The 72,089-nt window shown below is 44.1% G+C and overlaps 1 long non-coding RNA gene across 1 annotated transcript; it reads left to right on the plus strand.

The window, feature by feature from the left end:
- The first annotated feature begins 30,281 nt into the window (after window positions 1-30,281).
- On the plus strand, window positions 30,282-33,172 carry LOC143828831 (uncharacterized). Its single transcript, XR_013227914.1, has 3 exons — window positions 30,282-30,776; window positions 32,862-32,993; window positions 33,087-33,172. It is a non-coding gene; the product is annotated as an uncharacterized LOC143828831 (long non-coding RNA).
- The last annotated feature ends 38,917 nt before the right edge of the window (window positions 33,173-72,089 follow it).

Genomic DNA, 72,089 nt, shown 5'->3' on the forward strand with positions numbered 1-72,089 from the left:
AAGCAAAGCAATAATTGAACAGAAACATAAATGCAATTTAAAATCCAGTGTCTCTAGTGACAAACGATCTAGTCAAATTGGTACAGAAATGAAACCTTTCTACTCTCGTTATATATATAAAAGTTATTTCAAAATGGATGAAGGGTTTTGTGTGTGTGCGTGTGTCTTCCTCCCATTCTCATCCTCCCTAAAATCCCGCGACTGGCAGGGAATACATTATTCTCTTTTGAACTCTTTAACTATTTTAATTAATAAAACATCACAGGAATGCTTCTCTTGGGGGTTGCATGTCAGAGTTATTAAGAACTGGTTTAACACAAACGTTCATCCTTCTCTGGTGAATGCATAACTAGACATACATTTTGTGTGTGATTAGTAAAGCAGGAGGCACGCTCCATGTCGTTTATACTGAATGGCTCCGATATATTTCATTTAAATGGCAATTCAATGCTCCAGCTCCATAAGTTGAAAGCCAGTCTGACTGCTTGATAGAAATGAAATGTACAGAGCCCTGTCCAGAATTTTTAGTGGAAACTTTAGCTGCATGTACTTATAGGGATGCCAGCCTCCAGGTGGAGCCTGGGGATCCCCCAGAATTACAGCTCTTCTCCACTCTGCAGAGATCAGTTCCCCTGAAGAAAATGGATGCTTTGGAAGATGGTCTCTGGCATTGCACCCCACTAAGGTTCCTGTCCACCTCAGGCTCCCCATATCTCTAGGAGTTTCCGAACCTAGATCTGGCAGACTTACTCCCCCCCTCCCATTGGTGGCCAGTGGAGACCTGGCAGTCTTATGGGCGTGACATATGTGGGTACAGAGCAACCCAGAGAGAAGGGCTGCAGAACTGGTCATGCTGGCTCTGACTCTGCCAAGATTCAAGTGTACCATACCAATCCCTAATCTGCAAGGATCAACTTCCCCTGGGCTGGTGTGCTAGCCTGTTTTAGTGCAATAAGACAGAAATCAAATGGCACCTTTAAGTTTAGCCAAGTTTATTCCCGCGTAAACTTGCTTGCACAAGAGTCCTCTTCATCAGATGCAAATGGGGTGGAAAATCTTTTTTACTGGGAATATACAGGGAACCCACCACCTCCCATGGAAGCCTGTTCCACTGAGAAACCACTCTAACTGTCAGGAACTTATTCTGGTTGTTTAAACATAATTTCTTTTGAATTAATTCCATCACATTGATTCTGGTCCAACCTTCCAGGGCAAGAGAGAACTGCTCCATCTTCTATATGACAGCCTTTTAAATACCCGATGGTTATCAAATCCTCTCTTAGTCCTCTCCTCTCCAGACTAAACAGACCAAGCTCCCCCAACCTTCCTTCATACGTCTTGGTCTTCACACCCCTCACCATCTTTGTAGCCCTCCTCTGGACACACTCCAGTTTGTCTACATCCCTCTTCAACTGGAGTGCCCAAAACTGAACACAGTACTCCAAGTGAGGCTGCACCAGAGCAGAGTAAAGCAGTGCCATCACCTCCCATGATCTGGACATGATACTCTGCCTAGCAATGGCTCTCCAGGGTTTCAGTCACAGAAAGATCTTTCCCAGCACCAGCTGAAATCCTTTAGCCTAAAGATGTGTCTGAATTTCACCCAGCATAGCAGCGAAGGATTAAAATGGAGAATGTTCTGCCAGAGGATGTAGTGCTTTAAAGGGGGATTAGATAGTTTAATGGAGGATAAGTCTATCAGTGACTTCTAGCCATAGGGACTGAGGGGAAGCTCCACATTCAGAGGCAGTTAATCTCTGAATTCCAGAGCCAGGAGGCAACATCAGGGGAAGATCTCAGCCTCTATGCTCTGTTGTTAGCCATTCGCAGGAACTGGTTGGCCACTCTGTGAGACAGAATGCTGGACTAGATGGACCATTGGTCAGCTTCAACAGGGCTCTTCATATGTTCTTGTGACATTTGCAGTGAATGTTGAAGACCCTTTCCAGGAATATCACCTGCAAAATTCCTAGGAAGGAATCCCTTATGAATGTAAACATTTCAATTATTGGCATTTCTCCATGGGAGAAACCTAATATCGCTTTCACACATAAAATCGTTCCATCACAGCCTGCCAAATGAAAACCTTGTGAACTTCACATATCAGAAAGTGTCTAGAGCCCTGAAGTATTTTCCATCACAGATTTAAGGGCACATATTGAATAATGGTTGATGTTATTATTGTATATTATGATATTAATTCTCACAGTCCAATACTGGCTGGTAGATGGTGTTCTGCAATTTGAGATCTAGCCAAGTTCTTGGGAATTGCGGAACTATCTTGGCAAGATTCTTGCTGTTTCAAGCAACATTGTATACTGCAGCTGCGCTAGTGTTATTTGCTCAGTACCCAGAATATCTGGGTGTTTCTGGAGAGTTCTAAGCACTGCTCCAGGGGTTATAATGCCAACTGGCATGAAGATAACCTTCTTCTCCCAGAGGATCTGTAGGTCTTGGTATTTTGTGATCTCCAGTTTTTCATTTTCTATTCTGTTTTCTCCTGGGATTGCAAATGGCAATGATGCAAACTCTCATTTTATCTACAATTGTGATATCAAGGATGTTATGCTCCATGAGTCTATCTGTTTGTAATTAGCAGTTCCAAAGTATCTTTGTTTCATCATCTCCATGATCTTGCCCGATTTGTGTGTTCATGAATGTTTGGTGGATGCTAAACCATACGTCTTCCAAAGATTCCAGTTGCAAATCTATCATCGCGGTTCTTTTTTTTTTTTTTTCTACGACAGATGCTGATCATGGGGGTTAACTGTTTCATCCTTTGTCTTGCAAAGCCGACATTAGCTATCTTCTGAATCTTGGCTTTCATACTATTCATTTCAAGCACTTGCTCTTGTGCAGCTAGGATGAATCTTTCCTTTTCTTTCTTCAAGTGCCCGTTCTGTAGCCACTTCTGGGTATTTTCACTGTCAATTTTATTCTGTATGTCTTTCAGATATTGCCCATGCAAGGGCTTTTCCTTCTAGTTGTCAAAGTGAGTTTGATTTCAAACTTTTTGTAATCTTTTTTTGTTTGTTTCTGTAACATGATATAAATCTGCCCTATTTACTTACTGATCTTATTAGGCAGTACTATATCTCTCTGGGCATGAAGACAGTTCTCTTGTGTTCCCCTGTGTTCCTGCAGCCTTCTTTGGCTGGGTGGATGGGAGGCGTGTACTGAAAAATCCATTGTGAGCTCTAGAGGCAGGACATAGAAGCACTGGAGCATGCCTTGTTCTGTGTCATTCCTCCTGATGTGGATGCTTGGGTTGACTCTTGGTAAAGGAAAGAAAGACAGGACCAGTAGCAGAGAGCTTTCCCCCTACTGTCAATATTTCTCTTGGAGAAATGGCATGCAAGAAAGAGTTTAAAATCCCTTCCCCAATGCTAGGACACCTGCCAAAATGGGTAACCCCACAGTTGCTTTTTAACATTGGAATTAAATGTCAAGAGATCTGATTCCAGAACACTCATATAGCACACCGCTCAGCCTTTAAAGACATAGTCTCTGATACTAGAGAGTTCTGCTCACACCTTGAGGTATCTCACCAGTCTAGGGCTATCAAAGGCTTTTCACATCAGTACTTGCAGATCTGTGTCAAATGTGTATTGTGCAAGCAAGTGTTCAAAATCCACCAGATCAGCACTATACGCATAGCTATTTCCCAACAAAGCATTAGGCTGCACAACAATAGGAGTACTTTAGCTGTGACTTTTGTTTTTATAGCTTTGGAAGAATTGTGCCATTGAGTTTAGCTTTTAATGTAGCCTTAAATTGCTCTTTTATTACCCTTGTTGACATTCTGGAAGCATGAAATTACCAAATCACATTAGGGGAGGGGAGGCTTGTTAAATAATACAAGTCGAGGCCACAAATGTGAATCATGTTCCTACTCTAAATAACAAAGGACATGTTTATTTAAAATTCTGGATTTCCCCCCCCCTCTCCCATTAAAAAATATGCTGTAAATAACTGTAATGACTATCATATTGCAAGTAAATTTGTTTGTGACCTTGAACAAAAGATATTTTTATTGTCTCTGCCGAGGGTAGGAGAGTGACTTAAAATATATATTCCAAGTGAAAAAGTTCTTGGCTTGGGCAGTATCTTATTTGTTCTCCATTCAATCATATTGATGACTCCTGCTAAACTAGCATAATCTATAAATTATTTTGACTAGTGGGGTTTTGCATTAACTAATCAAATGACTAAATGAAAAAAAGTCATTTTCATTATCCTTATTATTCTGCATCCAATTATAAAAGCATAAAACAATTGATAATATCTGTAATATTTCAGAAATGTCTACTATAATGTCTATTATCTGATAATATCACAATGAAATGATAGCAGAACTGTTGGAATTGCAATCACCAAGTAATTTGGTGAAGTAAGCCTTGAAGGGTTGTTTTTAAGCTGTTAAACTGCTTAACTGTGCCAATGTTCTCATTAGTGGCATCAAGGTATCACTGGCGAGGTCACAGTGGAAAAACCCTGAGCAAATGCTTTGGGAATGCCTTTGTTTCATTTCCTTTTTCTTCCGGAAGAGAAAGAGAAGCTCCATGTTCTTTTGCAGAACCAAGGAGCACCCACCATGGCTGTCAGCTTTCTCCATCTGCTGATGTGTAGGCATGTAGTCTGCTTGCAGCCCAGATATAAAGGTGTGCAATATGTTTGTAACTACTTTTTAAGCTTTTGTGCACTGGTTCAGCAAGGAGACTGAAGCAGATGAATATGATATGTATTCTTTATAATCTTTCTGTGAGTCTGGATCTGTGCCTCATCCACAAAGGTAACTAATAAATACACACTTTCAATACACTGTTACTCGGCAACTCTATTCTTCTGAAGGGACTCATAGGCAAGCCAAGTCCAAAAGCCCCAACAAGAAGGAACAGGAGAGGGAGACAATGACTATGTAGATAAAAAGCAGCAAAGACTTAGCTGCAGCTGCCATTGACGCAGCGGAGGAGCGGGCAATGGAAAGACACACTCGGGGGAGGTTCCGTGGCAGCATTTGGTGCTTGGGCATGGGCTTGGGCCGCCTTAAAGAGTGGCCGCGCCTCAACAAGGCCGCAGTTGACACGGCTGGGGAGTGGGGCAGGAAAGACGCGATGGCGGGAGAGCGTCGGCGTGCCAGCAGCGCACCGACGGCTGCGTGCAGGGCGGAGCCGGGGCCTGCTTAAAAGGCGCCATGCAGCTCCTGGTTGCTCTCTCCCGCCGCCGAAGCCAAGAGGACAGACACCCACCCTCCCTCCCTTTTCTAGTTCTTTGTCACAGTGGCGGAAGTGCGGCACAAGGTAGAATAGTTAGGCCAGGGACCAGTTTGCGTACTGGACCCTGAGGAGGGGGTCTCCTTAAGAGATCGGCCAACACCGAGCGCGGCCTTACCCGGCTGGGAAGGTCAGGGGCTTGGGGCCAGGAGTTACGGGATGGTTGGATGAGGCGGACACCCAACAACCATCATTGAACTCTTCCCAGGTGGAGGGCTGCAAGGGGCAAGGGTTCCTTCCTCCCGGCTGGGAGGAAGGCGGACCCAGGGCGCCCCTTGGAGCCCACGTCAGCAGCTGGACGGCTGTGCAGGAAAGTATTCTACATCTCGTGCCTGGCCAACCCTGGTTGGGTTGTAATAAAGCTGTGGCCTTTGTTGTTGCCAAAAGTTGTGTCATGTCTTTTTCTGGCCTAAATTACCCACATGCCAGTCAAAAGGCGCCACATGGAGGAGCCCAGCCTCTCTCGCCAGGCTCGCGGCATGAGCAGCTTCCCTCCCACCCACCCTGTTTTTGTTGGCTGTTAAATTATGTCTGTATGGCTACTGGATTATATGTTATATTGCATTTTGTCACAGCTGGCGGTTTTGGCATGGGATGGAGCCTGTTTGGGGGGAGTTCGTTCTGCGCATCGGACTCCCCAGGTTGGGGACCTCCCTACGAGGTGGCAGGTCTGCAAGCAGGGCCGACCCGGCTGGGGAGGCTTGGGGCTCACAGGGCCAGGTAGCCTGGGGTGGGACCAAGAAGGAGGTGGACACCTCTCTTTGTCACCCCAGGGCTTACAGTGCCGGGTGGTCTGGGGCAGGGCCAAGGGAAGTGTGCGCTTCCTCTTGGCACCCCAGGTGGACACTTCCCTGTGATGGGAATCCAGCGGCAAGGGGACCCGCGTTCCCAGCGGGGGAAGCGGGTGGGCCCCAGGACGCTGCTGGCTCTTCCTGGGGGTGGGATCCCAGCAAAAAGGAGATCTGTGTTCCCAGTGAGGATTTGGATGGGCTCCAGGGCGCTGCTGGGGTCCAGGTTCTTGTGGTCTTATGACTGCAAGTCAGGCTCCCTCTCCCATGCTGTGCCAACACTCCTATGGAGTAATAATAAAGCTGTGGCCTTGTTTAAGCCAATGGAAATGTGTGTGTGTCTTCTTTGAGCCCAAAATGCCCTCCTGCAAGTCAATGTAAGTGGCAGAAACATCTTCCAACCTAAAGAGTTATCTTATGGCCCCACTGAAGTAGATTGAAATAATAAATTTATCTGTGGACAGCATTGTACCAACTATTATTCTCTTACTTGTTTAACAAAGGGTTTTTGATTCTATATTAGCTGGCATAGTGGTATACTTTCTCTTCCTTTGCAACTGTACTAGTGCACTCCTGACAATCCATCCATCCATCCATCCAACCATTTGTCCACCCATAAAAAATGATGAGAAGCTTAAACATTACAGTCTCATACTTTCTCCTATCAATTTGAAATTTGCAGGGTGGGCCCCAGGAGTCAGAAATAGGAATACTGACAATTTAATCCCTATTCACTGGAAGAAAAAAGGAGCCAGAAATGTGTTCACCAATGGAAATTGAATATTAAAAATTGTGATGAGAAGAGGCGGATGCTCTCCCCTCTCCCCCCCCAAAAAATCACTTCTGAAGAGCATTAGCAATTGCTGTGTTTGGGCAATGCTAACGACTGTGTTGCCTCTGTGAAGAGCCTAGGAATAGACCTGGGAAAGGATCTGAAACCTCTGGTGATTTCCTGCTGGGAGGGGGATGACTTCTTCTCGCAATTAAGAGCACTGTTCACCCCTACTTTCACCCTCATGGCACAGAGGTGTTCACAATCAGCTGAGGCACCGAGTAGTTAAGTCCCCTGCTTGACATGAGCAGAGAGACAGAGTGGCTTAGAGAATATATATAGCATTCTGATCCCATAGAGCAAAATGGCAACTCTGTTATTGGCAGTGTCTGTTAAGTTTTGGAGGGCAGGGGCAGTCTGCCTGGACATTTCATTGAGCAGAGGTGGTCTGTCTGGGAATGCATCCATCCACAAACCTCCATAAACCTCCACCTGCCACAAATTTCATTTAAAAATTCACGATGAATTTTAGTTCATGAGCCGGTTCATACCCATCCTTAGGTATAAGCTATCAAAAAGCTTGTACTTCCAAATTTTGTTGTTCTCTAAGGTGCTACTGAACGTGAATTGGATACTTTTACTGCAGAAGGGATACAATTGCTGTCTTTAAGTATTTGAAAGGCTGTCAGTGAAAGGAGGGCAGAGAAAGGTTCCTGTTGTCAGTGAAGAATACGAACTATACCAACTAGGTATCAGGGGGGGAAATTCAGTCAGGTGGTGAACTCCCACTCACTGAGGGTCTTTAAGCAGCAGCTGTACAGATACTTATCCTGGATGCTTCAGGCTGATCATGCGCTAAGCTAGGGGTTGGACTAGATGGCCTCTATGGCCCCTTCCAACTCGATGATTCTGAGTCTGTGATTCTTCAGTGACCAGCATGGCTACCCTCTGAAACTATCTTCACAATGCTGGTATGATTGTTCTTTACCCTGGAAGACCTTTTGTCTATTGAAAGATCTTTTGTCTACTGAAAAAGAAATGGGATTGTTTTAGGTCTATCGGGATCCTGTTTGGCCTTTGATGATTTTAGGACAACTATTTGTTCACTATTTTTATTTGGCATCAAGTCTGAATGAAAGACAGCATTCAGTCTTTTCCAGCTGCGTTTATGTACTGCTCTGATGTTACAGTTTGCTCTTGAAGGCACTTTCCATTTGTCTCAGGTTTCCACAACATCCTCAGGTTAATCAATAGAAACGACCAGTTTCCTAATAAAACTGCAGCTACAATATAATGAATTTTGAATGAGGAATGATTTCTTTAAGTGTTGCTGAGGGTTACACATTTACACTGTGCTCAGGGAGTGTGGGGGGAACTTTCATCAGAAAGTTTTTGTTCTTGACTTTGATGTATTAGATATGGTCTCAAGTCTCCCTTATTGAGCATGGATTCTTGGCAAAATGCAGCATGAGATGCAGGATAGAGAACAGCCTGGAGGATATAAGCCAACCAAAGGGCATGTTTTGGAGGACAGCATAACCCCACTGGTTCAGACTATCCGTTTTTGGATTCTGTTTCATATATAACACAATTTAAATCAACTTCCCTATTTCTCCATGGAAGTTACAATATATCTGCCAAGCTACGAGTTCTAAACTAAAAACAAAAAAAAAATGAGCCAACTTTTATGAAGTGACTTAAGGAGAAGTAGTTGAATGTATGTGTCTCAACACACACAAACATAATTTTCCTTTGCTGTCCGGAAACAGCTACAATCCTTGGATTCATTTATCCAGTTTTGGGGAAGCGATATTAAAAGGTTCCCAAGCAAAGAGGCTATGTCCCTCCGGATCAGAAGAGATCAAAAATATGGAAAGTGTCCGACTTCAAGAGGCTTATTCTAAGCTTCTCCTTCCCTTAGTTAGTAGGTACCCTGGACAGCCAGGCTCAGTATATACTAAAATGTTACTTATAAATGGGAGCCCATTATTCTCAGTGCATAGTGTGATATTCTGCACAGCTGCTTATAAAATTAATCACATACTGATGACTTAAGTCTCCTCCTCCTCCTCCTCCTCCTCCTCCTCCTCCTCCTCCTCCTCCTCCTCCTCCTCCTTCTTCTTCTTCTTCTTCTTCTTCTTCTTCTTCTTCTTCTTCTAGGCTCCCTCTCATGCCAAACCCTTGGTTGTGATGAACAGCACTCGCAATCTGAAAACACCAATTTTAGTAACACTGTACAACGCTACACACTTCTTCATTTTTAAAAAGAGGTTTGGGTGGGTGGGAAGCTGTTGGGTGGGCGGCAAACAGTCTGCAAAGAGGCTGGGTCCTGGGCGCCTTATATAGGTGCCTCTGGGACCCGCCGCCACCTTGGCCAACATGCACACAGAGTCATGCCATGTGCCTGCTCAGAGGCAGCTGGGACAGGACATGTCCCTCTTCCCACCACCTTCCACCACATCAAAGGTGGCCATGGTAAGTCACAGCCGCATTATAATCATTATTATCTTTGTTTGATTCACAATGTACTTCTCTTGGAATATGTTCCGCCCATTGAGTTATTACCCATGGGGTTAACTCTAATTTTAATTGTAAGCTTTCTTCTTTTCATTGCAGTAGACTGGAGTTGTGTTAAGATTTGTGGTGGTCTATGACCATTGTAATAAAAACTTTAACTTTTTGGATTATTTATTACATTATTTCTTCAGTTCATTTTAAAATTTGTCTTTCTTCCAAGGAGCTTGGAATGGAACAGACCAGTCTCTCCACTTCCACAACAGCCTTATGAGCTAGGTTCCATTGAGAGAGACACTGACTAGACCAGCCCTTTTCACTCTTTTGACCATGGAAGACCCCTGAAATATTTTTGACCATTTGCAGAGCCCCAGAACCAGGCTGAAATTATGGCTGGGTCCATTAAGGCAGGATAGAGGAGAAAGGCCAGGGAGCTCCTAAGGAGCTCTTGTGGAGCCCTGGTTGGGAATCCCTAGGCTAGCCAAAGACACCAATTGCTCTTCATGGCATAGTCAAAATTGTAATCTGGTGTACTGGTTCCCATTAGTTTCACTCCTGCAGTGAGTTTTGTGTGAGTAGGAAGTTGCAAAGCATACATGCTGATAAGCAACCATGGCTTTGGGGACCCTGAATTCGGTGCAAGGAAAGTTTTAAATAAATTTAAGTTTTATTTATTAATAATAATTGTTTATTTATTTTTTCCTTTCAAAAATAAATACGTTCTTGACAGAACAGTTCCTCAGTGTAACAGGCTTTCCCAGGAGATGCTGTGTTCTCCTTTCTTGGAAGTGTTTAAGTAGAGGCTAGATAGTCATCTGACAGAAATGCTGATTCTGTGAAATTAGGCAGATTGTGAGTGGTGGGGAAGAAGGGACTGTGGTGGCCCTTTCTTGCATGCCCAGAGAAATGCCGATTGCCACTTTGGAGTCGGGAGGTGAATTTCATCCAGGCCAGACTGGCTAGGGATTCTGGTTTTCGGGGGGGGGGTCATCTGGTCATAGAATTGGAGACATTGTGGGTGGGCAGGTAGTTGTGAATTTCCTCATTTCTGCAGGGCATTGGACTAGATGACCATGAAGGTCCCTTCCAACTCTATGATTCTATGATAAAATAATCTCTGGAATAAAATCAAGCATACCCCCAAAGGATATTTTAATTAGTTGAAAGTATTTAATCAATCAATAATTATTTATTATGATCATGCAACAGCAGAATAAAACATCGATCAGTAGAGTGGTTTTAAGAATAGGTTTCTAAACCAGCACTGTGCCATGGTAGCCTCTGGCAGCTGCACAGAATCTGGCAGCGCTCTCTGAGGTTCCATTTCAAGAAGTGCTTAATAAGGATTGATATGAAGTGGGCAAAACAATAACCAAAACCAAAACCATGGGGAAGTTCCGACCAGATGAATCACAGACATCTCTATGTTAAACCTGCAGTTTCCACCAGGGAGAAATACATCTGTTCCAGTAGAGAACTGAAAGCAAGCAAGCAAGAAAAGCAAAACAGAGAACTTGTAGTGTGATTAATACCTCTTACAACTGCAGTTGCAGAATGAGCTTTCAAATCTCACCATTATAATTTTTATATATCCTGCATTTCCGTAGGGGCAGCACCTACAAGGCTCCCTCCTGTTACAGGAGAAGGCCTGCTGATCTGTTCAAAGGGCTCTTTAATGTGCAGCCACCATCTTCATTGTTCAGTGGGGGAAAGAACAAAATAGCTATAGATAGGTATTGGTTCCAAAGGAAATGGCAGCGCCTTCTGGCCTTGATCACATGCAGGAATGGGAGGTGGTTGATTTATCTCCCCTCCTTTCCACTTTATTGGATTGTTTCTAAAGTATAATCAGTCCAAGTTAAGTGGGAACCTGTAGCGAGTGACCTCTTTATTACCTGATCCATCATACTGCTGGTACTTTCAGAAGGAAGAGGACTCCATCAGTCAAATTATAATGTTGACTAGTTCCTTAGTTGGCGACAAAGTGCTAAAGGCTTTCACTTTTGTAAAAATAGAAACTAGATATTATCATGATTATCGCTGAGACGTAGTCCTGTGAAAGGAATCACTGCTGTTGTGGATCAGCTTTATTTATTTTATATTGAGTCAGGTTTCTTTCTGCAGATCTTCGTTCAGTGGCTATTTCCATTTCAAAAAGAAATGTTATGAGCTCAAGAAGCAAATAATGTCATCATAAGAATTAATGGGTTCGATCCATGGAGGGGGGCCCTGTTGCTCGGTAGTAGAGATTCTATTGGGCGTGCCGAAGCTCCCAGGTTCAAACTGTGGCCTCTTTGGTGGAAAGGATCAGATAGTAGAACATGTGAATGACTTGTGCTGGGACTCTGAAAAGCCACTTCAAGTCAGAGGCAGACCAATAGTCTGCTGCAGGATGGGGCAGATTCCTCTGTTCATGTGACTCAGCAGTAATTTCTGCTGGAGGGAAGACTTTCTGTTAGCAGAATGAAACTTTATTGCTTCCCTTGTTCTGGTGATGCCGGAAATTCCTCCAAGGATGCTTCCCTTTTTTAAAACCTGAGATCTGTCCAAAGCAGGTTTTATTTATTTATTATTTATTACAGCAATTTATTTCCTGCCACTCCCCGAAGGCTCGTGGTGTGTTACAAGGATTCAGAGGAAATGCCTCTGCAGCACACCTCAAATATAGGATCCTGGTCATGCACCTGGAAAGAAGTTGAAGACCTTCTCTGATGCTGCCCAGCTAGGATCCTACATCCAAGACTGGCTGAAGAGGTCTTTCTTCTGTATCCTATCTTGGAGCCTGCCAAGGAGGCAGGGAGGAAGACACTTAGGGCAGCTCAATAGCTTCTCTAATACAAAGGGGGGGGGAGGTTAACTCACTTCTTTCCTCATGACATAATTCTGATCCAAATTCATCGGGATCCTAGGTTTTCAATTTACCTCTAAATATGGTTAGCTGTTTTTTTAATTAATGAATCTCTCAGTATCTCATATAGAGAAACTGTGTAATGTCTTCTTTGTATCTGCACTGAGGCAATAATCTTTGCATTGCATAAGCATAAGAAAAAGAAGATAATATATGAAGGAATGAAATTAGAATGTGCACAATTAAGCCATAGTTAACTATTTTGAAGTTCCACTGAATTCAAATGGTGAGTTTAGTGTGAGTTTAAATTCTTTCAATTGCAATCAATGGAACTGCCATGATTTTGTCCTATGTGCTTTCCTGTTACAAACTGATTTGAAAGGGCAACAACATTTGAGTCCAATGGCACTTTGAAGACCAACAAAGATTTATTCATGGTGTGAGCCATTCCCATTGGACTCACATTTTGTTGTGCTACTTCAGACCAACACAGCTATCCACTTGAATCTGATTTGAAAGGAATTACTGAAAAAATATAGATGCTTACCATCACTTAATAAACAAAACAAGAGCTTTTATTTATACCTAAATCAGCCACAGCTCTCAAAACTGCTATCAATACTGAAGAATAGTCATCTTGTCTCCCCCACAAGAAGGAACACACTGAATTGTAATCTTTGATGGAAAATACAAGGTCTTATGATTGATCTTTGAGGTTGAAACTAAAACAGTTCCACAGGGCCTGCAGAATGGAACTCTTCCACCAAGCTTTTGGTTGAGGCCAGCGAGGGAACACCAACTAGAAGCTCCCTCCCTACTACCAATTATGCCCAGCAGAGACAACATGGGGCAATGCATGTCTTGGCCATACATCACAGAACACAACACTTATGGCTGAATAGCCAATAATTCGCACAGTTCTGACCATAAATGTTATTCAAATTCAAAATGTTATAAACAAAAATGTTGATGTATTCTGTATTGTTATATTCAACATATTATAACTCTAAGAAATTATTATGTTCTATGTTCCATACTTTCACTATAAACTGCCCTGAGCCATATGAGAGGGCAGTATAGAAATGTAAGTAAATAAATAAATAAAGTTCTTCATAAATCACATTTGTGAGAAAAGAAGGATATGGAGGACCAGTGATAGACAAATCCCTTGGGTTTGCTTCACAGTCAGACTTGGTCATCTGAATAAATTGAAAATGGTGCCAACATACACATATTGTACATTGGTCAAGCTGTCTTGAGCATGGAAGGGGCTTGTATTCCCATGATCCTCCTAGTGATCCATTTAAGGTTCCCTGAAGTACCTAAAGCCCCCAACCTTCTATTTCTTCTATGTTGGTACTAACACAGATGTGGGAGCAAGAGGAAGACCTGCCATGCATCCATCTAAAACCCTGAGTGGTGTGTGCTCATATGTTTTAATTGGATTTTATTATTATTATTATTTTAACTGTAGTTTTAACTGTAGCTTTAATTTTTTCATTGTTTTTATGTTCACCACTTTTTGAACCCTGATTGTGTGGAAAGACAACATAAACATGTTTTAAATAAATAATTTATTATAAAAAGAAAGATCTTCTCCTGTCTGTTAGATTCCACCCCAACAGATGAAATCACTGAAACTGGGAATTTCAAAAATGCGTGGTAAGTCAGAGGACAATTTGGAACTACACCTGAAAAGTTGGTTTTTAATGCAGAAACAGACAGAAAACTTTGCCCTTTAAAAATGCAAATCTGAACAATATAGCTAGTGTGGAAATGGTCATGGTACACAGTTACTGACTAAATAGGAAAGGAAAGGAAGCTCCTCCCCTCTCAGTAGTACAGAGGCCAATAAAGCATCCATGTGCTTTTCAGATCATGACAGCAATCTCTTCGCCCAGAGGGAGGTATCCATCCCCTTCTGCTGCTCTTTTCTGCCAGCAGGTGAAGACTTTTTGTTTTGTCTTATAAGGCATTCCCTCAATGATCCCTTCTTCTTGACCAGTGCTTTGTATTACTTTAATGCTGTTTTTAATTGTTTTAATGATGTGTGTTTGAGGAGCAGTTGGTTTCAATAGTATTAAAATGTGATTTCACTATGTATCTTTTAAGTTCTAGTCTGCCCTAGTTGCCATTAGTGGTTTTTTTTTTTTTTGCACCTTGCTTTTGACTATCCAAAGGAGCCTCAAAGCAGCTTACAATTGCCTCCCCTTCTTGCCACAACAGACATCCTGTGAGGTAGGTGAGACTGAGAGAGCTCTGAGAGAACTGTGAGTAGGCCAAAGCTTCCTGTGGATGAAGAGTGGGGAATGAAGACCATTTCTCCAAATTAGAGGCTATCAGTCTTAACCACAACATCATGAGGGTTCTTACTACACGTTGCAGTGAGTCTGGTTGGACATCTGTGTCCTGACTCATGTCATTTGTAACCTCCAGTTTGACAGTCAGGAAGAAACCTTCCTCAGAGCTTCCTCGGTGCCATCTCAACTTCAGGTGGGATTGTTTTATTTATTTTATTTTCAACCCCCTCTTTTGACCTCTCTGGGTTCTTCTGAATTAGGTCTCTGTCCTAAGTTATATTCAATCTACTTCCCGGTTCTGTGATATCTGCAAATCCTATTAACTATAATGAACACAAGTCCAGCATCATTTCTTTTCACCATTCTTTTGTTTGGTGATTTAATTGCCATTTAATTTTTTATAGTACCCCATGACACTTACAGTTGTATATCTACGGACTGGGAACAAAGGACTGCAGAACCCTTTAGTTATGAATGGGGACGCGTTCCCTAATTCCGATAAAGGAGTGGATGGTTGTCTCCCAGAGACCTTGATTCATGTTTCAGCATGAATAGATTCTTAACTGTGTCAGATGGCTTCAATTACACACTCTTATGTTAGTCAGCATAATTTACACTAATGCAAAGGTCAATTCCAAATAGTGGAATCTATCTGAATTAACATAGGTGCAACTGACATCAGCATCTAGAACTAAATATATCCTAAACTGGGATATATTTCCCAACTGGGAAGATGAGCAGGAAAGAGACAGCAGGTCTCCCATATGCAAGGGCAGTTATTATCCCATCTGGTAGCAGCACATGGCTTCTGTTCTAATTACAGTAAATGTGTTAGAAAAAATTAGAAACCCTTTTGCATTTGAAAATATGAATCAGTGAATAGTAATAAAGTGCTTTATGGCTCAGTAGCAGAGCATTAGCTTTGCAAGTGGAGGGCCTAGGTTCAGTCCGTGGCATCTCCAGTGGAAAAGACTAGGCAGCCTGAGATGGGAAAGCCCTCTCTGGCTGATTCCACATGGGCAGAAAAGGTCAAGAGGAAGCTCATATGGAAGCAAGTCTAATCCCCAGTTCCACATGATGCTGATGCTGGGATGGCCCCTTCTCTGGCCTGCCCCAGATCAGGCCCTCGTTTGCCCCACCTGATGGGAATGTGGAAGAATTCCCATCATACGGTGACCCAGAGGGGGCAAAAAAATGCTTCACTGCACCGTGTGGCAGACTGGAGCTTTAAAAAAAATTGCAAGAATGTGGATTGTGTTCCATGCAATCCTACCTTCCGGCAAAATTAAAAAAAAAAAAAACCGCTGCCTCCCTGCACAGCCGAACCTGTCCGCCACCACTGCATTTCCTGGGGGACACATTTCAGCAGGGGACCAGGGGCTGCACTGAAAAGTTTCCCCCAGGCAACACAGAAAGCTGTGGCGCATAAAACTCCGCAGCACCACACCGGCAGCGGCCCCTACACAGCCGCTCTCATATGGAATTGGCCTCCCTGTTTGTTTCCTTGTAGTGGTAAACTCTCCTTTCTTTGCCCCAAGGAGACTTTTGTATCAATGCAGTAGGTGAGACTGATTCTACCCAGGCTCACGAATGGTCAGGTCAGAACCTTAAATGATGAGAAAGAGAACAGGACCATTCACAAAGCTGTGCAAAATCCAAAATATCCTACTATATAGAATAGGATTTCCACTTAAGCAAGAGAGAATAAGGCTGGAAGCCTGAAGGAGGCTTGGATTTCTTTGGGCAAGGAAATTTATACTGGGAGAGGGAAAGCTTTAGCATCTTTCTGCTTTGAGAATATATTAGGGCCATTCCTCACGACGTAAATGTAGCCGAAGTCTTACCTTTCGCAAACGCTATTAATTTTACTTTCCGCATGACATTGTAAACAAACCGCAAAACTCCCTCCAAATTCCAGCAACAATCGGAATTTTATAGCGCTTATGGGGAAATCCAGAAAAGGAGATTCCCCCTGAAAAAACCGCTACACTTCTGAGCACAAGCTGCAACACATCAGCGAAATGCATGTGTGTTCGCAAAATAGCAGTAGAAAGAATGTCCCTCCCTAACTCTCACCCCCCGAGCTTCCGGAGACGCAATCGCCATTCCCCCCCCTTAAATCGGTGAAAGCAACGAATAAGTGAGGCTTCTTCAGCTGAAGTCCCTCCACAGAAGTGCTTAACAGTAAAACAAAGCTCCATTTGCAATTGTCTTTAAAGTTTCTGAGCACAATACAGCCCCCTGCTCGACGCTGCCCGTAATTTCAGTCACAAATCATGCCCATCAGAGGGGGGGGGGATTTCTTTTTTACTTGAAGAATGTGTAAACAATTAAGTGCCAGCTCCTATGCAAGTGAAAAAGGTGTTTCTGAGACAATGAATGAACAAATATTTATTGCTACTGGTGTTTTTGGGTTTTTTAAAAATAGTTTTTAAAGGGAAAGGGGCTTTTCAGGAGCATGAACACAACAGTTCATTGGCTGTTCTGTTTGATTGACGGCCAGGGGCGGGAAAAAGTGCGGAAAAATATCGCCTCCTTTGTTGCCATTCCGGCAAGACCAGAAACCTGTGGGGAATGAATAGACCACTACTCGGATTTCAATATTCCAATAGAATTGAAGGTATGCGGAATGACAAAATTCCACTTTAAATATAGTGTTTCTGCATACTGCAAACATTTAGCAACATTGGTCGTTGTGCGGAATGCGTTAGATTTAACAACAGAGTTACTGAAGAAGATATCTTCTATAACCCTTCTTCTTAAATATGTTAGAGTCCAGGAAAAAGAGGAAGAACAATATGTGTTTACCTCTCACTAAGAAAGAAGTTTTTCCATTTCACAGCAGCAAGATTTCATTATGGGAAATCCTCCTCTCCAGGCTTTCCCTTCTTGCTAATACAAAATGACTGCCCTTTGGAAGAAGCAGTGTTAAATGGGCTGAGAGAAATGGGTTTGTTTCAACACCCTCCAAAAAACTACCCAACTTATTGAAATATGCAAGTTCTGCAGTGTTTGTAATTCACCAGCACAAGAATATCCTGCAGGGGACATCACAGGAAATATGTCATTAGCATATTTAGACTAGGAACTCCCTGATATTTTCAAATATTTCCCTCCAGTTTCCTGATGGGCTAAATTGGAGACTGACTGTTAATTTGAGCACACTTTCTTCTTGTTTGCCTTCAGAAGGAAAAGTTTGCCTCTGAATAGGGAAGAAAAGTAAGGTTTTAAAGAAAGACTACACTAGTTCATTGGAACTTTGGCAGTCATATTTCTCTAGACAGTCCATGACCGAATTTCTCCCCCCCCCTCCTTTGGCTTCAGGAAAAGATAATCAGGCCTGGTCAAAGGATCCTTATGGATCTATTAACCTTTTAACAAGAGGAACAGACTGGTAAGTGGCCCTGGAGCAAGCCATGCTGAGCTTCTGCAAGCCACATCTGCAGGGGTCAGTCAGCACAGCAGTACCAGCAATGGGCATTACTTCATTGTTCCCCTTTCAAACTGACATCAGTACAGGAGACAATGAGTGAGCTGACCCCAAAGACCATTGCCAATGAACTGAGCAGCCCTTAAACTGCTGGGGCAGTTGCTGGGTCTTGGCTGTACACACCTAACCAACAATGCTGCATAACATCAATGGCCAATTTCTACTCTGGGAATTTCCCAGCCTGGAATTGCAAATCCTAACTGGTGTGGAGGGAACTGGCTTAAAGTGGATGTGTGCGGGGGGAGCCTTTTGTTTCTGTAAGGAGGGTCTTGCTTATTTGTAGCTTAAATAGAAGACAAGACAGAGACTGACAGCTTGTCCCCTGCCCCCTATGATAATGACCATACAGGGACAGACAGGAGCAACCTGAGTTGGTGGTAGGGTGGCCAGGTTGCCTACTAGTAATTTAATATTTCATTATAACCTCTTGCCCTGGAGCTCCATTCCTCCCTGCCACTCAGTAGGGTCACAGGGCAAAGGGTGAGACCCCATTTTATGATGCTGTGACACCAAGTCAAAGAGACAAAATCTCAGACATTCTATCTACCAAGATTGCATGACAGATAGGGTCCAAGCAGTCAAAATTATTTAAAACAATTTTATATAAATCTCAAATGGGGATTCTACCAAATTTTGCCGCTCCACCACTTCAACTCAACAATCACTTGTTTCGATTTTAAAGAGGCCTTTGTGAGTAAGAAATTTTCGGAGCTGGCTCTTCTTATGCTAACTTGTAATTGATGTGTAAGCTTCTGAATACTTAAAATATCCCATATTTTGTAAAATTAAAGATTAAATGCAGGTGCAGATTTGCTCTTCCAGTTCTGTGCGATTAGTAATTTGGCTGCTAACAAATGCCATAGAATTAGTTCGCTCTGTGGAAGGTATATAAAGTCACTTGGAAAAGGATGTTGAAATAATAATAATGGGCTTCTAGATATTGCTTGAATTGTAATTTTTTGTACCAAATTTTGCAGGCTGGTACTTTATTCCTTTCATATAACAGCCCACACACAGGCATGCACACACAGAGAGAGAGACACAAAGCCTTTTGTGCTCTCCTCTAAAGAGAAATCTAGAAGAAAAGAGAGAAAGAAATATAGAAAAGGGAGGGAGGGGATTCAGAGAGAAACAATTGTTCAGAAGTGAAACTAGGACGTTCAGAGTTCTAATCTCATCTCAGCATTTTTTTAAGCCTTAGACAACAAAGTATAATTGATCCTCATTTTTCTTTCCATTATGACGTTTCTACAAAAAAAAAAGAATATAGTTAACTAATAACCCAGACTTTATAAAGATGATGTATGAATTTAGCTTCACATTTGTTGTTCTGCTTTTTAAAATGAAACCATCTATAAGTAAACAGACAAACATAGCACTAGAAAAGACCTCAAGGATTACCTAGGATTTGTCAAAAAAAAAAAAGGATTTGTCACTTGGAGGAGGGCAGGATGCTGTTTTCGTTGGATGCAGAGGAAAGGATGCACAGGAATTGGTTTAAACTACAAGTACAACGATATAGGCTAGATATCAGGAAAAAATGTTTCACAGTCAGAGTAGTTTAGCAATGGAATAGGCTGCCTAAGGAGGTGGTGAGCTCCCCCTCACTGGCAGTCTTGAAGCAAAGGTTGGATACACACTTTTCTTGGATGCTTTAGGATGCTTAGGGCTGATCCTGCGTTGAGCAGGGGTTGGACTAGATGGCCTGTATGGCCCCTTCCAACTCTATGATTCTATGATTCTAGCTTAACCCCCTGTACAATGTGGGAATTTCACAACTCCCCACTCCCCTAGTGATGCCTGCTTTATGCTTAGAGGAAAGCAAAAAACTTCCAGGACCCCTGGACCAATGTAACCTGGAAGAAAATTCCTCCTTGATCCTGAGGGAGTGAGCAGCAGAAAGACCCACAAGAGCTGAGCATTCACTCATCCCTTCCTGACTTCCCTCTTGTGATCTACCTGAATTCCCAGAATCAGAAACATACTAGTAAAGCTGATACAGGAAGTTGTGGGATCCCCATCCCCCCCCAATGTGGCTTGGGAGATCACAAGATTGTGAATGACCCCGGAGGAGGATGGGCTCTTAGTAGAGAGATTAAATATCCTCTGGATTCTATCATTTTATCTTCTTCACCTTTATCATTTTATCTTCTTCACCTTGCCCAAGTCATAGACTAAGCCCACATAATCATAGAATCATAGAATCATAGAATCATAGAGTTGGAAGGGGCCATACAGGCCATCTAGTCCAACCCCCTGCTCAACGCAGGATTAGCCCTAAGCATCCTAAAGCATCCAAGAAAAGTGTGTATCCAACCTTTGCTTGAAGACTTCCAGTGAGGGGGAGCTCACCACCTCCTTAGGCAGCCTATTCCACTGCTGAACTACTCTGACTGTGAAAAACTTTTTCCTGATATCTAGCCTATATCGTTGTACTTGAGGTTTAAACCCATTACTGCGTGTCCTCTCCTCTGCAGCCAGCAGAAACAGCATCCTGCCCTCCTCCAAGGGACAACCTTTCAAATACTTAAAGAGGGCTATCATGTCCCCTCTCAACCTCCTTTTCTCCAGGCTGAACATTCCCAAGTCCCTCAACCTATCTTCATAGGGCTTGGTCCCTTGGCCCCAGATCATCTTCGTTGCTCTCCTCTGTACCCTTTCAATTTTATCTACGTCCTTCTTGAAGTGAGGCCTCCAGAACTGCACACAGTACTCCAGGTGTGGTCTGACCAGTGCCGTATACAATGGGACTATGACATCTTGTGATTTTGATGTGATGCCTCTGTTGATACAGCCCAAAATGGCATTTGCCTTTTTTACCGCTGCATCACACTGCCTGCTCATATTTAGTTTACAATCCACAAGTACCCCAAGGTCTCGTTCACACACAGTGCTACCTAGAAGCGTATCCCCCATCCAGTAGGCATGCTTTTCATTTTTCTGACCCAGATGCAGAACTTTACACTTATCTTTATTAAATTGCATCTTGTTCTCATTTGCCCATTTTTCCATTGTGTTCAGATCTCGTTGAACTCTGTCTCTATCTTCCGGAGTATTTGCCAGTCCTCCCAATTTGGTGTCATCTGCAAACTTGATGAGTAGTCCCTCCACCCCCTCATCTAGATCATTAATAAATATGTTAAAAGTACCGGGCCGAGCATCGAGCCCTGAGGTACCCCGCTACTCACCTCTCTCCAGTCTGATGAAACACCATTGACAACAACTCTTTGAGTGCAGTTCTCTAACCAATTCCCTATCCACCTAACTATCTGAAAATCCAGATTGCAGTCCTTCAACTTATCCATCAGAACATCATGGGGAACCTTGTCAAAAGGTTTACTAAAATCCAAGTAAATGACATCAACCGAATTTCCCCGATCCAGCAAACCTGTTACTTGGTCAAAAAAAGGAAACTAGGTTGGTCTGGCAGGACCTGTTGGAGACAAATCCATGCTGACTTCCTTGGATCACCAAATTGTCCTCCAGATGTTTGCAGATCTCTCCCTTTAATATCTGCTCCATTATCTTCCCCACAACAGAGGTCAGACTCACTGGTCTGTAGTTTCCTGGGTCATCCTTCCTCCCTTTTTTGAAGATCGGAATAACGTTTGCTCTTTTCCAGTCCTCCGGGACATCTCCAGTCCTTAAAGAGGTTCCGAAGATGATGGACCCCATCATGACCATGTGTCAAGAGACTATGGATAGAAGTTGTAAATTCTGAGAACTAAATTCCAAGGTAAAGGAGAATTTTAAATGCTGCAATTTCAAGAGTTACTAGCCGGTCCTCATTTAACATTGATGGGGATAAACACAGATGACTGTGCGTTATTATTGTACCCACACCATGCCAGATCTGGCTCCACTTTCCAAACTGTGGTAAAGAGGAGGGACAGTGGTTGAGGTCACCATTTGTAAAATGTCAAATGTGATATGTCATCCCACCACTAACTAGAGCAAGTAGGGTTGCCAACTCGAGGTTGGGAAATACCTGGAGACTTTGGGGATCAAGCCACGAGTGGGTGGGATCTAGGGCGGGCAGGGACCTTGATGGAGTATAATGCTATGGAGTCCACCCTCCAAAGCACCTGTTTTCTCTGGAGGAACTGATCTCTGTCTCCTGGAGGTGTAAATCTGAGGGATCCCCATATCCCACCAGGGGACTCGCATTCCAAACAAGCAAAGTGAGAAACATGGCAGCCTCTGAACAGCAACACAGGAAAGAGCGGTAGAAGTATTAACACTTTTCCTGATTAGTTGGTGGCTGTATATAATAAAATGTAAGAAAGAAATCAGTACACTGGGAGTAAGGGAAGGAGATACCTCGCCAGGCAGAGACCTGAGACAGCTTTTGGCCTTTCCAAGCTCTTGAACCAATAGGAATGAGGCCTGTGACACTGTTTCCTAAAAAAGGTAAATAACATTATTTTATTGTTAATGCTGTTCTGTCCCAAACCCTCCATTCTGTCCCACTTCTCCCAAGTTTAAATAAAAGTTTATTTTGTTTCAGTTTCAATTCAGATTTGAATGAGAGAGAAAAATGCATCCCTTTTACAGCTGAAAGTGTTATGCCAATAATTTTTGGAAGCATGCGGTACCATTTTTCTGTCAACCACAACATTTCAGCCCAGGGAGGATGAAAATATCTCCCCAAACAGTGGCATCCCCTTCCCTTGAAAACCTTGCAGATTTCACAGCTGTCACATATTTCAGTCTGATGGACTGAAGATACTCAAATGTATCCTCCTCAAGATGCCCCCATGTAGATACTCCCATGCAATAGTCTTGAGGTCTCATTTCCGCACCTGCAGCCATCAGTGCTGAGATTTCAACCACACTACAAAACTGAGGAATAAGCTTATCCTCAGGAAGGTGCTTAGCACTGCAGGTCCCAAATTTATCAGTCTCCCCCCTTGTAGCCATGTAATGAAAGAGGTTTGCTTTCCCCCACAAAGAGTGTATTTTTTCAAATATGAAAGTACTACCAGAACATAAAAGAAACAATGAGTTTTTGAAAGAAATATGGATCTCCCTCTAGAATGCTGAGTGAAATTATTAATCATTCCAGAAAGGAAAGAATGGAATAAATTGAAATGTAATTAAATGTCAAAATTAATGACAAGTCCAAGTTCTTTCTTGCCCATGGGCTTTAGAACACAGATTTGCAAAAGTAGTTCTCCTTTTGATTAAAAGAAAGCTGCATTTGTAGTCCACTCCTATGCTCTGCTGGAGCAGAAATCCAGGTGACAGTTTCCATATCTGGTTGGTAGGTGGCAAACTGATGGGGACTGTGCTTATTTTCTTATATACTGTAAGTGCTTTCAAAAGGTTCATCCATGCTAAGAACCAACACCCCATTCATACCCCACTGACTGTTGTTGTAACAGAATGTTGGACTGGACAGACCTTGGCCTGATCCAGCAAGGCGTTTCTTCTGTAGCACCAACTTGTACTAGAGGTTTATTTATTTAATGCAAGCAAATTTGGATCCTATTGCTCAATTTAAGTAGATATATTAATTAACTATTGGATAGAGAAGTGTGTACTAAATCTGGTAGTTAAAAGCAAGGCATACAAAAAGAGCTCTTAGAGTGAGCAGAATATGTAGTATTGTAAGGGGGAAAAAGAGAACCTATACAAGGAAAAGCAGAAGTCATAATTATATTTGAAAAAAAATACATGACATAGGCATAATGGCATCTGCTGCTTCCTATTCTAAGGTACCAGCTATGTGTAGCCATTATCTCTTCCCCTCAACTACCAATACAGTAAAATAATGGCAGGACTTCAATTGATTATAATACAGAATATGATATGATATGAATTGCAGCTTATTATTCATTCCTCTTTGCTACCTAAGCTTTGTCGGTTGAATTCGGATTCCTACTTGGAGGCCATTTAATGAAGGCTGATCTCCCCAATCTTGAATGGCAACTGAATTTACAATTGTCAAATGTTGGGGAGAGAAGCCACCTTTGATCAAGACTTATCACAAGATGAACATTAAAAACCATGCAAATTCAGTGCTGTTTGTTTCCATCTTCAAAGGTGTTGCCAAAGGGAACACAATAAACAGGAAAGCTTCCATATTTATTACACTATCTAGTACATTTTTATCCCACCAAGGGATAAAAAGCTCTCAAAGCTCTACAGTTACCAACTTTCAGGCGAGGCTTGGTATTTCTTGGTATTACAATCGAGCCTCAGGTGACAGAGATCAGTTTCTCTGGAGTAAAAACCCGGCCAAGTCTTACCTTGGCCGAATATTGACGCAGTGGAGGGCTTGCTGAGAAGAAGAGGTGACCACACAGAGGCCCTCTAGTGTGCGCACTGCCAGAATGCAGCACGCACAGTGTAAAGGACAGGTTGGGACCTGTGGTGGCTATTTAAGTCGCCACGTGTGTGGGTCTCGTTCTCTTCGCCAGGAACACTGAGGGAGCCACTTCCCTCCCAACCACCCTATGTTGTATACAAAATTGTCAGGGTTATGAGGTGGATGTTTTGTTTAATAATTGTCACAGCTGCGGGTTTGCATGGGATGGAGCCTGTTGGCAGGGAGTCCGGTGTGCGATCGGACTCCCTGGGGTTTGGGGCCTCTCCTGAGGCAGCACGTATACGAGCGCAGCTTACCCAGCTGGGAGGCCAGGGGCTCGTTTGCCAGGTGGCCTGGGGGCAGTCAAAGCAGGTTGATGCCTGGTGGCTCCCCCGCATAGGTCGCTTCCCTTAGTGGCGGACTTCAGTAGGCAAGGGGATCTGCTCTCCTGGCTGGAAACGGTGCGGGTCCCCAGGGCGCCTCTGGACTCCGCGGGTTGTTGGTGCAGTCTGCTGACTGCTATGTCAGGCTCCCTCTCCCATGCTGTGCCAACCCTCCCATGGGGAGGTAATAAAGCTGTGGCCTTGTTCATCCCAGCATTTGTGTCGCGTATTATTCCAGCACATAATGCCCTCCTGCAAGTCAAATAGCTTCTTTGGGGGGTATACTTTGGAATGGTACCATGATGAGGTCTTTCACCTCCCCAAAACCCAATTTCCGCAGGCTCCACTTCCCAAATCTCCAGGGATTTCTGAACCCAGAATTGGGAAACCTAAGATATATATGTTCCCACAATAACACTGTGATATATGTTAAGAGCCAGTTTGGTGTAGTGGTTAGGAATGCGGACTTGTAATCTGGCATGCCAGGTTCGATTCTGCGCTCCCCCACATGCAACCAGCTGGGTGACCTTGGGCTCGCCACGGCACTGATAAAACTGTTCTGACCGGGCAGTGATATCAGTGCTCTCTCAGCCTCACCCACCCCACAGGGTGTCTGTTGTGGGGAGAGGAATGGGAAGGCGACTGTAAGCCGCTTTGAGCCTCCTTCGGGTAGGGAAAAGCGGCATATAAGAACCAACTCTTCTTCTTCTTCTTCTAAGAAAGAGAGTATGTGACTGACCCAGAGTTATCCAGCAAGTACTGAAGCTGGATCTCCTATGACACCATCCAGCATCCTAACCACTATTTCATATTGCTCCCACCTTTTTCGTAAGGCAGCATTACAGAGAGAGAGAGAGTAAGGGAGGGAGGGAGAGAGAGAGAGGGAGGGAGAACAAACAAACAAACAAACAAACAAACACAGTCTGTGGGAAAGTTGGATCTCAAATAAGCATTGGGTATTGAGACAGTTAAACATTTACCAACCCCCCAGAGTTTTACCTATACCAAATTACCTTTCTTAAAGCTGGCCTTCAGAAAAACGAACCAGCGTCTGGATTTTGTTCATTATTATCTGTGCGTAATGTTCCGTGAGACTTTTACACCCATGCAGGCCAGAGAAACTCAGGATGAGTTTTCAACCCATTTGGAATCATGTCACATGTGAACCAAACCACAAAACCTGCAAACATTTATGTCATCTTAATCAGAGGGCCTTTTCCTGATTGTTTGTTTTTAGAATGCAATTTTGTTTTGACAAATGTTTGGTGATGTAATATTAGATAATTTCAGCTTCTTAAAAAAAAAAAAAACAATGGCTTTTCAGTTATCAGTTGAGAATATAAATTTCTTGAAAGCCACCTAATGTACAAACACTTAGTTTGGATGTAATTAGGTTTCTTGAAAATATGTTTGAGCCATTTGGACAATTAGTATTACCCTCACCACAGGCATGAACTTTTTCTCTCTCTATTTGTAAATTGTTGCTATAGCATCAGCCTATTGTTAAATTCCTTAAAAAAGAAGAAAGGAAATGTTTTTTTTCCCTTCTGATATCTTGCATGCATTTCTAGTTTTCCTTTTGTTGAGATTCCTTCTTCTAAGCCACAAGGTATACCAGACACGAAGATCACGAAGATAAGTGAATGATGTTGAAAAAGGAGCTTCAGCTTGCCTTACTGCACTTGGAAGTCTGACAGGTTTTCCTTTCCATTTTAAAGTGTATTTCCTTTCTATGGAAGTGCAGCTTCATACAATATGGTTGAAAACAAAGTCAGGCCTAGAAGGAGATTACACAATTTCCCCCAAAGGTATAATAAAAGTGAACAAATGCCTTCCTAGACAGGAATCCAGGATGTAAGGAATAATTCCATAACCAGGTGGATTTTTTTTTTTGTCAAACAGACAACGATTGCACGACTCCCCACAGAGGATGTAAGAATCGTTTTCAGATATCCCCATAGACATGGACCGTCTGCATGACAAGCAAAAGAAGTATTTAAGAACCTGATGCCCTAGGATACCATCAGGCATCATATTATCCTAAGGGAAGAAATTAGTCAAAGAATGGGGTGGTTAAAGTGTTTGATTGGACATATCTTCAGGGTTTTCAGAAATCTATAAGAACATAATAGAAGCCATCTTGGATCAGACCAGTGGCCCATCTAGGCCAACACTCCATGTCACACAATGGCCAAACCCAGGTGCAAGAAATCTGGAGCAAGACATATGATAACAGAGAACAGCAGGAGCTGGAATATCTCACTGACTTAGATCACATAGAAGATTCCTGCAGCTTGAAGAATATGTGTTCAGATAATGCAGCGTTGTCAACTCCCCCATTCCATGGCAGCCTGACCCCCCTGTGCCACCATTTATTTCTGAGAAATAGGGATACCCAAGAACAAGATTTTGGGATGCATTTCAGGCTGCTGAGGGAAAGGAGAGTTGTGAAAGTGGTAACTCTTCAATGTTTAAGTGGCAGTGGGGCATTCCACTTTTCAAAAGGATTTTTACTGACAACTATTCAGCGTAAGGTGATTCATAGTACAGCCATTTTGCCTATTAGACCTTGAACATTTGTCGCCATGCCCCCTGTATCAGAGTTTGGGCCATGTTATCAATAACCTGAAGGTGTGCTTTCCATGCTCGGGGCCCATCGTATCTAGAAACCACATTAAGAACAAGGAACACAGCTAGGAGTCAATGACAAGTTGGACGAGGTCTTCTCCACCACTTAATGGTAATTTTGGACACTTTCAATTTATTTTCAAAAATGCACGTCTGGTATTTTCATTCATTTTTTTGCATCCATTCCTTTTTTCCTTATATCTGTTTCCATTTCTAATTGGCTTCAATGTAAATCACATTTCATTGAGAAATACATATGCTTTTGAATTTTGGGGGTTGTTTTCCATCCAAGTTGAACTGAATTTTCAGATATTGACTGTCTCATGAGGTGATCTTCCTTGCCAGCTTTCAGACAGATGAAAGGTCTTTGATTTTATAGACAATCGAAGTCATAGTACATTAATTTGCCTCCTAGGCACTAGAATGAGTGCCTGTAATGTCACTGGCAGTCTTCAAGCAAAGGCTGGATACACACTTTTCTTGGATGCTTTAGGATGCTTTGGGCTGATCCTGCGTTGAGCAGGGGGTTGGACTAGATGGCCTGCATGGCCCCTTCCAACTCTATGATTCTATGATTCTAATGGCAAAAATCTTACCTGCCATCTTCTCTTTCATTGGCTGATCCCTGAGACCTTCAAGGGCCAAATGTTGGACATTTGCAGAAACAAAAAATCCATGTGGTTTAGGAAGCTACATTGAGGAAGGGAAGCCTGGTAGACTCCCAGCTAGATTCTCAGGTGCCCTCCCCTTTTCTCCTTTAGTAGTATTGTTTGTTTGTTACATTTATATACCACCCTCCCTGAAGGCTCAGGGCAGTTTACATAGAACTTAGAACTATACCAGAAAAATCCATGCTATAACATTAATATTACAAACTGATAATAACAGTGGTAACAGTACAACATTATAACAGTAATAGTATAAACAGGTCCAGGAGCAGAATGCCTTGGTGGATTTCTGGGGGGGAGGGAGGGGGCAGGGGCCCTGCAGATGTTGTTGGTTATTCCTGGTCTCAACCAAATGCCTGGTGGAAGAGCTTCCTTTTGCAGGTCCTCCGGAACTGTTGTAACTCCGTCAGGGCCCTGATCTCCTCACAACCTGTTGGCATCTATTTAGAGGAACAATCTATTTGTGGTCATCAGGTGACTCTCAGATGGGGGGAATCTCCCAGCTTCTGGAATCCTACTGTTTTTTTTTCCTTCCAGAGGTTTTTTAGGGTGCAGTGGAGAATCAGGAGCTAACTGACGCATGACTGTGGAAATCGGCTGGAAGTCAAGGTCTTCAGACCTCCCATGGTGGAAACATTGCTTCATCACTTTGCTGAGAATAGTGAAGCAATTGGGGAGGAGGGATCAGAGGCTCAGCTGATTCCCCTTCTTTTCTCCCTGTCCAAGATTGTCAACTTGAGCTGGAGAGAAAAGGTGATTGCATTTGTTTTCTGAAGCACTAGCTCTCAGTTTGCAATTGAAGGGGAAATCAGATTGCTTCTTTTCTCACCATCAATTGCTTTGGGCTACAATTCTCTCTTTTTGCTCTCCCCTTTGCAAGGGGGAGATCAAAATCACTGCTTCTGTTTGACATCCCCCAGAACAGCCTGACAAGGAAGGTGATGACTGGGGCGGGTGGGGTGGGGGAGATCACAAGCATCCCTTCTTTACCTACTCTCCTCCTTGGAAGGGGAAAGAGAAACAGTCTATTGTAGTGGGGGAGAAGCTGGTAGTTTATTTACAGCATTAAAGATATTGCTATGATGTCTCTTCAGAGGCTTGAATCTAGTATCCACCTCATAGCAATTTCTGAGGGGTAGGTAGGAAAAACCATATACACCAATATAGGATGAGGGAGACTTGCCTTAGCAGTAGTATGTGTGAAAAAGATCTAGGGGTCTTAATGGACCATACATTGAACATGAGTCAGCAGTGTGACTCGGTGGCTAAAAAGGCAAATTGGATTTTGGGCTCTATTAAACAGAGTATTGTGTCCAGATCACAGCAGGTAGTGGTACCACTTTACTCTGCTCTGGTTCAGCTCAACTTGCAGTACTGTGTTCAGTTTTTGGCACTGTAGTTGAAGAGGGGCGTAGGCAAACTGGATCATGTCCAGAGGAGGGCAACAAAGATGGTGAGGGCTTGGAGACCAAGATGTATGAGGAAAGGATAGGGGAGCTTGGTCTTTTAGCCTGGAAAGGAGACGACTGAGAGGAGATCTGATAACCATCTTCAAGTATTTAAAAGGCTGCCATATAGAGGATGGAGCAGAGTTGTTCTCTCTTGCCCCAGAGGGACAGACCAGAATGAATGGGATGAAATTAATGCAAAAGAAATTCCGTCTAAACATCCGGAAGAAGTTCCTGACAGAGCGGTTTCTCAGTGGAACAGACTTTCTCGGGAGGTGGTGGGTTCTCCATCTTTGGTAATTTTTAAACAGAGGCTAGATAGCCATCTGACGGGGAGGCTGATTCTGTGAAGATTCAAGGGGGTGGCAGATTACAGTAGATGAGTGATTGGGATGTGAGTGTCCTGCATAGTGCAGGGGGTTGGACTAGATGACCCTTCCAACTCTATTATTTTATAATTTGGAGGTAATGTTTACTGTGATTGCTGATTTTGGGCCAGGATAGTATTGGTTTGGGATCCAAATCTGTTTCCAGAGTTTCAGAATCATCATCTCCCATGAAGAATCTGAGTGTCTGAAACATGGGCAAAGAACACATTCCTTCCTCTAACCTGGATTATTTCTAAATTCCAAGCAAATTAAACAAAGAGCTTTGATTTTACAGAAACCCACAACAGGTGCTTCTTGGAACAGGTGCACTAGGTTCTCACTACTGATTCCTGGGGGAGGGGTGTGGCAATAAAGTAGCAACCTAGGAAGAGAATACTGGCTGGCTGCATTCATTTTGGGTTTTTAAAAATCTTACAACAACTGTATGACAATTGAAAACAAACCTTTTTGCTGAAAACCGCACATGCCATTCTTCCTTGCTATGGTTTGTTGTTTTTTATCCTTTGCAGAACCCGCCTCTAGAGTTTAACATCAAAGATTACCTGGATGACTATTATGGGGAAAGTTCAAGTGGCTGTTTTTCAACCAAATTACACCAACATCATAGGAGAAGTTGTGTTCCCCATCCACAGAAATCCTCCCAATCTTCAAGCAGTTTGGACCAATGGGTCCAATTCAACAGGTCCTTAGAAAAGATGTACCTGGGCATTTTACATGCAGAGATTTGGCCCCTCCCGCACAATAGAGGAGGTAAGGACAGCAAGACCTGAAAATTAGTCCAGCCTTGTACCTGGCTAATATTAGCCAGAAGCTGCCCTCCCCAGTCAACTGCGACTCTTGCCAGACTGTGAACTACTTTCTCTGGGCCAGGCAGCACTTGTCTGTTTGGATCCAGGTGGAAGGGAGAAATGCTACTGCCTGGGAAACTTGGCAAACCCAAGAAAAAAAGATGCCTGCTACTGATGGTAAGAACCCAACCATTAAAAAAATTCTACATAGATTATTTTGGGGTTTGTATAACGGCCCAGAATGCAGGGACGGGAGAGTTGTCACTGTTGCTAAGAATCACCGAAAACAGCAATTTTCATGTACTTGGGGGGTTGGGAATGTTGATGCACACCCCTAGTTAGGACAATGATTTGTTGTTGCCTCCACTGTGACCCCTCTGGGTGAGCATAGCGGTATTGTCTTGAGGTGGCATTATGTTTTTATTCATCCTGGCATGTCTTTTTGGTGGGGAGTGGGATGCACTGAACTCCTTTCTGCCCTTAGCTCTGCTCACAAGACTTATAAGAGATGCTTTGAAACCATCAAGTTTTTCCCCAGACATCACGCTGATCAGATTATCAGGAACGGAGGCATCAGTGCTCTTTGGTGACTGCTGCGAGTTAGCCCCGTGTGTTGTGCAGAGCAGGTGTTTGCTTTCAATCTCTCACATGCTGTTTCCATCCCAAATAAGAACCATTTTATTTTTTGCCTCTCATTGTATGTTGTGCTTTCCGAAAGCCATATTTCTATGCTCGTTTCTTGCCAATTTATTCTTAAACACATCAGCATGGGTGGCAAAGTGAGCAAGCTGAACCTGAACACTTGGCAAAGCCTGAAGAGTCTGGCTTCGGCGTATTTGCGTTCCTTCTTAGCATCATGCCATCATGCACAGAATTGTTGTTGCTATGTTGGTAACACAGAGAAAAAAATGCTGTAGCTAAAGAATGCTAAGCCATATTGGTAGGTAAGCAAAAGTACCACCTTAATTCAAGGGCATTTCATTTCCTGCTTTATCTAGGCTTGCTAGTCGCCTCCACAATCCCAGTGGGGAAAAGAGCTCCAGGAGCTCTCAGGTGCATTCACATTACTGCCCCCCACTGTGGGGGCCCCTCACTTACTTGAACCTCGGAAGAACGTTTGGCATGCTGATGACATCCGGATGTAACATTGGAAGGCACGTTGGAGATATGAGGGGGTAAAGCTCTGGCTTTTGGGGAAATTATGTAATAAAGCTAATTTATCATAGAGTTTTGTCCTAAATACAGAGTGTCACCCTGAGAACCCTTGTGTGCTGACCTCACTTCTAGGTGATGTTAACATGTTGGACGCTCTTCCCAATGAGTTGAGATGGGGATGAATGTGGGTGACAGGCAAGGATCACTGCAAAAAGGAGCTTTTATTAGAGGGGGGGGGGGTTTCCCCAGTTCCTGAAAGCCTAAAGCAGGGGTTGCCCTAACCTGGCAACATTAACCTTATCCAGGATCACTGACAATTAATATTACTGTCTTTCAATATCACTTACTCCCTCCAGTACTATTAAAGAGGAGGAGCAGATACTGGATTGGTGCCAACCAGTCAGCTGCCTAGAGCTCTTCAGGACCGATTCCAGACTGACAGTGCCATGCTGGGCTGCCACTGAGTGTTTCGAACAGGGAAGGTTGTACTGTCCCTTCCCAGGTCCATAAAGGGGAACATTTTCCGTGATGGACCCGGTCTGCCACAGTTTTGTATCTCCAGATGAGGCAGCCGGGGTAGTGATGTTCCACTGTGCAGGGGAGCAGTGGGGGCCAATTTTAATTGTTAAGAGTGGGACATTGCATTACAACACAATACCCCGTTTTTATTTTTATTTTTTAATGCCCCAGTAAGCTCTGCATGGCAAAGCCAACTGGGGCATTTTGTGTTCCTTCCAGGATGCAGTAGTCACAGCCACAGGTGGGAAGGAGCTGGGCCAGACAGACTGTCTCTTCCCTTCCCTACACCCTGGCCTGACATAGGCACCTGAGGCAAAAACGAGAATGCAGATAGATTCACATTCCCTTGCCTCAGGGAAAACAAGGGCTTGAGTCACGCCAGGCCTGGGACAGCCTCAGCTCGGTGATGATGTCATCTGGAATTGAGAATTTGTCCCATCACTAGAAGGGTGGTAAAGTTGGGCAAGTTCCCATTGCTGAAAAGGTCCAGCTGACTTTGCATAGTGCAGGGGGTTGGACTAGATGACCTAGGAGATCCTTTCCAACTCTATTATTCTATGATTCTCATGCTCTGCCTCTGCATGACAGACATATACCAGCAGGGGACCAGCTCTTGTCAGAGGCATGAAGAGACAAGCGGTGGGAACTGGACTTGTACCAACCAATCAACTGACTCTGATACCCTGCCCCTGCAATTACTAGCAAAGGATCATCTTAAAGGTTAGCTCTTGGCAGACATACAAGTCAAACAACAGGAGTCAAGGCCTCTTGCCCATGGCTCTTAGCTTGTGGCTCATGCTTGCTAACTTTCAGGGATGATGATAGAAGATCTCAGGATGACATCATTCTGCAACAGGAGCAGGAACAAGAGACTACATTACTACATTACCCTGTGACCATCCCATTGGAATAAGGAAGATCTGTATAGTGTGCCTTAACAGCATAAGAAGAATATTCTGCAGGGGACATCAGAGATTATTTGTATTTCGCATTGTTACAGTAGGAACTTCCTGATATTTTTCAAATAGTCCTAATGTTTTTCAAATAGTTTTCAGGTGGCACCCAAAGCTGTAAGTAAAATGTCTCATCAAACTGAAGGGAAATGTTAGAAATGCCATGAGACAGGCGGGTCCTTCTTTCACAGGTGGTGGAATTGTAAACAAGTAAAAAAAACCTGGATAAAGGCCCATGATAAATTGCAAACTTTGTTAAATATAAATGTTCATGTGAACCAAAAAAAAACATGTTATTGAGTGTATTACGGCAGGTCTTCCTAAGGAAGGCGCAGAATTTTTCTTCCATGCGATGACAGCCCCAAGGCTTATTATTGCTTCTGGATGGAAACAGCCACAAGAACCACAGATGGATCTATGGTGTGAGAAGATTACAGAATGGGCGTTGAACTAACCAGAATGGTAAACCAGCTGAAGAATTTCAAAGACACTGGGACAAATTCTTGAAATAATTGTAACATTGAACTACTATTGTTTGCTTTCTTTTCTGTAACTCTAGCAAATAATTTTTAAAAATAAATAAAAGAAGCAGCCCTGTAATGCCCAGTATCTCAGTTGGGATAGTGAAGGACTACAGCTGCCCTACGAGCCTCTTGTGGCGCAGAGTGGTAAGGCAGCCGTCTGAAAGCTTTGCCCATGAGGCTGGGAGTTCGATCCCAGCAGCCGGCTCAAGGTTGACTCAGCCTTCCATCCTTCCGAGGTCGGTAAAATGAGTACCCAGCTTGCTGGGGGGTAAACGGTAATGACTGGGGAAGGCACTGGCAAACCACCCCGTAGAGTCTGCCATGAAAACGCTAGAGGGCGTCACCCCAAGGGTCAGACATGACTCGGTGCTTGCACAGGGGATACCTTTACCTTTACCTTTACAGCTGCCCTAAGATCACGCAGTGAACTTACAGCTAAGACTTGAACTTGCAGGCACCCGACTGTCAGCTCCTTCTCATAGCTGCTATGCTACACCAGCTTCTGTTGAGCTAATAAGTAATATTCATGCACATGCCACTGAAATGTGTGGTATTTAAAAGTGCTTACCTTTAGCTGGACTGTACCACCGGGTAGCTGTAACTATTGAAAGCTGATTTATAGTGAATGTTAGGTTTAGGAGATTGTGCATGTGGGTACTCTGAGCCAATTTAATAGGGTCATTTCGTACAATGCATGGAACAAAGGAAGTTGGGGCTGATGGAGCATATATTAGCAGAAGTATACTTTATGTTGCAATTTGAAAATGGTCTACCTAATGTGACTAAACACCCCTTTCTAATCAGAGTACGCTAAATTTTTAAAGGAGGCTATTTCATCAGTTCTTTTTTATTTTATTTTATTTTTATACACATGGATTTGCCATAATGTGTGTGTGTGTAAAGTGCCATCAAGTGGCAGATGACTTTTTGCAACCTTGTAGGGTTTCCAAGGCAATGATTTAAGCAGAGGTGGTTTGCCATTGCCTTCCTAGAATCATAGATTCATACAGTTGGAAGGGACATCCAGGGTTATCTAGTCCAGCCCCCTGCACAATGCAGGAATTCACCCATGCCCAAGTGATCCCTTCACCAAAAATCTCCAGAATCCAGCCTGGCCTGGAGGAAATTCACCTCCCATTCCACAATGTGGATCAGCTATTCCCTGGTTATGCAGTGAAGGGCCACAAGAGATAAACGCTGGCACATCTCTTCCTGCCCACCCACTGTGCAGCATCTTCCTTTCTGGTCTCCATCCAAGCTCAGCTTCTGAGATCTGACATCGGGGTACACTATACCATCCCATGTCCCCTGGCACTATTTATACATGTGTGAAAATATGTCAAGCAGCATGATTTGAACCAAACTGGACTACATAACAGCATTTATCAGGGGCCTGCTGATGGTATATTCTGACTTCACAGCACACAGGACAAAGATAACAATATGATGTGTTTACTTCATCTTGACAAGGTTCATTTCCAAGTGCATATTAGAATTTTCAACATTGATGTTTATCTGTTTTAGCATCTCTCTATAGCATACTGCACACTGTTTGTGTGCATTAATCATAGCTTTATTATTTTTGCTTAATATATTTGAATTCCTTAAGATGATCTCACTCATGACCTCTTTGTTCAGGTGTCATACTGGGGATTAAATAGCTAAAATCATTCTCAGTCGTTTATGTAGTTCAGTGTCTCCTTAGAGAACTGCGATGGGATCCTTCTCTCTGAGTCTGATCTCGAGGCAGTGCCTGAGAATAAACACTGCAGGGGAAGGGTCTTTCGAGATGATCACCTGCTTGTTCCAGGCATGAATGGCATTATTTATTTATTTATATTTATATTTATAACTGCCACTCCTAGACCCTGCTGGTTCATGGAGGCTTACAATAAAATGTAAAACCCATGTAAAATACATAACGATGTCATAAAACAATACTGGTGGCAAAAACCAATCAGTAGACATCCTCTTTCCCACTCATCCATACCCTGTAGTAACAGCCACACCACACCTAGGGGGCATCTTCTGGCAATGCCCTGTCTTTGGGAGCCTAAACCAGGAGGGACCCAATCTGCCTAGCCTGGTCTCAACCAAATGCCTGGTGGAACAGCTCCATCTTATAGAAGAAGAAGAAGAAGAAGAAGAAGAAGAAGAAGAAGAAGAAGAAGAAGAAGAAGAAGAAGAAGAAGAAGAAGAAGAAGAAGAAGAGTTGGTCCTTATATGCCGCTTTTCCCTACCCGAAGGAGGCTCTCCCCACAACAGACACCCTGTGGGGTGGGTGAGGCTGAGAGAGCCCTGATATCACTGCTCGGTCAGAACAGCTCTATCAGTGCTGTGGCGAGCCCAAGGTCACCCAGCTGGTTGCATGTGGGGGAGCGCAGAATCGAACCCGGCATGCCAAATTAGAAGTCCGCACTCCTAACCACTACACCAAACTGGCTCTCAAGGCCCTGTAGAACTGTGATAGCTCCGTTAGGGCCCTCAGTTCTTCCAGGAGCTCATTCTACCAGGTTGGGGCCAAGACTGAAAAGGCCCTGGCCCTAGTCAAGGCCAGGCATGCTTCCTGGGGCCAGAGACAGCCAACCAGAGCTAAGAGCCCTGGGGAGGGGGATAAGGAGACAAGTCGCTCAGATAAGTGGGGCCCAGGCCATGGGTGGCCTTATGGGTAAAAACCTTAAACCGTGTCCAGAAGCAAACTGGCAACCAGTGCGGCTCCCTCAGCACAGGCTGGATGTGGATCCTCCATGATGACCTCGTAAGGACACTAGCAGACACGTTTTGAACCAGGTACAATTTCCGGATCAGAGATAAAGGCAGTCCCGCATAGAGCGAGTTAGAGAATTCTAATCTGGAAGTGACCATTGCTTGGATCACTGTAGCCAAGAGTTCTGGAGACAGGGAGGGCACAAGTAGTCTCACCTGGCACAGATGGTAAAATGCCAATTGAGCTACCCTCGTGATCTGAGCCTCCATAGAAAGGGAGGCATCAAAGATCACTCCGACTGACAGACCAGTGCCCGTGCCTCCCCCCCCCCCATTGGTGTGGTGCTGGCTGCATCGGCCTTGAACAACCGATTCAGACGCTGCCGCACACAACCCTAGTGCACATAGGGGCATGACAGGTCTTCACCCACAGCTACTTCTTTTGTGGTTCTGGAGAAAGGAGACTAGCCACTTTAAGGCTGCCCCCCTAATCCACATCCTGGCAAAGCATTGTGCTAAGAACTCATGGTTGACCACACCAAATGCAGCTGAGAGTTCCAAAAGCACAAGGATAGCTGAACCACCCCAATCCAGGTGGCAGTAGACATTGTCTATCAAGGCAACCAGTGCAGTCTCTACCCCATGGCCAGGACGGAAGCCCGACTGGTATAGGTTCAGGGCTGAAGTTTCCTCCAAGAATTCCATGAGCTAGTCTGCAGTGACCCTCTCAAGTACCTTACCCAGAAATGCCAAATTTCTGGGTAAGCGGGTAGTAGCTGGTGGCCCATAACCCACGGCTGGGTGTAGAGCAGAAGGAATGTGCTTCTGTGGCCATTTCCCTCAGGAAACAAAAGTGGCTCACATCAATATTGACAGGGCCCTTTTGAAAGCATGCACGTCCAGAGGTCAAGATCTGCTGCAGTCTTTAGAGAGTCTTTTGAAAATGAATGGGACCAATTTCCCATTTGTAGAATGTGTCATATATGCCCACTGTATTTTCATGGGAAACCTCAATGGCTTATCTATTTCTAATTTGTGCAGGTCAATCTGGTCCCTGGGAGATTGAGATAATGTTGCTCTCTAGAGGGCACCTGGTGCCTTGGACCAGGAAGCGGTCAATTACTCCCATTCATCATCCCCCCCCCCCAACTCTGCCATTCTACAACTCTCAGCCACGGCTATGATTATTGAAAGGATGCTCAAATGGCACATAATTGCCTTTTTATTGTCTATCATTCTCCTTTATATTTCCTAGCCAGTGATTTTCAGGCACTGCCATTTTGCTATCCCCTCCGTTATCTCTAAATCATTCCCTGCATTGAGTAAATAGCTGCCATTTGTTTAAGGTCCAGTCTTGAGAGAAATTGCTTATCTCCTCAGGAGAACTTTGCTTATGAACACCTCCTCCATCCTGCCTTTAAATATTGGATTCATTCTTTCTCTTGCTGGATTTTGTTTCCTAGCTGCTAAAAGGCACATCTTTTCTATCACATTCTCAGTGATGAGCTACGTTTCCAGGGGTCACTTCAACCTTTCTTTTGGCATACGTGGCTCCAGTTTCAACACTTTGTTTCCATTTGGCATCAAGATCTGGTTTATTTTTACCTCCGATTCCATCCACTTTTAAAGATGTTGAGTTTCTTCCAATGGATATCTTCCCCCAAGCCCACATTTCTCACACCCTTTACGTTTATTGTTTTCACCGGCAAGGGGAATCTATTGGAAAATGTGAGTTGACACTTTCATGCCCAGCTCATCTTTCATGAGCTATATCTATGCTACGCTCTTTCTGATCCCATGAAACATATCAAATCTCTCTGACAAACAGAATCACGCTGAGCACCACAGTATCAAGACCAACAACAATTCACTTTCCAAACAGGAGCAATTAAGAAAAACCCTATGCCAAAAAAGGAGAAGTTGTTGTGGTGGTTGAGAACTGCAGCCTCATATCTGGCAAGCTGGATTTAATCCCCCGCTCCTCCGCATGCAGGTAGCTGGGTGACCTTGGGCTAATCACAGTCCTGTCAGAGCTGTTCTTACAGAGCAGTTTCTCAGAGCTCTCTCAGCCTCACCTACCTCACAAGAGGAGTGGAAGGGAAGACAATTGTAAGTAGTGAAAAATGGTACATAAAAGCCAACTCTTCTTCTAGGACAGTAAAAGACAGACGGACGGACGGACAGACAGACAGACAGAGGGCATTTCCTCACAGAGGTAAAAATAGCAAGATGGTTCCTACCTGCAATAGTGTGATATTAAATGACACTATTTTTAACCTCCACACTTTAAAGCCTTCCTGACATGTCATCTCACATTTTCCCCTTCTCACATAGTGCGCAAAAATGTGCTCTTTCTCTCTCCATTCCTCAGCCTGTTAATCAATGGGGCCAACCAATCATAGGTTTTTGATCTAGCCCTTTTATTTTTTAAATTGACATACAAGGCAATGCATATTCAGTCCTACATAAACACATTGCCAGATTAGTTAAAGCCTCCCTTGCTGTGCAGGAAATGGAGGGGGAAGGTGGGAGTGAGGGTAGGGCAAAGCTGAGTGGACTGTCATGTGCTTTACCCTCCATACCTTCTTTCAGCTGGTTGCCTGCTGGTTGTTGCCAGTTGCTCATGCATTTTAGGCTGGTGAATCCACTTTTCTGGATTCCAAAATTTGTGCATAAAAAAAGGTAAAATTTTGAGCTGGCTGCTGGCCAGCCTCTGGATGTAGGTGAGGTCATGTGGAAGGGCCAGAATGTACTGCCTATGTTCAGAAGCTGTATGGCTACATTTCTCACGTGTGGAAAGGCCTAGGTCATTTCCACACATCTGTAGAAATAGCAATACACCAGCTGAATGGCATCACGCTAAGTATAATTGCACCCCCCAGCCCCTCTTCACCTTTTTCCTGTCTCGCTCTTCTCTGCCGCTTTTTCACCGCTTTTCACCCTCCACAAGCGGTGCTTGAAATGGCAGAAGAGAGCAACACACTTTACACACGACTCTCTTCCGACTTTCAATCAAACCAGGCAATTAATTTCCTTTCTCAATGTTTTAAAGTGCCCGTGATGCCTGCTTATTTTTTAAAATCAATTCTTCCTCATTGAAACGCCTATGCATCTAATCATAGATATATAGTGCTTTTTTAATGCCACCCATTATGGAATCATGAGTCTTGAAACTGAAGATAAAAAATTTCATTCCTGATTTTTTTTGGGGGGGGGACTTTAGAGAGGCATGCTTTGTGTTACAACTCTGGGAGAAAATTATTTTTGGCTTTGCCTGCAACCTTGTATGCCTATTTGTTGCTCCAAGCAGTTCACTTAAAAAAAAAAAACTCCCATACCCAGAAGAAGGGAGAGGGAGGCAGATGCAAGGGCAGGCCATTGTAAACAGAGATAGTCAGTCAGTCACCTTTTATTGGCATAAAACAAGTGTAAAAAGTATAGAAATAGGACTTAAAAATGCAATGAGATAATAAAATAGGTCATGGGGTTAAATAACCAAACAGATCTTAAAATGATAAAATAAGCTATAAAATATAGAATACAAAATAGGCAGCATATTATAAAAGTATCTTAATTAGGACTCTGGTAACTATAATGGTTACCTCTAGATCTCTGTCAGAGAGCAGGAATTGAAAGGTCATAGACATACTTATAAAGATAGCATTTCTTCACCTCCATACCTTTCTTTGGCTGGTGGGCTGCTGGTTGCTCTCCATTAGATAGCTCTACATAGGTTGGCAAATCCAAAGATTTATGCAAGGTGTGAGCTTTGGGTATGCACACTTCCTCAGACAACTGGACACAACTTTTATTGTACTGCTTCAGACCATCAGCGCTATTCACTTAAATCTATTTTTTAAAAGGAAACAAGCAAAGATCTGCTAAAATCAGGTTCCTCCAATGGCTTTTGGCTACAGGATGTGGATGACTAAACTGACCTCTCTACCTGCAGCCATGCCCCCCCCCCCCAACTGTTGACAGGTCTGTTTTCTCTCACTGCCTGAAGTGATAAGCAAACATTACAGGAATCAAGCTACCAAGGATGAGAAAGCTTCTTCATTAGGTTTGTTCTGCAAAGAACAAATCCCCATCCCCAGGTGCCACTACAAAGACTCCACTTCTTAATAAAGCTTTCTGCGTAATCAAATACAAATAGGTGAGCACCCGACCACAAATTATAAGCAACATGGCTTAATCCTATAGATTAGAGTCGTGTGCAGATGACTACAAATCTGCAGTTAATCAATCTAGGGAAGGGGAGAAATTTCTCCCTGTGGTCCTGTTCCTGAACTTGGAGCCATTAACTGGGCCTTCCACACAGAGCCTATGCGTGCTAAAGATGTAAATGTGTAGGCTTTCTCTGAATATACAGCTTGCATATACAGTACATAGGATCTCTGAAGACTTCCTCGTCAATCTGAAGCAGGCCAATGAGTATAAGGGAAAAGAGATGTGTACTGCCCTGAGATCAATAGAGGAAGGAGAAATTAAAACATGTAATTGATAGATTTTTTTTAAATCAAAGAACTGTTTTTCCTGTGGTGGAAATTCAGCACGTGTCCATCACACAAACCATTCTGAAATGTTCCACTAGTATAAAATGCTTGTTTCAGGGTAATAGCAAAGCACAGCTGTGTTACTGATTCTTTCTAGATGCAGGGATGGGGCACAGAGAGTGGAACAGGGATGGGTGTTGCTGACTCTGCATCCTTCCCACCCATTTCCCAACCCAAACATTTGAGTCAGACAGAAGAAAAGCTAATGCCCTGTTGTTGTAACCACAGAAATGGCTGCTACTTCACAAATTATCCAGTTAGAGCTGCTAGGCAGATGGATGTCTGGCAGTGATGTCTACACATCAGGTCAGACTGCAAGTATCAATATAAGTTAAAAGTGATAGTGGGTATCTTGCTAGAGCATCGGAAGGCTACCCTTCAGAGCAGCCTTTTTCAACCCCTGGAATAATGTTTCAGACTTTCAGGAGCCCTGGAAGTGATGTCAGCTGGTCACACTCCCTGCCACCCTCCAAAAAATAACATCAATACCCACATTCTTAGCCTTCCTGTTTATCACTCCCCCCACTTCACCTCTCTTTCTTCCTTCCTTTTGTAATTTGCACCCCCCTAGGGGTGGGATCATCGATTCTGATACTAGGACTGAGAGCAGAAGAGTTGAGGTCCCACAGGGGAGAGTTGGGCATTGATGGTTGCTGCCACCAAATTGGCTTGATTGTATTGGGTTTTAATGGTTTTTTATATTTTTATATTTTTAATGTAAACTGCCATAAGCCAGCCGGGGCGAGAGTGGAAGTCTATACATTTAAAAAATAAATAAATGTAAACCAGAAAGAAGAGCAGGAGCCGAGAATACAGCCCAGACCCCCCCCCCACATACCATGCCAGCTCCCACGGACCCCTCAGGGGTCCTTGGCCCCCGGTTTGGGAATCCCTGACTTAGAGAATAACCCCATGTGGACTCTCCACTAGGTAGTGCTATGAATCCAATGAGACCAAAAACAGGAATTGTGTTTGTGGTTAACTTTAACACTATTCCTTGTTTGAGCCTAGCAGAAACCCTGAAGTTTTAAGTTCTCCATTAGCTTTCAGCTGCTGGTGTGTAATAGCCATGCCATTCTGTGACTAAGCCAATGGTAGTCAAACAAATGGAGACAAATCTGCCTACCAGATCAACCATTCATTGTTGGTACAGTCTATTGGCGTCAAATTTATTATTTGAAATTAAATGGATAAGATGGACTGGTGTTATTTCCATGCAGGTTATCCTCTGAATCCCACCGCACCCCCCCCATAGTAGCAGCACTTTTGTTTGTTTGTTTGTTTGTTTGTTGCTTTTGCTTTGCTTCCATATGATATCATTGGGCAATCATACACCTTCTGGGTTTGCCCATAATCGACTGCATTTTCTCCAAAACCTGCTTTGGTAAGATGTTTCATGAAATATTGTACTTAAATCAGGTTTGGTCACCATGAAGGAGTTGGACTTTCTGTTTGTAAATAATTGCATGCACACTCACAGATACCAAAGAGATGCATGATGGGAGAATGCCATATTTGGCAATTAGTGGCTGTCTTATGTGTTGACCGTGAGAGTTAGTCTCTCTGGTCATGTTTATAAGTCAGTCAGAAAAAGTAAGATAATCTGCTTCTATGTTGTGAATATCAAAAAGGAAACAATAGATTCTGTTGTGTAGCAGTGTTGGTCTGAAGTAGCAGAACAAAATTTGAGTTCAATGGCACCTTTAAGACCAACAAAGTTTTATTCTAGATGTGAGTTTTCATTGTCTGAGGATGTGTGCATGCACACAAAAGGGAAACAGGGTAACAGAACCAATTGTAACGATGTGAACAGGAAAAAAAGAAAAGTTGGTTCTTATATGCTGCTTTTCTCTACGCAAAGGAGTCTCAAAGCAGCTTTCATTCGCCTTCCCTTTCCTCTCCCCACAACAGACACCCTGTGAGGTGGGTGAGGCTGAGAGAGCCCTGATATCACTGCTCAGTCAGAACAGCTTTCTCAGTGCTGTGGCGAGCCCAAGGTCACCCAATGACCTGCATGTGGAGGAGTGCAGAATGAAATCCAGCTTGCCAGATTAGAAGTCCAAACTCCTAAACACTACACCAAGCTGTATCCCTGAAAACCAGTTTTACTTCAGAAGAAAGTTACCTTTGAATGTTTTACTAGTATGCAAGTAAGCATATTTATTCTTACTAAAGAAGACTATGTAGTTTATTTTCAAAAAGAAGGTAATGGCCAAGGAAGAGCTGTTGTCACTTGGTGGTTATAATATACATTTTTCCTCATTTTGCTGAAAAGACTCTGTCTGGGAGTTTAGAGCAAGTTAAGTAACTTTCACAAAGATGCCATCATATTTTTACAATTCATATAGTGCTCGAAATCAAAATCAATATTTACCACTGTACAAGAGAAAGTACAGTTGTTTGGACTGCAACAATCTGTTACCATTTCTCCCCCATCCTTCTGCACTCACCCTTGCCCCAACCATCGCTACCACTGACAACATTTTTGGTGGCTTAAAAAAATGATAATTGGTATATTGCTAGAGGGTCCTCCCAACTCTGTACCTCTGAAAGTGACCCCCACGTCAGCCTTCTATTACTGTTACAAATGACTGTGCTTCAATGAGATCACAACCAGGAACGGCCCCATGTGGAGGCAACCTGATATGAGACCATGGGTGTCATTAGCACTGATGTAAAATTAGATTTGGAAGGGTAGCATTGAATAAAGGACTTGCCCATTGTGCTTCTCAGAACTCATATCTGATTCATTTTGATCCTTGCAAAAATTAAGGTGGGGATAAAAGAACGGAAATAGGATGGTTAATGTATCAATTCCTGCTGACTAGCATGTAGCAGCCAACCTCTGAAGGAAGCAGCTGATGATGAAAAGTCCTTTAGAGAGTCAATATGCAAAGAAAACTTTACAGCAAAGACAAACAAGCCTAATATATCAGTTCCTTACAGAACAAGAGGCTCATGTTCAAAATAGCTTCAAGAAACTTGAGTTTTGCATTAGACACAGATCTATTTTTAATCCCCTAATTTTCCATTCCTGCCTCTGCCGTCTGACAGCTTTACCCATTCTCTGTATTAATTTATAATTCTCCAGATGATGTCAGGCAAACCTCAGATCCTACTGTTTATATCAAAAATAATTTGCTCCAGATTTTATTTGGTATTGTGTTTTTCTTTATGCCAAGTACCACACAAAGGTTTTTTTTGAGGGGAAAAATTCTCTCTGGTATACGGCAAATCTTAGTTTTGGAAGACAAAATGGTTTTCTGTCATTGGTGCCAGTTCTCATTTGAATGGCTTTGTGTTTAATTATAAATTACGATCAAAGCAACACTACCCTCAAGTTAGACTTGGTGAAAAGGATAGGATTGCTCATATTTCTGTACCAATAAGTCCAAAAGGCACTCCAAAGGACAAAAAACAGATGTTGACTAGAAGCAGATATTCCAAGAAGAGCTGTTTTTTTATATCCTATTTCTTGACTACCCAAAGAAGTCTCAAAGCAGCTTACAATCACCTTCCTTTCCTTTCCCCGCAATATAGACCCTGTGAGGTAGGTGAAGATCTGAGAGAACTGTGACTGGCCCAAGGTCACCCTGCTGTCTCCAATCCTCTACCCCCTCCCCCCCTTCAATAAAAGAAAAAAAGAGGCTCCTGCTGCACTTGGCTCCCCCCCCCCTCTCCGCCTTCTGAAATTCCCTAACCATGTGCAAAACACTTTTCTGTTTCAATGGGGGAGGGGGGGAGAGGAAGACCCGAGATCAATTTCAGCAGGTTCCACAATTAAATAAACAAGTGCAGATTCAGCCTGTCTGATTCCCCACTCCCTTCATGAAGCCTGCTGGATGACCCTGGGCCAGTCATAGTTCTCTCAGAACTCTGTCAGTCCCACCTTCTTCTCAAGGTGTCTGTTCTGGGGACAGGAAGGAAATGTGGTTGTAAGCCACTAAGACTCCTTAAGCTAGAGAAAAGCAAGGCCTTAAAAAAAAAGCTCTTCCTCCAGCAGCAGGTTTCCAGGATCCAGGTAGAGCTCACATCACCTATGACCTGACCCTTTCAATTGGAGATGCTGGGGATTGGATCTGGGAACTTCTGCATGCCAAGCAAATGTTCCACTACTGTATCACAGCCCTTCTCCTTGTGATGGTAGCAGCATTTATTTTTTATTTACATATTTATTTGCCGCCAACCTCAAATGTCTCACGGCAGTTTCCAAAATCAATAAAGTACAATAAAATCCCTTAAAATCACCCATTAAAACATATTTAGAACAACAACAAAATATCAGGATGGAAAACAATAAAATATATACCTACTCCTCTCCCCGTTCAGTATGGGTCTGTCACTCTCTATCCAGAGATGTTGTAAGTGTTGTTGTCAGTGTTGCTTTGTTTTGACTTGCAAGCGGGCATATGGCTCTAATAATGATGCATAAACGTGAATTGGCAAACAGGCCACAGCTTTATTTGAAACGAACAGGGTGTTGGCAACACCAGCAAGGGGAGAGGGAGCCCATCGCCATAATCAGGCCATTTTTGGCCTACATATCAAACCAACTCAAGCGACGCCCTGGTGAACCGGCCCCAGACCCATGCTGAACCATCGGTCCCCTTGTCGCTGAATTCAACCTTTTGTGGACCTGGATGCCCAAAGAGGCGTGTACCTCCATTGGCCTTACCAAGTGCACTTGTTCCTGTGAGTGTCTTGTCTGGCCTTCCCAGCCAGGTTGGCCTTACTCCCTTCTGATGGGCTCCATCCCCTTGCTCTCCCGCCGCTGTGACAAGAAGAAATATAACACAATATGTGAAATACAAAAAACATATTACAAAGATCTCAACTACACTCCAAACAAAATCTCCGCAGTTCCAGAGCGGGTCGGGTGGGTAAGCCTCTCTAGCGGCCTCCGGCAAAGAGGCCACCAAGGAGCACGTGGCGCCTTTTAAGGACGCTGCGTGCTCCCCCTCCCCCCTCTGACGCAACGCGCTAGCGCTGCGTCAGCCCTGCCTGACCCTCTTCGTTCCCGGCGTCCTTCTCCTCGCCGCCCCTGCCGCAGCGTCAATGGCAGCCCCCGGTAAGTCGCGCGCCGCTTTTTGTACAGTTTGTGGATCTGTTATACTGTAACTCTGCTGATAGTGGATGCTAAAATCATAAGCATTAACTCTCACATAACTGTGAAACAGTTTGAACAAATAAGCTGGGGGTTTTTTTTTACTTCTTCCTCATCAAGTTTCATACAATTGCAGACAAAAAGCAAATGTTAATATTTCCCAAATGTACACACTTTGATTGTTCAGAACAGGGCAGGATAAAACAAAATATATCAATAACACTAAATGCAGGGAGATTCAATGGAACTGTCAAGTGTGGATTTGGAGGTAGGAAGGCCAGTGCCCCATGACTGCCTCCTGGGAAGGAAGCATCCTGTTGCCCTGATTCCCACATTTCACCACTCCAACTGCAGATAAAGAGCCCTTTCTATGGTTAGCTGAGGGACACTGGAGCCATTCTGTTAAGTTCCTCTTGACTCTGTGTGGGCAACAGCGGGAGCTCAGGCCTGCGTGAGAGAAGGATGGGGTTGTCTGTCAGGACCAGGTAAAGCACAGGAATCAGTCCCAACTGCTTGGAAAACCCAAATCCTCATTCAGCAGACACTCCACTCCTCAGTTTTCCACAGAACTCTGTCAGTTGCACCTGAATTTCAAACCAAACCATCAATTTCCCTTCAGTTAAACATTACATTTTTAAAGCAAATATATATATATATATATTTTGCTGCACCTGTGGCAAATTATCTATTCTCAGACATAACGGAGATGAATATGAGACCAACATTCTATTTTCAGGCATAGCTGTGTCTTTTATGCACAAAGAATTTGGGGGTGGAATCCTATCAGAGTTTTCTTTTCCCTTCTCAGTTTGGTCTCACCCAATTCCCCCCCCCCCCCACACACACACTGCAGTCATTTTCCTGTCTGGTTTTTGTCCAAGCAAGATCCCATGATCTGTGGGAGAGCTTTTTCTGGCGCCCAAAAAGCCTGTTCACAGGATCCAACCCATTGTTCTCCCTCTTAAAAGAAAATAAAACACTATGCAGCCGGCTTTCAAAACGGTAACATTAACTCAGCGCCATTGGAAGCTACAACCAAGTGGAGGTACTTGGCCAGGCCAATCAGTTGGAGGCAACTGGGCTTTTCGTCTCTGAGAATTTTCAAGCAGAGGCTAGACAGCAGTCTTTCAGCAATGGTCGAATTTTCTACATCAAGCAGCAGGTTACATGACCCTTCCAAAGGTCTGGTTATATGATCTCACTTCCTGTGTTCCAGAAAAATCACACTTCCAGCCACTTAGGAGTGAATATTCACACTTGATTCCATAGCTAAAGAGATATCATTTCCACTTTTACTACAAGCAGGGCAATAACAGAGATCCCCATCCCAAGAACTGTCTGAATGAAGTGAGACATTAAATAAAGGTCTGACACACAAATGAAACCTCAGCCTTGAAATGGAAAACAAGGAAAGGACTGCTTGTCTATGTTTCCCACTTAAACCATAAGGGAATGAAAATGAATGAATGGATCGCTTGAAAACAAAAACAATGTTTGAACAAACTGAAAGCAAATTTTTTTAAAAAAAGAAACATTTTCGATGCTCATAGAAGGGAGAAAAGTGGTAGAGAGAAGAAAAGAGATTTTTGTCCAAGGATTCCATATTGCAGGCCTAGGTTCTAGATGGGCCCCAGGTCTACTGTCCCAGCTTCCCAGTCTGGCAAAGTGGTGTGGTTAAATTATACCATCTGCATTCTGACTGCATAGATTTCCAGAGCCTTGCAGCGTGGTATCCATCTTATCCAATGGTAATTTAAATATTTGGTTGTCTGTCTCTAAGCAATGGTAAGTAAATATATATGCTTAATTGCTTTCAGATGTTTGGGGTTTTTAATCGGGAGAAGGGGGAGGAATCAAGGAAGCAAAAACAGTTACATCACATATCATGTGAGCCAGGATTGACATCAACTGGCCTCAGTGCATTTTTAAAATTAGACCATTAAACTTTGGGAAAGGGGCAGGGATTCACAGTGTATACATCCTTCTTTGAAGTATAAAGAATGGCCACACACTATGCATGGGGGAATAGGAAAAGTCTATTCAGACTCCTCTTTCTGGATGCCTGTTCATGAGTCAGAGGTTTGTTTGGGAAGCTACTGTAGACACAGAGAGATTTATAATGAATTGCTCATTATACTTGGCATAAAATGGGGGGGGGGATGGGGAAATGTCCCAGAAAGTCTACACTGCCTTGCTTCTGTTCATTAAAAGAAGTCCAATCAAACAGAAATTATTTCATCTTTAAAATTACTGTAATCAGCTAACCTTAAAAAATCGCATCACTCATTCCCAAGATTCCCTCCCCTGCTGTGGTCAGTTCCACTTAATGGTACATAGTAGGGGAAAACATATAAAGCCTTCTTAAAAATGAAAACAGACAAATGACCACGTGTAAAGCCAGAGGATAGGATAAAGGAGGGAAGTAATGAAGATACTGTTGTATTTACTGTTCATTGGTAAATACGGTTTTCCAGTAAAATGCTTAAAAGCTTTGTGGACTTTGGTAGATCAGAAAATAATGCATGGGGCTTACTACTTGGCATGGTTCCTCGTACTGCCTTAGCAAGTCCCAGAAGATTCTGGGGACAGAGTGTGAAGAGGGAAGAATTCAATGTCACTTCCAAGTGATGCTTTAGGCTGCCTGCCATAGTCGTGATGGTCTTTATCATAAAGACTAGGAGCAACCTCCAGACTAGATTGTTACTGTGTGGTAGCCATTGTTTGGCTAAGACATGCCACTACAAGGACTCATCTCCTGAGTGGATGAAGCTGGAAGAATGGGCCCTCCATTCAATGGAAGAATGGTTCTGGGTACACAAGACCGTTCTTGCCTCCATATTACAGGAAGCCATCCAGTCAGCCAGGGGCATCCTGGGCCACAAGAGTGTGCCCAGCTACTCAATGTGCTCAGTTGGGTATGTCAGAATCCTGTAAGGTGCCATGGAGTATAACTGTGCTTTCTTACCTACCATGGAATAACAAGACCTGATTTCTTCAAGGTTGGCTCCCCTGACCCCATATAGATGGGCAGAAAGCCACTGGTTGTTTGGTGGTAGACAAGCAGAATACACCAAGCATTTGGTCAAGGATAAACAAGTGTTGCCTACACTTTGCTCTGTGGGTATGAATCTGCTGGTGGTCCAGGAGCCCTGGGAAGTACACCTAGCTTGGACCAGGGTCAGGGCTTTTTCAGTCCTGGCCCCTACATGGTGGAATGAGCTCCCGGAAGAGCTGCAGGCCCTGTTGGAGCTCTCAGGGTTCCACAGGGCCTGAAAGACAGAGCTCTTCTGCCAGGCGTTTGGTTGAGGCTGGGTGGAAGAACTGGGGTTATAAGATCGGGTCACCCCCCCCCCACGTGGTTTTCCAGACTATGTGTTAGACCATGTTAAGAAACACTGGGTGATCTATGACCCCTGTTTTTACATCGTCAACTAATTATCACTGTACACCATACTGTATCTAATGCACTGAGACGTTGGGGGGAAATTATGCATTTTAACTGCCATCAATTTTGTATTTTCAGGTATTGTTAGTTATGATGTTATGATATTGTATGGTTTTTATGGTGTTCTTATGCTATGTTTTACTGTAAACTGCCACAAGCTGGCTGTGCTGGGAGTGGCTGCATATACATGAATGAATGAATGAATGAATGAATGAATGAATGAATGAATGAATGAATGAATTAATGAATTAATGAATTAATGAATTAATGAATTAATGAATTAATGAATGAATGAATGGCCAAGGTGGAGAAGCATAGAGCCACTGCCCACACATTTGAGGTAGAGGAGAGTTCCCCTGTTAGAGCAAAGTCTCCAGGAGCTGCTTTGTTGACATCAAGGACCCCTGTCACGTAGCCTAGAGTCACTTGGACCCACTTTGTTGCTTGCAGGGTCTCCACAGGCTGCTGTGTTGTTGGTAGAGTCTCTGGCAGCTGGCAGGGCCCCCGGGAACTAGTACATCAGAAGCAGGACCCCTGGCAGTGCGCAAGATACCAGTTTTTGCTTCATCATATCTCGTACTGAGCCTCCAGGGAGGGCGGTATAGAAATATAATTAATAAATTAATAAATACATAAGTGCAGTGAAGATTCAGGAGAGTGCTGAATCTTCACTGCAATTTTATTGTTTGGGGGGGTTAACTTCAAAATATATAATTTTAAAAGAATTTTCAGACTTTTTTGAAAACCTGAGGCATCTCCCAAATTTGGAGATTGGCTGATTGCCCTGGCACCAACCAATTGGGAGGCGCGAAGTGCCTCCCAACCCGACCCACCCCCCACGAGGCCTAACCTTCACTCCACGGCGGCCATTCCTCTGCTGGCCACCGAGAGTGAAGGTAGGCCCTCTGGCCCCTGCCATCTACCCATAAATGGCTCCCCAGACCCCAAGGGGGCCACTGGCCAGTTCGCTGAGCCACCCAGCGCCCTCCCTGGGGCCTGGCGAGCGTTTTCGCTTGCTGGGGGGAGGAAAAACACTCCCCAGGACCCGGGGAAGACAATCCGCAGCTCGCCAAGTCACGGATCGCCCTCCCCAGGGCCTGGGGAGCGTTTTCGCTTGGTGGGGGGAGGAAAAACGCTCCCCAGGCCCCGGGGAAGATGATCTGCGGCTCATAGAGCTGCGGATCATGTTCCCCGGGGCCTGGGGAGCATTTTTGCATCCGGGGGGGAACCCACTCCCCAGGCCCCGGGGAGTATGCCAATTGTCCTCCCCGGCCTTCGGTAGCGTTTTCCCTCCCTTGGCCCTGGGGAGCATTCTACCCAGGGGAGGGGAAGTTCGGGGGGCCCAGCCCTTCCCAACCACCCAGGCAGTGCTGCCACAGCTGTTGGGGTCAGCTAGTGCCTGCTGTATTTTTTTTTACAGCGGGCTTTATTACTAGTATTCATATAATTTCTATTTGAAAGATAATATTACAATTAAACCTAAAAGTAAGATTAATCATAGAATACTGGGGGAGGAGTTACTTAAGAATTATCTTGATGGAGCAGATAAAATCCTCCTCACTCCATGATTCTGTTTCTGTTCAAAGCTAAATAGAGTCTCTTGAATGCTTAAAAACAGCAGACAAAGGTGACGTTCTCCCCTTATATTTTTTCTCTAGCATCTGGTATCCAGAGGTATACTGAAGCATCCCTAGAAGTCTTGTCTACATGGCTACCACTATTGCTTCATGGATTTATCCATTCCTGTAGATACTGCTAAAATGGGGATACATGCCACATATTCAAAGTAAATGGATTTTATTAACTATCCCTCACTGAAGCAAGTAGAATCAGTAGGATAATTGGAAATGTTTTATAGGCTTACCATGCGCTTAAACCTTCTCTATGTATTGGGACTGTTGGGCAGGGGGAGCAGAGCTCAAAGGAAAATGATGCAAGAGAAAACAGAACCAGGCTACGTCTTGTCTACAAGTTTAACACAGACTGGGTTCCCAGGGGCATCTGAATATCTTGATAAAAACAATAAATAAAAAGAAGAGGAAAAAAATGTAATAAACCGTAATGGGAAACATGTTTCTGTTCTGTTGCCAGAAGGGATTACAATATTATTTTATGTACTTTGCCAAATGGAAAGAAGAGACAGGCAAGGGGGGGAAAGAGGGTGAAAGGACCAAGAAAACAAAACTTCCAATTGTTTTTATATCTCAAAATATAAAGAGATCTTTGGGGGGAAATTGATTTGATATAAAGAAAGGCAGGTTTCATGCAGTGGCCTCATCAAATACCAGAAAACCTCACACTCCTGGCATATGCATCTAGGTTGCAAACACTTGTTTGGGGAGGGAGAATAGTGGCGCAGGGGGAGGGCTGTCATTGGTGATTGTAAACCTAGGAAACAATTTGAAGACAGCCCTTTCATTAACGCTCACTTTAGACAACGAGAGATTGTTGGAGCTGTCTGGATTTTATATCCTTTGTAGTGAAATCCTTGCAAATCCAAGATACACGTTTAATAAATGCACTAGAACTGATCAAGAGGAAGAGGACACTCAGTAGACATTTGGGGGAAAAATCTATCAGCGGGTCAGAAAGTCTTCTCTTTCATGTTTTGGGGAGAGGGGAATGTATAGTATAGTCTAATTGTTGCTCAAAAGGGCTAATCAGACTATGAGAGAACAAACTTCTTGAAAATCAATTGCACCCAAGTCCTATTAATAAACTCAATGCTGTCTATTATACATTGCATGTTTATCTCAGCTTCCTTTTAAGGATTTCAAGATACCATACATTGTTTCCTGTCTTATCTATTTTAGCCTTACAACAGCCCTGTGAGGTAGGTTAGGCTGAGAGCATGTGAATGCTCATGTGAGTTTTAGGGCTGAACAGTGATGTGAATTGGAAATCTCCCCTGCCTGACATTTGAAAGTTGATGGGAAAACATCTTCTGTGGAGCCCTGGGGGGGCGGGGACGGAGAATGCAATGAAAGTCTTTGTGTAAGTGACATTTCACAACATCTGCTGTCTCCCTCATCTGCCAGTTGACTTCTCTACTTCCCTCCCCAGCTCTGCCTAGCTTCACTTTCTGGGGAACCTCACACTCTCCTTGCCTCTCCTCTGCTCTGAGCCCTGCTCTTCCCTTCCCTTCTCATGTTCCCAATCCCAGAGAAAATGGCGGTGGAGCTGTGGCATCACGTGATCCAGCAGCCACCATGGCGCTCCTCTCGTCCACCCCATTGCCAGTCAGTTCCACGAGACTCACTCCCCTCATCTCCCCTCATGCCGCCTGGTTGACAACCAGCTCCCCTTTCCCTCATAGGAATGGCCTGAGGATTACTTCACTTCTCCAACTTCTTGATCCAACATTTTTGAGCCTACCAACACACTGGGAATTTTGAGAGGGGTTAGTTAGCACCACCCCCAAAATGGCGAGTGCAAGAGGTGGAACTAAAGTAAAAATGGGCTTCATGCGAAGTAATGCTAAAATTTAAATGTGCACTGCAAAAAAATGGCAGGAAAGGACCTGAAAGATGGCGTGAAGAAAGCTAGAAGAATAATGGAACAACAAGCTGAGGTGTATACTGACCCTCCTGATGTGTCAGTGGGTGTGGTGACTACAGTATCTGTGAATTACCCTTTCAGCTGCATGTTGGCAGGACAATTACCTGCCTTGCCTCACAGTGGCCACTCCCACTTTCTGAAAAGCACAGAGGGTGCCAAGAGAAGTACTGATGGGCTCTACATTGTGGTATCCTGTCCTGGCATTGTGTATGTGTGATGCTGAAGACTGATCTTGGAGCCTTCATCAGCATACAAAGCAGATGTTCCACCACTGGATCACAGCCCCCCCCCTCAGGATTCAAAGGAGCCCCTATCTTTCCCCAAATCCTATATGCATACTCCCCCTCCTCAAAGAAATCCAATTGTCATTCTTGGCAAGTTGTGTGCTCATTTCCATGAGACTTGAAAGAGCCTCAGACCTTGAACACAGTATGTTGAACAGGAGCAACACCTTCACAATCGGTTTGTGACATTAATGTCTGAACCGGGTCAACAAGGGCTTCCCAAAGAAGTGCATTACGCATTTTGCTATAACGCTGGAACTTGGAAGTGTTCCTGATGAAAGTTCCAAAAAGGCACTCATTCATTTTCCTCCCCCCCCCCACCACACACACATTTTCCCACACAATGAGCCAAGTGAGGCATCTGCCAAAAACGATGCAATTAAATGGTTAGCAAAATATACAGTCCTCGCCTGATGAAACGCAGGGCAAGTGAAAGGCATCTAAGTGCGGTTCCTTCTGAGTCTCCCATTATGGAAAGCCTTGTGCTCAGCTCAAAGCTTCCATCGCTGTACGCAGGGTTATACAACAGTGCTAAAGTTCCTGTGCCAAAGAGATATGTTGATGTGTTTGGATAACGCAACAGCTTTTTTTTCCCCTTCACCTCACCGAATCCCTAATTCTGGTTTTCATTCTTGACGGTTATAATCACTCTGAATTCCTCCAGGACCATCAGCTATTCCTGCCATTTTGTATGTTTGCAAAGCCAGAGGATAACATAGCTTTGCCTCCTTCCATCCCATCCATCTGGTGGCTTCTGTTCCAGGTGTGGTCATGAAGCTGTTTGAGCTCAGTACTGTATGCTCCAAATGGCAGCAGCTCTCTGGGGTTTCCGGGGGTCTTCCACTTCACCTCCTGCCCAGTCTGCTCTTTGGCAAATTAGGCATGTGCTCTCCCATTGAGCCAACACTCAACCCATTCCTATGACATTCCGTGCTGAAGGAGGAGAGGCCTGTGGCTCTTGGGAGCTGCATTTGGTAATAATGTGTACTTGTCAAAACAAATGCATATTCCACAATACATTCTAGGAACTCACCAGTCCTGCTACCCAAGACCCTGAAAGTGTCAGCACAGGCTCTGATGAGGCAGAACTGTGGGGAAAGAGATTGATAGTGGCAAAAGGTCTCAGGAGGCAGCTTTTAAAAAAACCCGCAAGAGGATTAAAGGGTATTGATTTTCTTTATAAACTCAGAGTCTGGTGGCTTTACAGCACAAGTTGTCCATCAATCAGATAAAAAATTGCAAATGTGTGGCCGTGGCCAAATTGTATCATACTTGTCATTTGTTAGCATGACCATCAGCTGAGTGTCAGCAATGATTCTTGGACTGTGGCTGGCATAACTGAGTTTCCCACTTGGAATAGCACCCAAAGTACATTTACGTTCAATGTAAATCAGAAAGGGAGGGGGGTGCATATGCATTCTTTGGAATAGCCACGATATGAATTGGTTTACTTCCTGGTGTCTGGTATGGTTTTGTCCTTTACAGCAGCTGTACCCAACCCCCGGGGTACCAGTCTGTGGATCAGTCAGTACTGGGCCGCGGCTACTCCTCGTCCTCCTCCCTGACTGCTGCCTCAGGAGCTACCCTGCCACTCTGCCACCGGATCTCTTTTGGTGCTCACCGGCGGCCACCATGACTGAGGCTCCCCCTCGGCATGGCACTGCACGGCTGCTGCTGGCAGCGCCTCCTAGTGGGCGGCAGGAAGTCAGGGGCACCGGCGGGAAAGTAAGTGAAGCAGTGACTCAGGCAGTGACGGTGACATCCCTCAGCAAAAGACTACCCCATCCACCCCGGGCCTCAGTAACATTGTCAAGTGTTGACTGCTCCCCGGTAATAAAAAGGTTGGAGACCACTGCTTTACAGGATTATTTTGTTTGTTTCGCATTAATCAGCTATAGTTTCTGAAGTCAACAGAAAGCAGGTTAGACTATGCACATGCCAGTAATACAGTTGCTTTCTGGCACCTACCCTGTTATGTGCAAAATCTCATTTTCAGTCTCAAACCAGAAGGAATATGAGGGAAATTCCTACATGGGACCTGTTAATTGCTGGTCTTGCTGATATCACTCACCACTTAGACTGTCACACTTCATTTTTGAGAACTGTAATCCCTGCAGCATAAATTAATCCTTAGGATTAGAACAAAATCATGAGACAGCTTTGGCATGGTCTTTCCAAGTATGCTTCTCTGCAAGAGTGGACGGATGCAGCTGGAGACTGTCTTAACCCGCTAGCTATATACTGTATACTGGTCCCCTTCTGCAGGTAGCTAAATCTGCAGGCTGGAATCTCACAGAAGCTAAACAGATCTTTCTTCAAACTTGGAGGAACTCCCAAGCTCACAGGCAGGACTGAAGTGTTTAAATTGAATTAAAAGTGAAATTAAAAAGGGGGTAAAATACAGACAACACAGTTACTTTGCTTCTGTGGATCCCAGGAACTCTGTTGCAACCTGGCGGCTGCTGCAGTATAATTCTTAAGCTACAGTGGATACTGGGGGCCATTCTGCATGACTTAAATGTAGCAGAAGTCTTAATTTGGTAAATGCTACAAATTCAACGTTCCGCATGACGTCGCACCCAATCTGCAACACTCCTGCAGCAATCCATCAAAAAGTACTTCATTGTAGCGCTTTTCGTGGAATCGGGGAAAGTGGATTCCCCTGAAAAAACTGCTACACTTCTGCGCACAAGCTGCAACAAACCAGCGAAAGACATGTGCGTTCTCAATGTAGCGGTAGAAAGAAAGTCCCTTCCCTGCTCTTGCCCCAAACTTCTGGAGAAGCAATCACCATTTTTTTTCCTTAGACCGGCGAAAGCAACGAACCAGCGAGGCTTCACTGGTTAAAGTCCCTCCACAGAAGCGATTTAAAGTAAAACAAAGCTCCCTAAGTTCCCAAGCACATCACAGGCCCCTGTTCAGCAGTGCCTGTAATTTCGGCCACAAATCGCGCCCGTGGGGGGCGGGATTTTTTTTCTACTTGAGGAGTGTGTAAACGATTAATAGCCAGCTCCTACGCCAGCAAAAACATCTTGCAACGATTTAACATAGATTCATTGCAATGGGTGTGTTTGGTTTTTTAAAAAAACAGTTCTTAAAGGGAAAGGGGCTTTTCGGGAGCATGATGGCCAGGGGCAGGAAGAAGCGCAGAAAAAAATTGCTTCCTTTGTTGCGATTCCAGCGAGACCGGAAACCTGTGAGGAATGAATGTTCCACTAACAAAAAAGGTATGCGGAATGAAGAAATTCCACTATTTAATATAGCGTTTCTGCATTCTGTGAACAATTGGCAACATTGGTCCTCGTGCGGAATGGCCCTGGGAGTTGATCAGGCCCTGGCTATCACTGTGGAGGATGTGGGAGCCACTCTGCGCGCAACTGCAAAGGATATGGAGCTACTAAGGGCCAGGCTGCTACAGACACCAGGAGTGGTTAGGGCCTGGCCACTTCTCTGGTGAATGCAGGGAGCTGCTCAGGGCTTGGCTACAGTGGCAGCATTGCTGGGAGGTGCTTGGGGCCCAGCCTTGTTGGCAATGGATAAAAGGAGTCTCTCAGGGGCTGGCCACCATGGCAGTACATGCAGGGAGCCTGGAGAAGCTCCCAGAGCTGCAGTGAGGCCCTGAGGAGAGTGGTTGGACCTGGAAGTGGGAAGTGGGCTCAGCAATGGGGAGGGGACTTGTATATTTAAGAAGAGGACAAAATTTTAGGAGACTCCAAGATTTCAATCCTGAAACTGTTGGCTACTGTCTTCCTAAGGTTCTCCCCTGGCCTTTTATCAGGGATGGTAAAAGCACCATTTTTTTTTTTGCAAGGGATTGCTCTTTCTCAAATTATCATGAAGTTCCATATCAGACAGACTTCAGCATGACATCTGGCTTTCCAATGCATCAGGTATGTTTCCATTTGGTTCCGGGATTGTGTGGCTTCTCTTGCCCTTGAGGCTGTGAAGTTTCTCACCGACTGGATTTAGGATTAGATCAGATCCCTTGAGCAGTTCTGGTAGATAACATGTTTGAAATAGATAAATAAACCAGAGACTGTCTCTCTTTCAAGGAACTTCCATGAACATTGCCCACTCAGGCTAAAATTACCCAGGACATGGTTTTCCAAGGTACATTTTATCATAACAGGAGAGGTTCTTCAGAGCTGCCATTGAAATCTATCCTTAAATTTTCTATATACCTCAAGGGCCTATTTGTATAGAATCATAGAGTTAGAAGGGGCCATACAGGCCATCTAGTCCAACCCCCTGCTCAATGCAGGATCAGCCTAAAGCATCCAAGATAAGTCCAGCTGCTGCTTGAAGACTGTTGGTGAGGGGGAGATCACCACTTCCTTAGGCAGCCTATTCCACCACTGAACTACTCTAATTGTGAATCCCACCTGCCCTGTTATCTAGCTGGTACCATTCTGCATGTAGTCTAACTGTGGGTCCTATCCTCTGCTGCCAACAAGAACCTTTCCCTGCCCTCCTCTAAGTGACAACCTGTCAGATACCTTAAGAGAGCCATCATGTCCCCTCTCAACCTCCTCTTCTCCAGGCTGAACATTCCCAAGCCCCTCAGTCTTTCCTCTAGTCAACCATCAATCACAGTTAGTGATTACTTGCCCTGGGCTACCACCACCCTCCACCCTCCTTCATATCATGAATGAGATTTGTTCTCCAGAACCCACTTTGCATTCTAAACACGTTGGATGTTGCAATGAGCTTCTGTCCCTAATGAAAATAAAAAAATAAACTCCTGATGTTAATTAAAAGTGTGAAAAAGTCCCCTTCCCAACATGTACTAACAGGATTCCCCTGGTTGAATTCTTCACACCCAATGATGCCCAAATAGAGAAAGTGTGATGGGTGACCAATGTTTTGTTGTTGTTGTTGCTGCTGCTGCTGTTATGGAAGAACATGCAACAGCCCAGACAGAAGCTGAATGCTTCAGTGAGAAAATAGGCAATGTTGGATGTAACCATTAAGAGGCTGAAAATAACTTTTAAAAAAGCCAGATGGAGTTAAAGTTACACCACAGATGAATCAAAGTTATGCTACAAAAGTCCTACAAAGTTATGCTTCAACATCCTTAGGATGAATCAGCTGGCCATTGTTTATAAATTCTAATCTTAAAGAAAATATTTTAAAATAATCGCAACTGATTTTTAAAGAGCCAATGTTATTTTCAGAGATTTGCAGCTGCCAAGCTCAAATATACTAGCCCAATGACCCACCGTAGGGAACACAGGCTTATATCCCAATGTCGAGACAATTTATTGTGCTCAGTATTCAAACTGGAAAAGGGCAGCCTTGCTTAGGTAAGCCAGCAGTGTTGATGAAGCAGCAGCATACCGTACACCAAGGGTCCAGCTGCAGAAGTTGCTACAGATGTTCCCATCCCAGCCATCTTTAGAGACCACAGGCGTTCCTCGGCTGCCGAGATGAAACAGCCTGCAACAGAGAGCAAAATTGCCCGAGGTAACTGCGACAAGTCCCAACACATGGTAGGGAAATAACTTCCTGCGAATCTTGAAGAACGGCAGTTTTAAAATAGCAGAATTCTTTTTTTTTTTTCCCCAACCTGGTGACCTTCTTAAAATGACAACAGCAAGTAATGATTTGAGAAACGCAATCATTACTGTTTGCAGGAATGGGGGCTGTTTATGCAATAACCTTGGGGAGAGGAACACTGCCAGCGATCCTCTGCATCTGCAGTTCTGCGAGCGGAGGTGGGAAGAAGACGGATCCCGCCCGGGTGGTTTTCAGACTGCTGTTGGCGTCGTGGTGCTGAGCGTTGTAGATTTAATGACACCCCGTCAGCAGCTTGCAGCCTCCCTGTCTCATTTTTATGTGGCTAATAATCTTCTGCTTAGAGCCGTTTGCGGGGAAGGAACGCAGCCGGATGCAGTTTGAGCAACGGTAGCTTCGGCAGCGAAGGACGACTCGCAGAGGTTTCTGCCCACCTGCCTGGGAGTAGCACTTCCTCCAGAAAGGACTTGGTGTGCTATTGTGGGGAACATGCGCAGCCAGATTGTCCAAGGCACAAGAACGTTCCATCAGCTTTTGTATAAAATAATTGGACTTGAGGTTTTGTGTTTAAAAAACATACCGGTATTGTGCAGAGAGACTTACAACCTGGCAGTAATTTGTGCGCTAAACTGAGTTTTCTCTGCTCTTTTCTCCCCAACTGGGGTTGGAGAAATATATCTATATCTATAGATAGATACAGAAGATATAGATATGCTTCACAACAACTGAAGTAGAAAGAAAGCCACTTCTTTACACGTTTGCATGATTGCCAGAGCTCTGGGTGTTAGTGAACCGAAGAACTAACCTGCCAGAAGGGAAAATAAGAGTCTCTTCAGAGGTATTAATTCTCTGCCCTTGTTCTGTCCCCCCACCTTTTTTTTTTTGCAATGTAAGTACAACTCTGAGTGTATGATGAGCATTGGAAGCAACCTTGAAAGATCTTTCTGAACACGACACCATTACAAAGCAGAATTATTTATCAAGGAGTCATTTTCTTGTTCGTTATTATAAAGATTACTAGGGGCAAAGCCCGTTATACCCAGGAATACAATGGGCGCTAGCACACATGCCTGTAGAATCATAGAATCATAGAATCATAAAGTTGGAAGGGGCCATACAGGACATCTAGTCCAACCCCCTGCTCAACACAGGATCAGCCCAAAGCATCCTAAAGCATCCAAGAAAAGTGTGTATCCAACCTTTGCTTGAAGACTGCCAGTGAGGGGGAGTTCACCACCTCCTTAGGCAGCCTATTCCACTGCTGAACTACTCTGACTGTGAAAATTTTTTTTCCTGATATCTACCCTATATCGTTGTACTTGTAGTTTAAACCCATTACTGCGTGTCCTCTCCTCTGCAGCCAACGGAAACAGCATCCTGCCCTCCTCCAAGTGACAACCTTTCAAACACTTAAAGAGGGCTATCATGTCCCCTCTCAACCTCCTTTTCTCCAGGCTGAGCATTCCCAAGTCCCTCAACCTATCTTCATAGGGCTTGGTCCCTTGGCCTCAGATCATCTCCGTCGCTCTCCTCTGTACCCTTTCAATTTTATCTACGTCCTTCTTGAAGTGAGGCCTCCAGACCTGCACATAGTACTCCAGGCGTGGTCTGATCAGTGCCGTATACAATGGGACTATGACATCTTGTGATTTTGATGTGATGCCCCTGTTGATACAGCCCAAAATGGCATTCGCCTTTTTTATCGCAGCATCACACTGCCTGCTCATGTTTAGTTTACAATCCACAAGTACCCCAAGGTCTCGTTCACACACAGTGTTACCTAGAAGTGTATCCCCCATCCAGTAGGCATGCTTTTCATTTTTCTGACCCAGATGCAGAACTTTACACTTATCTTTATTAAATTGCATCTTGTTCTCATTTGCCCATTTTTCCATTGTGTTCAGATCTCGTTGAAATCTGTCTCTATCTTCCGGAGTATTTGCCAGTCCTCCCAATTTGGTGTCATCTGCAAACTTGATGAGTAGTCCCTCCACCCCCTCATCTAGATCATTAATAAATATGTTAAAAAGTACCGGGCCAAGCACCGAGACCTGAGGTACCCCGCTACTCACCTCTCTCCAGTCTGATGAAACACCAATGACAACATCTCTTTGAGTGCAGTTCTCTTGTTACCCAAATTGCTGGGGATAGCAAGAGGCTGGGTAACGCAGGATCTTTTACTACCAATTTTTACGGGGTCCTTTCCCTGGAAGAAACCCTTTTTAAATGAAGAAGACAAAAGCTTACACTCATGGGATTTATTTGGGGAAAATATCAGGGTTACATTCAAAACACACACAGAAGCAAAAACATACACACACTAAGTTCTACAGGGGGACAAGTTACACTAAGTTCTACAGGGGGACAAGTCCAAGATACTGCACCTTTCTTGGATCCAAGCAGCCCAGACACAGGGTTGACGACATCAGGGGTGGACAGGATGCCGGGTGTGGATAACATAACACACACTAATTAGACAAAAGACAACACATGCGTACTCTAGCAAAGAAATGTACATTCCTAGCCACTAGCACACAAGGAAAAGGCTTATAGGGGATGAACCTATACTAAGGGTTGATTGGAAGTGATATCTACCTGTCTTCTGGGTGGAGCGGAGTTCCGGAGGTCCAGGGAAGCAATTTGGGGCGACGGACGAGGGACCAAGACGAGCGTCGGACAGAGTTTCTGTAGCCTGGAAACTGACTGCAATTTGTGGCTGTGGGAGCCCAATATTTAAAGGAAATTTGTGACCTGAGGTGATAGGGGGCAGATCCTATCTTGTCCAGGGCTTGGACAAAGAGTTTGATGGCTGGAGCCGGGTCCCAACAAAGACACGGGTTGCTGAGACAAAGAAACTAGCTGCTGGGAATATGAAGAAATATTTCCTGTCTAGAAGGGCTGATGGCCCATTTCTGGCAAATCCTGGATGATTGATTGTGCCTGGGGATAGTGGTAAGGGAAAAGACAAAGACCAAATCTTGGATTAGATTTGGTGTTGAAAAAGAGTGGCCAGTTCCCTTTACAAGACAATGTGCTTGGCTGGCTGGAGGGGAGTCTTGGGTGGGGTGCCTTTGTCTCTCTGTACTTGCCAGGTGTGCTGACAAACTCCTCTTTTGTTTGCAAGCAAGTCGGTTGGGGGAAGCCTAACTCCAAGTCCTGCTTCAGAGCCAGAAGTGGGTTTTAGTTGCTCTCCCATTATGCTTTGCAAGGCTTGACCTGGCTTTTCTCTCTCTGGTGCCAGGGTCTGCTCAGGAGTGTCAGGAAGGGTTGACACGGGTGTGCCAGCCTTTGATGGAGGGGCGACAGCCCACACAACACTCTAACCAATTCCATATCCACCTAACTATCTGAAAATCCAGATTGCAGTCCTTCAATTTATCCATCAGAACATCATGGGGAACCTTGTCAAAAGCTTTACTAAAATCCAAGTAAACGACATCAATCACATTTCCACGATCCAGCAAACCTGTTACTTGGTCAAAAAAGGAAACCAGGTTGGTGTGACAGGACCTGTTGGAGACAAATCCATGCTGACTTCTTTGGATCACCAAATTGTCCTCCAGATGTTTGCAGATCGCTCCCTTTAATATCTACTCCATTATCTTCCCCAAAACAGAGGTCAGACTCACTGGTGTGTAGTTTCCCGGGTCATCCTTCCTCCCTTTCTTGAAGATCGGAATAATGTTTGCTCTCTTCCAGTCCTCCGGAACATCTCCAGTCCTTAAAGAGGTCCCAAGGATGATGGACAAGGGTTGTGCAAGTTCTCTGGAAAGTTCTTTGAGCACTCTCAGGTGCATTTCATCCGTCCCAGGGGATTTGAACATCCAGTGCAGCTAAATGCCTCTCGACAACCTCTCTATCCATGTTAACCTGCCACCCAGACACTATCCTTTGGCTACTGCCATCTCTAGATGTGCCTAAACCCTTTGACCTGTGGGGAAAAAAACAGATGTAAATTAGGCACTTAGCCTTTCTGCTTTCTCTGCATCTTCCGTTAGAGTTTGTCCATCCGCACCCAACAGTGGGCCTATTGCCTCCTTTACTTTACTTTTGCTCTTCACATAACTGAAAAATCTTTTCTTGTTACAATGGGCTTCCCTGGCCAATCTTAGCTCACTCTCAACTTTGGCCTTTCTGATGATTGATCTACAGTGCCTAATAACCTGTAGGTACTCTTCTTTAGAGCTCTGTCCTTCCCTCCATTTCCTGAACATTTTCCTTTTCTTTCTTAGTTCCTCTTGAAGTTCTCTGTTCATCCAAATAGGCTTCTTAGTGCTCCTGCAGTGTTTTCGTCTTTCTGGGATAGTCATTGATTGAGCATGCAATAGGTCTTGTTTGAGTAGCGCTCACCCTTCACATGCTCCCTTCCCTTCCAGCATTCTCGTCCATGGTATGACACTCATCATGTTTCTGAGTTTATTAACGTTTGCCCTACGAAAATCTGTACGGTGACTTTTCTGGGTGCTGAGGTCCCACCACCCTGTTCCCTGATGGTTCTTGAGATCCAGCGTTTTGGATGTGATTAAACAACAGGAGACTCTAATCTCAAGAGCCCAGTTTGATCCCCCACTCCTCCATCATGTGCAGCCATCTGGGTTGCCAACCTCTAGATGGGAGCTTGGAGATCTTCAGGAATAACCACTGATTTCCAGACACCAGTTCTTCTGGAGAAGACAGCTAGGTAGGAGGGAGGGAGAGCAAAGGCCCCATGGGGCTGTTGGGCAGCCTTTAGTCCTCCCACCCACCTCTGGATTCTTGAGGCCCCACCTCCAAACTTCAAAAAACATTCCTAACCCAGGGGTCACCAACATCCAGGTGCAGCCTAGAGACCTCCTGGAATTGCAGTTCATCTACAGACTAGAGATCAGCTTCCTAGGAGAAAATGGCTGTTATGGAGGTTGAATTTTGCTATGACAACTCATCTCCAGACAACAGAGAAAAGTCCCCCTGTAGAAAAGGGCTGCTTGGGAGGGGGACTATGACCTTGTACCCCACAAAGGTAATGACAGATGCTCATCAGACTGCAGAGGTTCCCATGCAGAAAAGTGTTGATTGAGATGAACTCAGTGGGGCAGTCCCTTCTTCCCGCGTCCTCAACTCCTACATCTACACCAGGCAATAGGAAGGTTAAATAAGTGCTTAAATAAGTGCTTCGGCCCTTGATCCATACCAGTCTGGCTTCCGTCCTGGCCATGGGGTGGAGACCGTGCTGGTCGCCCTGACAGATGATCTCCGGCGCCAGCTGGACCGGGGCGGGTCGGCCATTCTCGTGCTATTAGACCTGTCAGCCGCATTTGATATGGTTGACCACGAGCTCTTGGTTCACCGCCTCGCTGATACTGGGATTGGAAGGGTGGCTCTTAAATGGCTATCCTCCTTTCTAGAGAACAGGTCACAGAGGGTCGCTGTGGGGGAGGAGTTATCCGACTCCTTTGCACTCCCATGTGGGGTGCCACAGGGAGCGGTGCTCTCCCCCACGTTATTTAACATCTATATGCGTCCCCTGGCTCAGCTGGTACGGAGTTATGGGCTTGGGTGTCATCAGTACGCTGATGATACCCAGCTCTATCTCTTGATGGATGGCCGGCCAGATCTCCCCCCAGAAAAATTCGCCAGTTGTTTGGAAGCAGTGGCTGGATGGATCAGGAAGAGCCGCCTGAGACTCAACCCCTCCAAGACGGAGGTCCTTTGGCTAGGCCGAAGGGAGCAGGAACAGGAAGCGCGTCTTCCCTGCCTGGACGGGGTACAATTGTCATCTGTGCCCCAAGCCAGGAATTTGGGAGTGATTCTGGATGCCTCACTTTCCATGGAGGCCCAGGTCACTAAGGTAGCCCGGACGGCGTTTCTCCATCTACGCCAAGCTCGGCTACTAGCGCCCTACCTGCCCCCGGAACACCTGGCCACTGTGATCCATGCAACGGTTACTTCTAGATTAGACTTCTGTAACTCGCTCTACGCGGGCCTACCCTTGTCTCTAACCCGGAAGTTACAGCTGGTACAGAATGCAGCTGCACGGGTCCTCACTAAATCATCTTGGAGGTCCCATGTTCAGCCTCTGCTGAAGCAGCTGCACTGGTTGCCAGTTTGTTTCCGGATCAGGTTCAAGGTTTTGGTATTAACCTTTAAGACTATACGCGGCTTGGGTCCTGCATACTTGAGGGACCGCCTATCTCCTTATGCCCCCCGCAGGGCACTTTGCTCTGCGGGTAAGAATCTGCTGATGATCCCAGGACCCCGGGAGGCATGCCTGGCCTCGACAAGGGCCAGGGCCTTTTCGGTCCTGGCCCCTACCTGGTGGAATGAGCTCCCTGAAGAGCTGCGGGCCCTGTCGGAGCTCTCTGAGTTCCGCAGAGCCTGCAAAACGGAGCTCTTCCGCCAGGCGTTTGTCTAAGGCCGGGTGATGGCCCGGGGCTAAGATCGGACCCCTCTCCCCGGAGGGGGGAGGCCAGTACTAGACTGACCTGGTTCCCCAGAGTGTTCCATCCTATGCCCAATTATCCTCCGTTCCTTTCTGCTCATCCAGCGGGCCTGTATGGGAATAGTTTTTTTTTTAATCGCCATCATTGTGACTTAGTCATTGTTTTAATGGGGTTTTAATGGGGTTTTAATGGGGAATTTTTAATGGTTAATATATAGTATTTGTATTAAAATATTGTGAACCGCCGCGAGCCGGTTTCCGAGAGCGGCGGTCATACAAATCAAATAAATAATAATAATAATAATAATAAATAAGAAGTGTTTTTGTTCTATTTTCCTCACCTGTTGTGCCTTTACTTTTAAAGTGATTTCTCTTATTTTTTCTTAACATTGTTTTAAGTTCTCTTAGCCACCTCATGAATTCTTATGGATGAAAATATCTACAGATATTTAAAATAAACAAATGGGTGACATTCCTTCCTGGTATCCTTGCTTCAGAAGGGATGACCTTCCTTTTCTGTTCTGTTCGCTTGCACATATTTCAGAAGCAAGAAAGAAGCAAAGGAAGAACATAGAAGGGCGGAAATTTCTTGTTGGGAAACGGGGAATTTCCTGGCAGTCATCTCATGGTTGCCATTAGTTTAGACTCCTATGGCTAAAACGAAGCACACGACTTGCCAAAAATGCTGCTAGGTATTGATTTAAAGCCTCTGGGTATCTTCCAATAACATAACCTCTGTTTCACACAAAAATCTAACAAAGGTAACAAAGAACAATACACATGAGATAGTAGCAGCAGTACAAGTTGCAGCTTCAAATATGCTGTGGATTGCATCCACATTATTACAAGCTCATAGAGTGGAACTTTCTCACCACCACCTGCTTCAGGGTACTGAAGACTCCCCCAAATGTCCTCACTAACAGCAGGGGGATAAAGTGGTGGTCTGTAGTGGGGGAAAAAGTGTATTTTTTTGAGCAGAACACATAGAAAAAATAGGTTCACAACTGTTGTCATTAAGGACACAGTTACCTACACATTAATACCAATAGCAACACCAGTTGAATTGATGCTGTAAGCCATCCTGAGCCCTCAGGGAAGGGCAACATAGAAATACATATGAAAATAAAACTTGCTGCATACAATGTTTTTCTGTAAATAAAACACGTTGGGATTATAGAATAAACCCACCCAAATCAACTTTGCAATTCTTTTGATTTTGCATTTTTAAATATTTTGGGCCCCAATTAATCTGATACATTGGTTTGTAACTAGTGATCTTACAATCCAAGGATCTCAGAGCTTGCCCATGGCCCAACACTAAAGCTCTTTCCAGCTCTGGGATCCTCTTGGATTCACATACATGCACATAAGAAGGTTGCAATGGAGAGGGTGAAGACAAAGAAAGCCATGAGTAGGACAGAATGGATGGAAGAGGAAGAAAGGGGAATTTCCTTTTCTCCCATTCACCCACCCCACTGTAGCCTCTGCAGGCCTCCCTGCGGGTCACACTCCCCCTAACCATCAAGCCTGCTGGTTACTGGGAAGGTAAGCATAGAAAAGTGCCACAGGCATCAACCTATATTGGAGCTCTCCCAGCCACCCCACCATGCAATGCAGGCAACCCCCTAGTCTGGAAGTAGCCCCGATCCAATGTGCAGCTTCTTAAGGAAGCTCCCACCAATGAGCAGCAACCTGCCCTGCAGGAACAGATTGTGCCCCACTAAGGAACCCCCCCCCCCATACAAACCGCCACCGAGAATAGATGGAAGAGGAAGAAAGGGGAATGTCTTTTTCTCCCATTGGCCTACCCACTGTTGCATCTTGACCAGCTAGGAGAAGCAAGCCCTATGACTGTGTAACAAAACTTCTAGGGAGAGAGGTACATATAGAAGATCTGCAACCATAAATGCTTTCTGCTAAGAGACTGTTGGATTCAGATATTTGAAGGTGTAGGGGTAAAAAAAAATACTTTTAGGGGTAAAAAAAATACTCAAATACTTTGGCCACCTCATGAGAAGGAAGGACTCCCTGGAGAAGAGCCTAATGCTGGGAGCGATTGAGGGCAAAAGAAGAAGGGGACGACAGAGAATGAGGTGGATGGATGGAGTCACTGAAGCAGTAGGTGCAAACTTAAATGGACTCCGGGGAATGGTAGAGGACAGGAAGCCCTGGAGGATCATTGTCCATGGGGTTGCGATGGGTCGGACACTACTTCGCACCTAACAACAACAACAACAGGGGTAAAAAAATGTGCACATTCGATCAAAGAACACTTATTGAGAGAAGCATTGCTAAGTGCTCTGGAGAGATATAACACAATTTCTCTCTCTCTCACTCTGTGTGTGTGTCTCACTTCCATAGTAAGAGGCCCTGACAACATTCCACAGAACTGGTGTGAGTTAATAAATATGCATAAAGGGGGTATAATCCAAAGAAATGTTCCTTCTCATATGGAAGTGGGTATCAAGACTTTTGCATGTTGAAAGAGGCTCTGGGAGTTGTGAAACATGATTACTTTGGCCAGCAAAACCCAATTTGTGTATATGTGCATGTGGGACATTTTTCTACACCAGGATACACTGGAATGTGGCTTGGGGTCGTTAATAAATCTCAAATATGTTTCCCCCCCCCTGCTGTTCGATTTAAAGGAGAAAGAAATTCACTCTTTCTACTTCAACGGAAAATGTCAATGTTTATACATGACACTTTCTCATATTGATCTGAATAGAAAACAAGTACTGGGTCAATTGGATGTGTTTTTTTACTGTTTACAAAATGGTATTACGCATAATGGATGGCAAAATCAAATTTTGCAAAATCAATTTGCTTTACATGGAAATAAAGCACCAGGCTCACATCAGGACGGAAGTAATCTATATGAACATGTAAAGTAAAAGGAAACAAATGAGACTATAGGTGTTAGAACCCAAGTTTATCTAAACAGGCAATAACAGGATGTAAATTACATAGACCAAACATGGTGAATTTAGATAACTATTGGTCTGAGATCAATGACTGGATAATAATGCCTCTTTTTGTCTCCAAAGTGCACAGTTAGAATAAATAACAAAATCAGATCATTAAAGACTGCATTCTTACCTGGATTCTTTCTTTTCCCATGAGGTTGTCGTATGCCAGTTCTTTAGAACTCAAATGTGGACCCAGAAGAGAAACCTCACCTCCATCGACCCATTTTGGTAAGTCATCCCATCCCAGTAGCGTATAATATCATGATTTCTGGGGGGGGGTGTAGTCACCCCACAAGAATTTTCCTTCCTATCATAATTCAAGAGCCCCTTGTGAGGCAGGGAGACATGCTGGGGAGACATGTTGCCTGAAGTTCTGACCATGAGGCTGGGAGTTTGATCCCAGCAGCCGGCTCAAGGTTGACTCAGCCTTCCATCCTTCCAAGGTCAGTAAAATGAGTACCCAACTTGCTAGGGGGTAAAACGGTAATGACTGGGGAAGGCACTGGCAGGGCCACCCTGTACTGAGTCTGTCAAGAAAATGCTAGAGGGCATCACCCCAAAGGTCAGACATGACTCGAAAATGTCGCGACTAAATAATACAACCAGGCTCAGTAAAACCCTTCTGGTACATTGTAATAATATTCTCAGTTCCCTGACAAGGAAACTTAACTCAATGAACTGATACCTCCTAAAATCTTTAATTCATATAATCTTTAAATCCTAGCACCTCTATTTCTTTATATTTCTTTATATTTATGTCTTTATATTTATATATCGCTGCTCTCAAATGTCTCGCAGTGGTTTACAAAACCCATGAATACAATAAAATAACTTAAAATCACCCATTAAAACACAATTAGATCAATAGCATAATATTAGATGGCGGACAATAAATTATTACCACCACCATCACCACCACCCTCCCCATTTAGTATGAGTCTTTCACTCTCTATCTGTGAGCAAGGGACTTTGTTAATTCCAGATAGAGGTCCTCAGCTGACAATATCGGGTACCACTCTGGCCTCAACCATACGCCTGGTGAAAGAGCTCCTTCTTACAGGTCCTGCAGAAAGCTGACAAATCCCTCAGGGCCTGTAGCTCTTCCGGGAGCTCATTCCACCAGGTTGAGGCCAATATCTAGTATCCTAATAACCAATATGCATAAGAATGAATAGACATATATATATGGGTCTTCCAGCCTCCAAGTGGGCCCTGGAATTACAACTAATCTACAGACTAAAGAGACCAATTCCCCTGGAGAAAATGTCAGCCTCAGAGGGAAGACTCTATTGTACATCATAGATTCTAGGTGAAACCCCACAAATTCTCCTGTCCATAGACATGGTTGTAACCCTAACACATCTGTACATTCCTAGTTCTTAGTCAAGTAGAAAGAATTATTTACTTATTTTAAACCCTGCCTAGATTCTCAATTAAGACTCAAAGCAACTTATATCAGTCTCCATTCCTCCTTCTCTCCCCAGAAGAACCTCATGAAGGAGATTAGGCTGAGAGTGTGTGACTGGCCCAAGGTCGCCTAGAAAGGTTCCATGGCAGGATGGGGACTTGAACTCCCAGATTCTAGGCCAAACTGAAACTACTGCACCACACTGATCTCAAACACATCTTTCAATACAAGGTTGAGGAAACTGGGAGGGAGAAAGAAATTGCTGTGCTCTTCTCTTAGCCATAACAATGTGTGAGGATTTTGTTCTTCTTCTTACCAACTCTGTTTAGGAAGAAAAAAATATGATAAAAGTAAGGAACAAAATCCTGGAAGTACTTGTATGTGACTACAGTGATGATTTATCACCTGCATTAACAGCTGATATTTTTTAAAGTGGCAACTAGTCTAAATGCCCAGTCATGAGAGCCTGAGCTGAAGCTGGTTCTAGCACAAGTGATCTAGTGCTAGTTTAAGGGAAGACATTGCCAACCGAACCATAAGCCTGTTCCTGTCAGATATGCCATTCCAAGTCCTTTCTCCTACTTCATTGCAACTTTAGAGGATAAAAAAAACTTTTCAGCTGATGTTCCCAAAAACTAGTGGGAAAGTATAAGTGTAAAATTAAGACTTAAAAAAAAAATCAGCTGCACAGAACAAATGGAATATGCAATCGTGTGAAGCAGCGTAATTTGGCAGAACAAAATTTTTAAAAAGCATCATTTTATTGGCATATCCAAATGTGCTTCAGCATGGATCAAGCGACACCCTTCCCTGTGCCCCAAAGCCATTAGAAGTAATGGGGTGTAAGTCCTAGCCTGCGAATAGCAGGAAACAAATTCCTTCTCAAAGCTAAAGCTGTAACATCCACATTAATGTATTAGTATCAGTAGATGAAACATAGCTAATATTACATCTCATTTGCATAATGGATGAGACGGCGGAAGCAGTTCCAGATGGCAGACGAGCACCTGGAGCCAAAAAAAGGGTTGGGGCTTTTTTTAAGCTGAGATGGTGATGGAAATATATGTACGGTGTGATTTGTTGCGCATGGTGGGAAAGAAAGTTGAGAAACTTCTTCAGAAATTCAACAATGTCATTGAATACCAAAGATTATTCATTAGATTGCAGTTCATCAGTGCAGCACAAGTTTTCATGGGGAAGGCCTCAGGTTTCGTCCCTAGTTACAGAATCTCCAGCAGAAGGATGGGGAAAGACAGAGCTCTTCACCCAGTTATAATAGACAATACTGTGCTTGACTTGGAAGATGGTCTAACTCAGCATAAAGCAGCCTCATGCGAGCTCAGCATAAAGAGTTTCATCAGTCTAAGCAGAGTCAATATGATCATCAGTGCAACCACAAAGCTGAAGAACTGAAGATGACTTTTTTAGGATGAACACTCAATTTTGAGTTCAGGTGCTCCCTAGAGACCAACAAGAAGTTTATAGAATCAGCTTCCTGCAGTCAATCCTGCCTCCATTAGATATGAGATGGGAATACAAAGGGCCATTCTGCACCTCTAAAAACACAGCAACCGCAATTGCTTAACACTATAACAAAATGCACCCCCGTCATTTCTCACCTCCTCGCTCTCTTCCTTTCTTCTCCCACTTTTTAATGCTTCCAGGCACTCCTCCTGGCTGATTAAAATGGCTGTGGAGAGGGACTTGCAATACCAGTGAGTCTCCCCCTGCCTGTCAATCATGGCAGCCAGCCAATCAGCTTTCTCTTAGCTTTAAAGGGAAAGCAATCTTTTTTTTTTAAGTATAACTTCTCCATAGCTATGCCTATGCATATAATCATAGATACATAGTGCATAGTTTAATGCCAGCCTGTTTTGGAAGTTTGACACTTGAAAATGAACAGGGACCAAGCCCTATGAAGATAGGTTGAGGGACTTGGGAATGTTCAGCCTGGAGAAAAGGAGGTTGAGAGGGGACATGATAGCCCTCTTTAAGTATTTGAAAGGTTGTCACTTGGAGGAGGGCAGGATGCTGTTTCTGTTGGCTGCAGAGGAGAGGACATGCAGTAATGGGTTTAAACTACAAGTACAACGATATAGGCTAGATATCAGGAAAACAATTTTCACAGTCAGAGTAGTTCAGCAGTGGAATAGGCTGCCTAAGGAGGTGGTGAGCTCCCCCTCACTGGCAGTCTTCAAGCAAAGGTTGGAGACACACTTTTATTGGATGCTTTAGGATGCTTAGGGCTGAACCTGTGTTGAGCAGGGGGTTGGACTAGATGGCCTGTATGGCCCCTTCCAACTCTATGATTCTATGATTCTATGATTCTATGATTCTATGATTCTATGATTCTATGATTCTATGAACAGAAGTAATT

This window comes from Paroedura picta, chromosome 2 (genome assembly GCF_049243985.1).
Source record: "Paroedura picta isolate Pp20150507F chromosome 2, Ppicta_v3.0, whole genome shotgun sequence".
In the NCBI taxonomy this organism is placed as follows: domain Eukaryota; kingdom Metazoa; phylum Chordata; class Lepidosauria; order Squamata; family Gekkonidae; genus Paroedura; species Paroedura picta.